This window comes from Desarmillaria tabescens (genome assembly GCF_030435595.1).
Source record: "Desarmillaria tabescens strain CCBAS 213 chromosome Unknown EV420scaffold_19, whole genome shotgun sequence".
Classification (NCBI taxonomy): Eukaryota; Fungi; Basidiomycota; class Agaricomycetes; order Agaricales; family Physalacriaceae; genus Desarmillaria; species Desarmillaria tabescens.
Window position 1 is genome coordinate 121,196 of NW_026848318.1, and position 68,385 is coordinate 189,580.

The following is a 68,385-nucleotide window of genomic DNA, read 5'->3' on the forward strand; positions in this document are numbered from 1 at the left end:
AACAAGCCCATGGGTGTCAGGAGAGCACCTCTTGGCATGTGTTTAGTGAGCTTACTATGGAAATGAGACTAAAACTGGGAAGTCCAACTCAGATGCTCAGTAAGGCGGCAGTGGCAACGTGCTACACATGTAGAAGTCTGGGTACTGCGCAACATTTGTAATTCTAATTCCCCTGTAGTATAAGTAGGCTGGTTACAGTAGGTAGAAGTAAGTTTTGAGCCCCCAAGTTCCAGTGCACATGTTGAAGGTGGTGCTGTAGCAAAGGATCAGTTTGTGACTTTGAGCTTTGCATAGAGTTATCGAGCTCACTCAGAGAAATACGAGATACCCTTGAGAAAAGACTTTTTGTGCACTTAGTTCTGAGAGAATAAGAATCAGTGAAGCTGTTCTGTTCCATTGAGTGTTGATAAGTCCATTCGGAGTATGTTCTGAAGAGGAAAAGCAAGATCTGTTCTGTTCTGTTCTGTCTGTTCTGCATCAGTTCTGTTTCGAGTTTCCGTTTTCTGAATCTGTTTCTGAGCACTTCTGAAGTGTTCTTGAGTTGAGATCATCTGTTGAAGTTAGTTGGAGAACCCCTACATACAGTTGTGTAGCAAGCGGGCTAAGTCAGTGCTTGCCTGTGGTGTTCTTTCAGTGAGCTCACTAAAGTTTTGGTGTGTATTGCCTCTGTTTCTGTCGGGATCAGTGTCCCTTGTGTATTTTAACTCAAATCTGCCTTGAAGGTTGCGTCATGCCAGTGAACGACCTTCCTGTAAAAGTTCCTAGACTTAGGGATTCATTAGAGAAAGCTTAGCTTTGCTAAGAGCACTGAGAATAAGAGAAACTCTTCGAGATATTGAAGTATAGCCAGATCACATTAGGAATAATTGCTCCCCCTAGAACTTATGAGGGTGTTTGTAGTTTGTGTAGCTGTGTGAGTGTGTGTGTGGGTTTTTGAGGTCTGCCTTTTAGCCCGCTCACTATTCCACAGGTGCCCACAGCCAGCCTCTTCACCGCAAAGTCAACTTGCCAATGCTGAAGAGCTTGTACTGGAATACAAGCAACACCTGGGAGCTCTCTTCATGGATGCCGAAAATGAAAATTCATACTCGGACAACTCCTACCCATCTTCAGACAGCAAATCTGACACTGACTCAGTTGGGATGACTGAGTCTTAGTGGGGGGGTAATGTCATGAATTCACCCCTATTTTTTGTGTTAGTCATTTGCTTCATGTCATTCTTCCTTGATCGTCATCTGATTCTCATCATCACTCCTATCCAGTTCATTCATAACCTGCTTGCTGATACTCCTGCATCATACTTGACTTCCATCACCATATCATTGTTCTGATCATTAACAGTTGCTTCCACATCACTTGATCCCTGGTTCATAGCAGATGAGCTCAGACATTCTTACTCAGGCAGAGTCCTGACCACAAGGGCACCACTCTTCCAGAACTAGGGCTGCACACCATCACCATATTGTACAGTTTTCAGTAACCGTTATATGGAATATAGACCAAAGCTGAATGCACCCTAATGGCCATTTGTATGGTATGGTGTATGGTTGTTCTGTCACCATCAGAAGCACCAACAGATGGCTGTACAACATTGTATTACAGCTTATATTTTAAATACTTTTGTAGTCTTATCTAGAGCCTTTTCCCGAGTAAATTTTTAACACAAAATAGCCATGAGCCAATTCCTTTACTTTGCCACTCCTTCAAAGTTTGACTATTCACCACCTCATCAATCTCTCAGTTGCATTCAGGCAATGCATGTAACCTTCCTTTATTTTTTGGGCACCTCTGGCCTCACTCAACATGGCCCATTTGTTCTCTCTGTACCTAATGTTTGTGATTTTGTCATATTCACACATAAAATAACAGGGGACTGTGCTTGTAAGTCTATATGAGTAAATATATTTTGCACAGTCGTCAATGGCCATAGACAGCCATAAAGCACCTGTACCGACACCGACAAAGCTTTCAAACTAAGCATATGGTACAGTATACGGATATTTCCATGACCATCTGAGACCATGGCTTTACGGCCATATACTGTGTACAGTACAGTGCACAGCCCTATCTAGAACCTCACTTGCCTTGCTGGCCACTCACTATTGGGCAGTCCTTTCATTGGCATATTGTCACACATCTGAGTTGGTGCTTGACAGTCACATTTGACCTTGTGTTGCATTCTTTTACTCCTTCCACATATACACAATGTGCTGCCATTGTCAGTGAGCAGATCCTTGTCCATTTCATGCTATCTACTCTTATAACTTGAGCAAAAAGTAAGGAATGTCTATCTTCAATGCAGCCATACTATAAACATTGTATGCCATTACTATTCTGATATACCAACCATAAAAATTTACTGATCACTGTCAACTTAGCCTGACAAAATTGTATGTCAAATACTCATAATATCAGCCATCTAGGGTTTATTTTTCATGTTTCTTTTCAACCTTTCTTAGATTCAGTGCGAGGAGTCTAAATGCAAGTTTAGTCTATTCCATCCTGTGAACTGTAAACCGCCAATTTGCCTGCATACCTGCTGGCAATAGTATGTATATACATGCTTGAATCACCCTCACTCTGACCCTCAGTCTATAGTCTTCGCTATCACTGGACAAAAGTCAATATATTTTTACCTGTAAAAATAGTGAAAATATTGAAAGTTTTTATATGTTTTTTTTTTCAGAAAAAAATACTGAAAATCTTTTGAGATTTTCATTGTTTTGTGCAAAATTTGCAGAATACAGAGAATATTTCAAAATATTTTCATTAGTTTTCTGCAAAATTTCACAAAAGAAACTTTGAATATTTTCTGTGTATTTTATTGCTATTTTGAAAAATGATGAAAATCCAAAAATAAATTAAAAAGTTTTGGGCCCTGCAAAAAGACCTCCGAGTCTGCACTCAGGGGGCCATGACGATCAACGTCATAGATTGTTTTGTCGACAGTCATGGGTTGTCTCAGATGGTGCAGGCCGAGATCAGGTTGGCATCTGGCGTGTCAAAACTTTTTTTCTTTTTCGAGAATCTCATCATTTTTGAAAATAGCAATAAGGTAAAAATACTCAAATATTAGTGTGGTATACCCAGAACAGTATTGTATGTTTTGGAATTTCTCATTCTTTCCTGCTAATATTTATGATAGCACTTAATATCAGAAGGTATTGCTCTTCATGCTACCAGGGAATGCAATACCGAGGACATCAATAAAAAACAATTTACCCTGTTGGTCATTATTACTATAAAGTTAGATCACACAACAAGCATTTGACTCAAAGGATATTAGTTTTTCAAGTAGACTGCTGATCATGTTTAGCTACTCATGTCCCAGAGTTCTGAGTCCTTATTTTTATCACCATAAGTACAATTTTGAATTCATCTCATGCAAAGTGCTTGACAATCTGTGTTTTTTGATGCCGGATGTTCCTGATCAGCAAACTGCCCCAGGCAGATTCAAAAAACATTTACTGTATATCACAGCCATTTCTACCACAGACCTTGGCATGTGATATGATGATGTTTGCATCCAGCATGCCTAAAGGTCTGGGACACCGTAATGATAAAACAATGAGTGGGACCCTTCAAAGTACGAAAGACCATTTGCTTTCAGAGATCGGATAGATCATGATCATTCAGGTCCAGAAACTCGGATCTTGGATCGAATTTCTGATCTTAGAAATTGTAATAGCAAGCAGGAACGGACCCTGCCCAAATTTGAATCGAGGTTGTCGCTGAAGAAAACCGGTACACCAAAAAGTCTGTAAGAGATTCATGCTGGTACTCTCGTTCTCTTTATCCCTATCTTATCTTTACCATTACCTACTTACTATTCTACTCTTTTACTTTACTGCAGTGATCCCACATCTCTATTACTTATCCTGCCTTTCCTTTTACTTTAGCCATGTTCTCTTTATAGATTAGACCCTATCCTACTCGTATATAAGACCTAAAATACTCCTACGTACTCCTTAGAACTACTCGAATAGAGGTTCTTTTCACCTGGTCTTTCCTCCGTTCGACTACTCTCTGCTTCATCTAACTCTCGTGTGCCATTACTGCCGACTTCCCATCACAGTACCATCACATATTTTTGACCTACAAGAACCTCAAATTCAACAAACCTTGACTTCAAAAAACAAAAAAGCCCTACTGGCAAGGCCTCATCGATTGGAACCCTCTGGCTTGATCACCTGGATCTCTGCATGACTTTGCCTCACCACTCCAAAATTCCAAACCTCTTGCTTCTTCTACCTCTCTAAACTCGCTTCAATTTTTTCTTCTCACTTGTGCATCTATGGCACTGTTTACCCATTCAAAAGGGGTTGCTCCATTTGCTCAGGGGCTCCTGGTTCAGGGCAATAAAAAGGCGCCTGCCGTTTCTGCTGAGTTGCCGTCTATTCAATCTAAAAATAATGCTGACCTTTTGGGGGACATGGAAAGCCCCCTTACTAGCATTGCGAGCCTCATGCCTGACATCAGCGTGAGAAGCTTGGGCTCTGTCTCTATCAATGAGAAGGGATTATCTTCTTGGCCTGTGAAGGAGAAGTCCATTGCATCCAAGGACTTTGACCTTCCTAGCCAGTATGGCAGTCGCGTTACTGCGAATGAGCCGATATCTGCGAGTTTTCAAACCACATTTGAGGTGGATCTTCTTGATTTACAGGATGATTCAGTAGTTCTCCATCCTAGTGATATTGAGGGATGGGAGACAGTAGGGAAGATGAAGGGTAGATGTACCCCTTCCCCAGACCCCAGTTCAAAGCCCACTGGGTTTAGCACTAGCTCAAAAAATAGATTTGATGTTCTTTTGGATTCGGATGAGAAAAAGGTTGCTATTGACAATACAGTTAAGTTTGTTCACGATGTGCATCAGAAACACTTCGAGAAGCAACTCCTCAATATTCCGAAATGAGTCCGGTTAGACTGAGAGGCTGCCGCAGAAGCAGCTCAACTTGAGGCTATGGCTCAAGCATTAGAAACAGGAAATAATTTGGTTTCTGATGATGACGATGGTCAAAAGACAGATGTACCTGTAACTAAGCCCTCATTGAATAAGGGAAAGGTCCGTGAATTCCATGATACAGGTATCCCTGGGATTAGCAATGAGGAGTTAGATCCTGAAAACCAATGCTGTGCTTGGGAAAACTTGGACTTCCTGAAGGATGAGGATCCTGAAGTACAGAAGGCAATCTATGAGGATGTTGTTAGAGCTTGGAACTTGAAGACGCATAAGCATCGCTCTGATAATCAAGCTGGTACTTCGTCCTGTGTAGAACCTGAGAAGGCTGAGACCTCAACCCCCATAACCAAGGAAGAGATTCCCAGAGACACCGTTAACTTTACTCTGCCAATTACAAGCACCCCAATCTCAAAACCTGTAAAGAAGGTTAGGATCAAGGAGGAAGTCAGGTCTGAAGAGATGTTGGACACAACTTTGGGCTCCCAGAAGGGAAATTCCAAGTCATCAAGCCCTTCAGGTCTGAATGCTAGTGATCATGGTGGATTGCGAGGTCAATCTCCAATGTCAGGTTCCAATAATGTGATAGGTAACCCTCACATCGATATGCAGCATATGATTGGCATTGCACAGAATGCCATGCGAGGCAGCAAGCATCGCGATACACCGAATGTTCAGAGTGGACCAGCTTTCGCAGCTGATCAAGTGGCTCCTAATATTTACCTGGGACGAGTATTGAAAAAGTCAGATGCTGGAGAAGGGACTGCCATATCTACTGAGGATCCTGATGATCCTGATTCTTCCTCCTCATCATCGTCTTCTCACTTGTGCGATGAGTCTGGTTCTGAAAATGGACATCGTAAGAAGAACCACCACAAATGGAAGAGGTCTTCATGCCGGTTGTGTTCTCACTCACAAGACAGTACAACATGGGAGAAACCCATTCCTCCTTCCCCGTACAATGGTAGCAATGATCCGAAATTGGTTGCATATTTCATCCAAGAATGTGAACAGTACCTGAAAATGGCAAGGATTAAGGATGAGGACAAAGTCTTCCAGATTTCATGTTACCTCGAAGGAAAGGCACAAGACTTCTATGACCAAAGTGTTAGTATGAACTACAATGAATGGGATCTGAATACCTTTTTCTGGGAAATGTTCAACTACTGTTTTCCTCATGATTTCCGAGCTAAGGTTCATCGCAAGATCAGACAGTGTTTCCAAGGGAGTCGTGATGTACATGCATATGCTCATGAGCTAAAATGTCACTATCATATGCTTGGAGATGAATCTGAACGAACACAGGTGCTTCGTTTGTGGTATGGATTGCGATGTGACCTTAGAAGGGAGTTGAGTCATCATCTTTATAACAAGGAAGTCAATACTTGGGTGGAAATCATTGATATGGCTGAGATTTTGGATATATCTCATGACATGGAGGAGGGCAAAGCCCATGGTGACTATGAGCATAATTGTCATGCAAACAACTGTCATACCAATGAGACTACTGAATGGAATAAATGGAATGACATACCTCATTTGAGACAGGATCATACTCCCAAGCCTACTCGTCAGAGCTTCAATGATGAGCTGCGTGAACTATCTGGCATCCCTCGTAAAGGCCCTGTTTGTAATTGGGAAAAACCTGTGAAGGATAAGAAGGGACCTTGGCATGAGCATCATCTCAACAAAAGACAACAGGATGAGTACCTGGCTGAAGGAAAGTGTTTCTGATGTGGAAAACTGGGCCATGTGTCTCGTCAGTGCCCTGAAGGTACCTCAATCACATCTAGATCTAAGTCTGGGCCCCCTGGTCATCGGAAACCACCTACAATGTCTTCAGCAAGCATCCAGCTGAAGTTGAAGGAGGCTGATCGTCTGTCTAAAGTTGCAGAGAGCTCAACGAGCTTTCAATTAAATAATATTGGGTTGGAGCTCAATGATTCTGAATTGTACTCACCCCCCATGCGAGCTTGGGCACCTACTGAGGCTGAGTTATGGCTCAACTGACCAATGGGCGATATGCTGGATGAATGGTGGACTTGGTGTATGAATGCTGAGACCAACTGGCTGGATACACTCGAGCTGAGTGATTGCAAGGGAATGGAGGGCGGGAGTCCATGGTTTACTATGTACCAAACTAACGACGTTAAGTTTGTGCTGTTTGATACATTCCGTGATGAGCAGGATGAGGTGTTGATTCCTGCAGACGTTGTTCAGTATGGCGACATGGTGTCATGGTACTGAATGTACCTTATCCATACGTATAGTATCCCCTCTGTGGAGCTTCCTCCTCCACTCAGTAAGGACTTGACAGCGGCATTCATAGAAGAGTACCTGGATGATGGCTTTAATGATGGGTTCCATGGTCTGGCCAGGAGATTTACTGTTTCATACAAGTCTCTGAACGTTTTTCGTGTAAGGGATCGTGCTCTTGGTCATGAATTTTGTCTACCTCGGGCTACGGCTTTGCACCCAGAGTTCCAACTCTACAACTGGTGGTTAGCCCGGGTTCAACATTGGGAGAAGAAACAACTGCGTACCTGCTGCTGGTCTGGTTGGAAAGTTGGTCTCACTGGCTTGGAGGGTGGGTATGTAGAAGATTCTTCACATAAACCCTGCAGGAGACTAGCCAGCCTGTATCTTGGACATGTGAGTCACAAACAGGACAAACTTACTGCTATCCAACGCAATGTGGGTATTCTTCGTGACTTTACTCAGCTAGTCCCAAAGCCAATGGTAGTAGATGTTTTCATTGAAGGGAATAAAGCTAGGGCCCTCATTGATTCAGGTTTGCTGTCTGACTTCATGTCAACTACCTTGGCAGACCAATTAAATTTGAAGAAAATTGAGCTTGAGAAACCAATTTCACTTCATCTTGCAGTACAGGGTTCATGCTCGAAAATTAATTATGGCACAAAGCCTCGGTTTCAATATCAAGGAATTGATGAACGTAGGTACTTTGACATCGCAAACCTTGGAAATTACGATATCATTCTTGGGACCCCATTCCTATTTCAGCATAAAGTCACTATGGGGATGAATGAGAACATAGTCCATATTGGAAGTGAGGAGAGCTTATCCATTGAAGGGTCCAATGTTAGTGAGCTAGCATCACGATCCGTGGAATTGGCTGAAGAAGCCATCTCTGATGTGCAGAACATCATCCTGGAATCTGCTCGAGCCCGAGGACTGTTTGATGATGCAGCAAAGGCACCACTACCCCCCCTTCAGGCCTGTCAATCACAAAATTCCTCTGATTGATGAAAGCAAAATGTACCACTGGAGACCATCTAAGTGCCCTGAGCCATTGCTTGGCCAATGGATACAGAAGAAACAGGATTACCTTACCACGGGGTGATGGAAAGTCACCACAGCTCGGAATACCATCCCAATGTTATGCATTTTTAAACCTAATAAACCAAAAAATATGCCAGAACTACATACTGTATTTGACTTGCATGAGCAAAATGCCAACACACATAAGATGGTAGCACCGTTAGCCTCTATTGATGGGATTCTCCGACAAGTGGCAGGCAGACGGTATTGGTCCTTATTCGATTTGCAGGCAGCATATGAACAGATCTGCATAATCACGGAGCACCTCGATTGCACAGCAGTAACCACACCTGATGGGAATATGATGAGTCTCGTAATGCAACAGGGCGATTGCAATGCACCTGCTACATGTCAAGCTTTGATGAATCATTTGTTCCCGCCATATATCGGCGTCTTCATGGATGTATACCTTGATGATATCATTGTATATTCGGATACTATTGAGGAACACACGAAGCATTGTGAGATCATATTCGATATACTTCAGGAGCAGCGACTATACCTGAGCGAGAAGAAGTGCCAGATTTTGCCCAAGGAACTTCACGTCTTGGGACACATCATTGATGACAAGGGCATCAAGATGGACCCTTCTAAGGTTGATACTGTCTTGAATTGGAAGGTACCGATGAACTGTGAGCTTCTCAGTGGGTTTCTCAGCTCGGTCGGATACCTTGCAGACAATATTGACCACGTACGTGTTCCCATGGGGGTGTTGCACACCCTAACTGGAGCTACTGTACCCTGGAATTGGACTGAGACACATCAACGAGCCTTTGAACAAGTCAAAGAATATGTACATCGATGGCGAGGGAATCATCGTGTTCCCCTTGATTATTCAAGAGAGGCACCCACCATTAATGTGGTTACTGACGCGAGCAGTACCAGAATTGCAGGCATCGTAAGCCAGGGTGAAGACTGGAAAAGAGCGAAGGTGGCTGTGTTTTTCTCTGCCAAGTTGAATTCCACGCAACAGAACTACCCAGTGCACGAACAGGAAATGTTCGTGGTGATGTGCTTGGTAACGGGCAGTGCACAAATGAAACAAGCATCTAGATCGTCAATCTAGATACTAAATCACACACACACACACACTATCACCAATGTATATAAGTTCAAGGGTGAGTATGATAGAAGCACTCACGATGTACTTAGATTTAGATAACCTAGTGGGATTTTGTCTGAAAACAACTTCAATTCTTCTTTCAATGTGTTTTACACAAAGTACACTAGTCCGCAATAGCGGGGTTTTATGAACTTGTTTTGAAAGGTATAGTTGAGCAAGTTATACTCGTTTTGACGTCGTCTAGAAGAGCTTCTAGCGGACACTTCAAATAATCAAACAACCAAAGACTCCGAGGTCTACAAAGAGTGCAAAATCACTCTACAAAGAACGCTCAGGTTCTGACTTCAAGTACAAGACTTGCAAAGAGTACACAGACTCTGGAGTTCCTTGAACTCGACAATTGTTCGAACTTAAAGCGTTCTAGGGTTTATTTTACTTCAACTAGATGAGGTCTTTTGACTTAAAGTCAACTCAGCACATCTAGATTGCTAATCTCGGAGAGAGAGAGCACGAGGCCTTTGTCCATGGAGCAGTTCAATTAACTAGCAAGGTGCAAATGCAGGGACGGCTCTACTTCCTACTTAACTCTTCTAGATTACTGTAGTCATCCTTATGGGTTGACTTTGGTAACTTAATTCACTTCAGTCGAGGATATGCAATAAAACCAGTGATTGATTAGGTAGCTATACAGGCTACTAGCACAAACGCGGGGGAATGCTTTCCTTCCATTATGCATCTAGTTGCTGCTAATTTATATGATTTGTGTTCTAGGTATAGGAGCCCGTATCTACAGTAATTATGGTACGAGCTTTGGAATTAATACAAACGGTGAGTCACTATCCTACAAGTATCGCGCCATTCCATAGTTTCTATTCAATTTGACACGACTGCACTGGGTTATTCTGTTGCTGAGGAGTGCCCTACTAGTCCATGGGTGCTCCTTCTTCCATCTGCAAGGCTTGCCACGTGCCGTATGTATGGAATACTGTGGTATGCACAGGATCTCGAGGATGTAACCACCGATCGCGATCGACTGCAGGTCCGAGATTATATTCTGTTGATCACTGCGCGATCAAGGTCGGTCATCTCGGTACCCAATGCAGCTATTCATTCTTCCAAGGTTATTCCTTTCCTAGCCTGAGTTGATCTCGAAAGCTGATCTGTTTCTCGACTTAGCAATTTTTCTTGACAGGTTCTTTCTACTCGTCAAAGCGATGAGGCATCTAGTTCATTCCATTCTTCAACTTCTTGGTTTTTATACTCCATACAGACGAGTCCCCGAGATTTGACTGTAATAGTCTTGTTTAGGTAGGGCTTAGCTTGGCGTGTTGACGGCTGGTAGAATTGACTCTTCGAGACGTCGTTTCTAAGTCCATTCTGTACTGCCGTGCTTTCATTCTTTATGTAGTATTTAGCTACCAGCACGAAGCCTCCACTGTAGCTCTCTGTACTGCTTGTAGATTGCATAAACTGATGTAAAATCGCAAAATCTATGGGTAGCCTGATACCAGGTGTATCAGCGGGAGTTGAGACAATGAGGCGACATCGAGACATCCTGTTGGGATGTCACTTCAAGTGGTACACCAATCACAAAGGACTCATTCACCTCTTGAATCAGCGAAACTTGTCTGGACGACAAGCTCAGTGGATGGAGTTGATATTGGACTTTGACTTTGAGGTAGTATACGTTCCCGGAACTGAGAACATACTCACGGATGCCCTATCTCATCTGTACTCCAACGAGTCTCTAGGGACTGTCCATGCACCCTCTGAATTCCCTCAACATGATGAGGATCATCCGCCTACCGATCCCAGTGACCTTGATGTTTCTACACCTGTGTTGATGCGACTTGAGGTGAACACTATGATGTTGACACGTATGGGCTCTGGTGCGAAGCCAAAATGGATGCTGAAACCAAAGATCCGTGCCAACGAGTCATCCATGGCATTCACAAAGCATATGGCAGGCAAGAAATTTGTATTGCACAGCCCAAGGCCTTCAGAGGGTCCTGGGGATTGGGCTGCAGCACCCAGTAACAGTGGTGATGACATGGGGTCATCCTCGTCTGATGATGGCAGCATTGAAGCGGAGGGCAAGCCTGACATGGGACCATCAACGTTGAACATCGGTGGAAATGTGGCTGCACAGCCACTTGAGCAACGAGGCCCGATCCAAAACCTGGCTATACCGGATTCGGAGTTACCAGCAGCTGGGGCTGTGCCAGGCCCTGACACAACCTTAGCAAGTTCCTCACTGTCGTCCCTCACTGGCCTCGTTTCCTCACATTTACTAGGCATCGACTTGCTGCCAATCATATGAGACAACAGCCCTGGTGATACACTGTTATCCAAAATATTGGCCTCTCTGTCCCACTTCAAGAACTTTTCAGTGGAGAATGGACTAGTTTACCTACGCGAGGGAGGTCACAAGCTCCTCTGCATCCTAGAGAGCATTTGCATACATGAACGTGATTTACGAGAGATTGTGATCAGTGAGGCTCACTCTCTGGTGGCCCACCTCAGATCTTCAAGGACGTTGGCCTACCTCAGAGACCATGTCTGGTGGAAGAGTATCGCGAGGGATACTTGGGCCTATTGTGAGTCCTGTTCAACGTGTAAACAGAGTAAACCTACTAATCAGAAGCCGTATGGCTTGCTGAACCCACTGAAGGTGCCGACCTTCCCTTGGGAGTCAATGGGTTTTGACTTTGTAGGTCCTCTTCCTGAGTCTTCGAACAGGGATGGTTCGTTTAACAGTATCTCTGTGTTCATAGACCTTCTGACCGGTATGGTGCACTTAGTTTCTTCTCGGACTGACTACAAGGCTCTGCAGGTTGCCAAGCTTGTGTTCTCTGAAGTATATAAGCACCATAGCCTGCCCAAGAATATCATAAGTGACCGTGATGTGATTTTTACGAGCAACTTCTGGACTCACCTCCACAAGCTGATGGGAGTTAATCTTCATATGTCCAGCACATATCATCCTGAATCTGATGGCTCTACTGAACACGTGAATAGAACAATCACTCAGATGATTCGCAACTGTATTTCCCTGAATCAGAAAGATTGGGTTGTGAAGTTGCCAGCCATTGAATTTGCTATCAATAGTGCTCATTCTGAGTCAACAGGCTATGCGCCATTCTTTCTGAATAATGGCTGGATTCCCTGGTCTATGCTTTGGAATTCACCCACTGATGCCAAGTTCCCTGGTGTGTATAAGTTTGCTGAAACTATTAAAACTGCACTAATGGCTGCTCACGATAGCATTTTGACTGCCCATGTAAAGCAAATGCACAACGCAAATAGACATCGTCGCCAGTCACCTTTGGCTCTTGGTAACCTTGTGTACCTATCCATGAAAAACATCTCTTTACCTAAAGGGTTGGCATGAAAGTTGGCCCCAAAGTTCATTGGACCCTACAGGATTGCTTGGGACTTTGGAAATGGCTCTTACGAGATCGATCTCCTGGCTGACCTCAGACGACATGGTGTGCACAACGTTTTCCATGCATCCTTGCTTCGCGTACATGTCCCTAATGATGACCAGGCTGTTCCCTGGTCAGTCAGATGTGCAGGTTGGCTTGACTGAGCCTCTGGAAAAGGAATGGAAGGTTTCCAGTATTCTCTCTCATGTTGGCAAAGGAGTGCGAGCCATTTTTCAGGTGGAATGGGCATCCAGGGATTGCACATGGATGCCGCTAGCTGATGTGGAGGGCCTAGCTGCCCTACAGGACTACTTTGACATGCTTGGTGTTGCATCAGTGAATCAATTGAAGGAGGGCTCAGGATCATCGGAGGACGAGCCTGGGTTTTTCCTAGGGGCTGTTCATATTGATCATGGCCCCAAGGTTTCGGAAGGTGGGAAGATGAAGAAAAATTTTTTGTCGGGTATTCGGGATGGTGTGGGACCTTCAGGTTATAAAAGGGTGATGCATTCGAGGGATTATATTGCGGATCACTGCCTGGCTTCACTTCCCTGCCCTCCTCCCATCCATCAACACCTCAATGCAGCCCGTTCTCATGTTACCTCCATACATACCACCCACCTATCTCCACGGCAACTTACTCAAACTCTCGACGACCTTGACTCTTTGCTTTACACCCTCCACATCTCCATCCACAACTCTCTATATGCCCCCTCTCCCTGTGTTGATGAACTTCATTCGTGCGGCCCATATTTCATCATGCTGAAGACCAAGAATGGGCCTTTGGGATACCACTGCGAGCAAGTCATCCTGTACCTCAAACATGTGAATCACTTGGTGAAGGGTGACATTCCCGAGGGTTGAGCCAAGCCCGCAGGATACAGGTCATTCATGGCCAGATGGAACAATGAGGAGATGCCCAGCGCTTTTCCTGTTCAATGTGGAGGGAATGTTGAAGTACTATCCGACATTTGTGTCACCATAGAGGAGATTTTTCCCCCAGTACCACTCAAATGGAAGGCCAAGGAGCAGGGGGGTCACGAAATTTCACCAGCAGGACCCACAGGGCAAGTACTGAGCGACCAGGAGTGGGCTATGGTAAACCGTGCTGTGTGGGCAGAAGCTTCTGCTTTGCAATGTCGCAGGGATCGTGTCGACCAAGCCAAGAAGCACTGCCAAGAGAATCGTTCAAAGCACGAGGCTTAGAGACTCAATACGGGATATTCACTGCATGTCGTTGGACCCCCCAGTTTGTCCCCCATTCCAGACGATGCACTTCCTCCTTCCAATGCCATGGAAATGGACACACCTACCACCACCGACGCCAACAAGGCTTAGATCGAAGCGTAACAGGATGCTTTTGTGAAAGCATTGGAGGGCATATGTAGGAGATTCGTGCTGGCACGTCGTGCCGGTACTCTCATTCTCTTTATCCCTATCTTATCTTTACCATTACCTACTTACTATTCTACTCTTTTACTTTACTGCAGTGATCCCACATCTCTATTACTTATCCTGCCTTTCCTTTTACTTTAGCCATGTTCTCTTTATAGATTAGACCCTATTCTACTCGTATATAAGACCTAAAATACTCCTACGTACTCCTTAGAACTACTCGAATAGAGGTTCTTTTCACCTGGTCTTTCCTCCGTTCGACTACTCTCTGCTTCATCTAACTCTCGTGTGCCTGTTACTGCTGACTTCCCATCACAGTACCATCACAAAGTCCCAGTAAATTCACCATTATGATATAATTTGTTGGTCCGTAAAGCGATCCATGTGTATAATCCAGTATGAATAAAGGATGCTAGAGAATGAAAAAGAGATCAATGCTGGGAGCCAGTTCTCCCCATGTTAATTGTCTGGAGCACTGCAATGAGGTCGTCCTCCATTCGGATGAGAGACCAATCCTAATTACAAAGAGAATGAATTGCCATAATAAAACACCACGCCAGAAAAGCACTTTATGCGAAACACATAGCCTGTTCCATGTAACAAAGTTACCCTCACTTCCTTCGAATGCTCATCTTCCCAAGGCTCTCTCTTTCGCATCTTCCCCTACAACTTCTTTCCCTCCTCTCCCTCTGGTGTCTCCAACCTTAGAGCTCTGTCTGGTCTCGTCTATGGGGTCATTCCATCTTTCATTTTTGTCGTTACGGCCAGGAAGAACGGATGGAAGGGAACAGAAGCATCAATTACTTCACTGGAGAAGGTGAGCTGGAAAGCGTGGATATGAGCATGGAAAGAGAGAGCCATGTTGCATCGAGATACACTAGAGGATGACAGCACTGGTAGAGAAGACTCGGATGATGGGAATAGTGCATCCGAGGGATACTCCATGTCATCTTATGCAGATCCTTTTGGCGATAGCATCAATGCCAGGCAACCTCGATGCAGATAGTTTGGGGTGGAAAATATACCAGGTTCAGACACTGTCTGTAACATTGAGCGAGATGCGCACAGCACTCGTGCATGAGAAGTCGTCTGCCTCAAATGGGATATCCATACCGAGTAAGCATGATTCGCCACCATTGGAGACTAGCAAGTACCACGGAATAGAATCACTCGGCAGGAGTTTGCATGGAAACCTCTGTTCTTCAAGATATGGGTCTCAATGTCCTAGCGACTGGTATTGGTATCCACATCCAATCAAGCAAAGTGATACGAGCCTGTGGAGTGCTTCTTGGACCAAACCATGGAGCAATGGAAGATGGTCGCATCTCTGTGAAAGTAAGAGTGTTGCAAGCTCCTGGCACTGTAAGCTATAGATGGCAAGCCTGCAGGCGAGGGTTGATATAGCTAACGCACACGATGTCTGTCTTTTCCCCACAATTCTCCTCCGGCTGGCGGTATTGAAATGTTGGTATAGAGTAGGCACGCTTTGCCACTGTGAGGGAGGGCCACCAAGTACCGCAGGCGGGCAGGTACATAATAGGATGTTTGACAGAAGTTTACATGGAAATCTTTGAGCTTCGAAATGACTGGTATTGATATCCATGTAGAATCAGGCAAAGTGTGCTGTGTCTTCGCATATTACACGGTCGCCATGTCATTCACTGCGAAGAACAGATGGGGTGTAAAAGGGTAGCACTTGAATGGCAGGCTGGAAGGTGGTCGAGATAGGCTACTATGGTGGCCTTATCTCAAATGACTGCTCTGGTTATGTAGCCTTGAATGATAGGTATAGACAGTCACGAGCACTTTGGCTAATAGAAGCCATGCCAATCTTTTTTGCGAGAGCTTTGCCACCGGACGCAAACAGCTTTATGTGCTATGGCTTCGAAGATCAGAAAGTATCTGCAACATCGATTCATTAGTTTGAGACGAGCAAGCGACGAAATGTGTGCCAACCTCGTCTGCTGGGTGAGTGCACTGCCAGTCTGTAATCCTTGTGCACGCTGATTTTTTTGTGATAGCGGCCTTGAAGCTGATGGGTCCTGATATTCATGTCTGCATTGAATTATGTCGAGAGGAGAGTGGTCTGAACCAGCAAAACCCATGCCAAAAATATGGGCCAAGTCTTGGCCAATCAGGCTCATGGTGTTCGTGGCGATGAAGTTACACGAGCCAACGACGATTGAGGGAGAGAAGAAGGATGTGCCAAACAGGCTGAGTATGGGTGCTTATGGAGCAGAGATGGGGCAAGGAAGGGAGGGGGGAACTTGAAAGGAAACCGATACCGCTGAGCGGGGTGAAACCTTGTCCCGCAGTACACTTTCAGTAACTGGCGAAGTCATATGGCGAGGGTCGACCATAGTGGTTCCTTCATAAAAATGGAGGTCGTCTCAATGACAGTCAATCCAATTTCTTTTTTATTCCCTGGTTTCCTGTCATGACGGTGATTAACATGCCCCCTGCAGGGCTTCGCAGTAGTAGTTCGGACATGCAGGGATCCATTGTCAGGTGAAGTGGCCAGCATCCCACAATTTGAATGGTCAATTGTGCACAAGTGTGACAGATGGGGCATACAGGTCTTCAGTGATGATGGTAAAACAGAACCGGAGGCTAGTGACAGCGATGAGTTGGAGAGACTAAAGAAGAAAACAGAATTGACTCACACATCTGCAAGTCTTCTGACCTAGCAGCCTCCTCGGTACAGTGGTCACTGAGACAGAAAATTTTCTGAGTAAGCTACCCATTCGTCCACAGCTTCTCCTGCTCCCACCCTCTGGCACCTGCACCTTTGGAGCTCCCTCAGCCTCATCTACACCGCCGTAGCATCTCCTATCTTTGTTGTTCAGCACGAAAAGAGGAATGGCCAGAACAAAAGCAAAAGCGTCGACTGCTGCGCCGGAGAGGGTAAAGTAGTGTATCATCATACTAGTGGGTGTTGGTGTTGGTACCGGCATAAGGCCCCAAGAAGGAACGACCAGGCCCACAGCCCTTACGTGGTGAGCCATGCACTGGGTATGAGCACAGATTCCAAGAGAGGGTACGTTCTATCGAGATAGGCCACTAAGGCAACCATGTCTGAGATGGCGGCACCGATGAAGCAGTCTTGGATGGACAGTCGCTCGTGCTGGGAGGTAGCAGCACCAATCCTTGCAGTGAGAGGTTTAACATCGGATGTCAGCACCAAGTTGTCGAGGTTCAGACAGTATCTGTACCATTAATTCATCAGTTTTGAAACGAGCCAGCGACGGGAATGTGGGCATACCTTGTCCGCCAGGTTGACGCGCTGCTAGTCTGTAATACAGAAGATGGCTTTGCTCAGGCTGAGCCTTTTTGAGATAGAGACATTGAAGGCGACTATCCATATCCACATCGAATCATATCAATAAGAGCGTGATATGAGGCATGAAGCGCATGCCAAGACTATCGTCCAGTCAGCGTATTGCTCATCTTTTCCTCTGACTGGTGGCAGCGAGGAGTGTTCTCTTGCGGATCGGCGTCTAGTCTTGACTATGAAATTGGACACTTGCTAAAGAAAAATGGTCATGTACCATCTTCCAAGACTTGCATGTATATGCTGTTATCGGGCTGTAAGATTTGTCATGCTATGACACAAGCGAAGCCGACATTGCTGGTAGTATCGTCGGTGACGCCAAGGCAGTATCATGTTTTTGTTCTAAGTGTAGTGTCTACATCGTCTGTGAGGCTCGTCCTATAGAGTTAAAGGTAACGCACCAATTTTTCCCCACCCTTTTGAATGTCTGGTCAAGATTGTAGCTGATAGTATGACGATGACGGTCGTCATGCCTCTTGCAAGTTCTCACAGTGGTGGGTGTCGATACGTGGGTATTGCTCGCCATAAGTGCCAGTGTGGTAAAGGGACTGGTATTCCATGATCTTGATAGCTGTAGCCCATGCCCTGTTTCGCTTGGCTGCACGAGTGCGACAGATGCCAGGGCATACGAGACTGCAGTAATAATGATAAAGCAGAACTGATTGCTAGAAATAGCTGTGAGTTTGAGAATTAGAGAAAAACAGACAATGAGCACACAGATCTGCAAGTCTTCTTAACTAACACCCTCCAGCATGGTGGTCACCAACGTCGATGTTTTTTTTAAGTCATCAGCAACCATCTAGCCCATTGTTTCTCCATTTCAAAGGGGAGTATCCGGGATAGGCCTAGGTTGAATTTACGCCTTGTATCCATACTCTGTGTATACTGATGAATTTTGGCAATGCAAGAGAAAGACAATACTTAGTCTTACCAAGATATGAAGGGACTTCGACTGCCACTCCCCAGTATGTATCCATCACTGCTGAACATATCTCAGTTCCTGCGAAATCATCCATAGCAATGTTCATGACGATGTTGGTCTGTGGTGGTCCAGGTGAGGAGTTCAGTGCATGTGGCAGAGATCACTACAGTTGGCCCATGTGCTGGCTTGTGCTGGGCAGCATTTCTTCACTTGAGTCTTGATACGACACCAAGATCCTCTTTAAACTGGTGTTGTGCAGCATACTATACTCATGACTATCAAGCAGTTATCTCAAGATAGCTCTCAACTCACAAGGCTTCGTTATTCTCTCTGACTCGAAGTTATTCCCACAAGTGGTAAAATATCAACTTGTCACATGGCTCTCTGTTCTGTCCACGATGCCCTGCGGATGTCACCCTGACAAATACCTCGATGATTACTGTGGTTTTCTGTCATCAAACTGTCTCAAATATCTACAGGTTGAAACGCTCATAGTCTCGGATTGCTTTGCTCTACACTAAAATGCTTTATACTAAAAGGAGTCTACAAGTTAGCTTTCATCAAATCCTCCCCATCTTGTAGCCTCATCGTATCTGATGTGCAAGATGTATATCTACATCAAGGTCTTGCGCACATCTTAACACGAGACCCAGCTTCTGTTGGAAGGCTCTACTGCACAATACCACCATCAGCAGATCAGGAAAAAAATTGCCGGGGGTTACGCCGACCACGGTCTGGCATAATTCTTATCTGCCTTGTCAAGGCCTTATGGGTCCATGTAACCAAGGCACAATGTTGCGACCTTTTCATACGCCATTAGAAACCTACATAATAATAACATGTCCTTCAAGATTGCATAAAATTATTTCCGACTCATATATTGCTACCATAAGCTCAATAATATGCGGTCTAGCTTGCACAGATTGATTGTAAAATGGCAGTAGCGATTGTATTTGTCTCTTAGGCATGACATATAAATATAATACATATCAGAAGACCCCTATATCTTTGACATCATGGTAGCTTGACTCTGCAGGTCCACCAGAATTGGTGCATTCTTCACACAGTCTCTCATCCCTACTGCCTTCAGAGCTCTGATCCTTGCCATCATTTCCCTATGTGTGTACATCCATGACAGTTCCATAATCTAGTGTCTATCTGTCCCCATTTTGTGTGTGGAGACTTGTCTAGCTTTACCTGAGCCCACTAGTCGAATACCGACTTCGCAGCGATTCTTGCGAAGTGAGGGTCCTTTGGGTGTACTGATTTTTTGGCCACACCCCGCTTCTGTGGGAACACAGGAGAAAGGGGAAGCTTACATGATAAAAAGTGATGTGGTGCATTTTATGAAAAACTGAGCATGCGACTAGTGGTGCAAGTTGATTCCGAGTCGGAGGATAGCAACTCGCGATCACCAGATCGATGCGTCATGGTGGCTGTGATGCACCACGTGATAGCTCACGGTTCGTTGGTTCGTTTCAACTCAGTTTCCTTCTCCTCATGGAGGCCCCTGGCCCATTGGGCCAGACACAGACCCACAAGGTCTCCCTTCCTCTAGACCCGTTCTTCTCCGATGTGGACTTCTTCTTCTGAGCTCGGAGCTAGAATAGTTTTCAACATAAATACAGTCACAAGTCAAGGCCCAACGCTAGCATCTCAAGCAACATGCCACCATCTCTCCAAGAATCGCAAACTCCCAACCTACCAAGATCCTCTCAGCCATCAATGCATCAAGTTCAAACGTTGCTCTTCTGAAGCGACGTATTGTAGAGTTGGAGGAAGAAGCGGTCGTATTGAGGGGCACCTGAGCCAAGCATCGGTGAGTTTAGAATAGCTCTCTCCTTGGGATTGGCACCGTATATCATCTTAGGGAGTTCAAGCAGATGGGGCATGTACTTTCCCGTGTGACGTTGCCCTTTAATAGCATCCGAGGTATCGCGGATGAGAAGGTCCAACAAATTGAGGTGATTCTCTCATATGTTGCGGGGTTGCACTGACATTCTTTTTCCTAGTAGCATTTTCAAGGTTGGAAAGACTTGAATTTCCAAGTTCCTTCCCAACGACAGCTCTGGAAAGCGATTGGCAGCGAAGAGGGGGGAGCAGGGGAGAAGTTAGAACAAATTCGAGCCCATCTATATAAACAGGCACAGCATTAAATGTATATATGCACCTGTATTCTCTTTATGGTAGTAATAAATATGCTATTTCAAGTCTCTCCAAGTCTCTAAGAGTGAAAATATGCATAGTATATACAGCAGGCCACCCGAAGATTACTAGGTGTTATGAACTCACTTTAAGATGTTGCTCATGTCATACTTTCATATGACATCAAGTAATTGTGCTGGTACCTTGCGAAGCTTGACATGCATTACTGACATTGGAAACACTCATAACCATACTTGGAGGATTATCAATTCTTCACGCTTCATATGAGCATATAAGGCTCGCGCAATTATTTCGGACCTTGCCATGCATTTTGACCTTTGCCACGGGCTTATACGGGCATATATATTTTTGTCCAATTCGCTGATGCACATCAGCTAGACCGTCTTCCAACATGCCTTGCGCAGTATGGCCGTCAGTTATGCCTCCTACAGTGGCGACCAGTAATCCAGGATTGGTTCTCCTCACGGCATGTGCTAACGGTGACTGATACGCAGGACCAGGAATAATCTTCTGCTTGTTGTTGTTGCCGCCAGTCGACACATCTAAAACATCGACGCCGTGAGCTGCGAGAATAGGCGCGATTCTGACGGTATCCTCAGAACGCCACAAATGGATATTGGGGAGGGTCTGTTCTACACATTCACTTCCTGAGATTCTGGCGAGCAAACATGTTAGTAGCCGACCATTAGTACCAGTCAAACCGACTCACCTGTAGAAAAGCGGTATTTCGGGAGGCATCACAGATCTAATCGCGTCGTTTACTTCCAAAGCGAAACAAATACGGTTTTCAAAGCTTCCACCATGCTCATCGGTACGATGGTTACTAGTTGGGCTCATGAACCCAAACAGCAAGTAGCCATGTCCACCATGGACCTCGAGAGCATCGAACCCGACTTTCACAGCTCTCTCTGCCGCCTTCCTGAATGCGTCCACCACCTCTTTGATCCTCTCCCTCGACATCTCTTTCGGCAACGGATAGTCGTCATTGAATCGAAGCGGCGACGCAGCATAGACATCATCAGCCCATCCTCCAAGCTCCGCCGTCGCCAATTTAGGGCCAGGTAACCATGGTGCGTTGATGGATGCTTTTCGACCAGCGTGTCCCAGCTGCATCGCGATCTTCTGGTTCTGCGAATGCGCGAACTTGACAATAGGCGCCCAGAGAGCCGCATGTTCGTCCGATTAGATACCAGCACCTTCTGGAGCGATGCGGCCTTCTGGAATGACGACTGTAGCTTCAACAGTGAACGTAAGTCCAGGACCACGGGTGAAGATGCCGCCAACTGTAAGACGATAAGATGCTATCAATTACGGAACATATGAAACGTACTGCGCGAAATGCCAGGGGGTTATCTTTCCATCGTTTGCTGAATACTGGCACATGGGCGATACCTATACCAGGGGGGCATTGAGGACGCTGTCATCGCCTCGTAAGATGACTTACAAAGATCCTGTTCTGCACAGTTAACCCTCGTATCGTGAGTGGCTGGAAAAGAAGCGGTATAGGTTTATCATCGGGTTGGGAAGCGGCTGCGGTCCCAGCAAGGGGGTTTTTCTCAGGCGTGAAAAAAGAGATGCCTTTGGCTGCTACGCTGGCGGTCATGAGAACGATTTGAATGGCTAGTAAAGAACTAAATATTGGTCTTGTCTGCAGCTTTCTATAGGTAGCTTGCAATAAGATTTCGGTAGTATTCTTCTGTACACCACCCGACGTGAGTGAATAGAAAGGCTGAGAGACTCGAAGATCAGTTTCCGGGTCTTGAATTGTCCTGAAACTATAGATAGACTCGGTTATATATCATACTAAAGGTGACTTCAAACTCCTGCTTCCTACTAAGCGAAGGACATCCAACTGATTAGAATAGACCTTACTTCAGCAGCAGTAGCTAACACCATACCATGAGAGCATATTCGCAAAGGACTTTGTTGACCCTGAAATCTTTCGAACGGGATTCTCGCAAAATCCGTTTCGAACGTGTTCGAATTTGCATGAGGCGACTTGAGAGAAATTTTACGGATAAGTACATGCTAGGCAAATCAGTAAACTTGAATTAATTCTGGAAAACCTCACTGACAGCTTTGTCGAACTCTTTCCCAGCTACTCGGAGGAACACCTCCGTGTACTGTTGGCATTACTGCGCGATTTCATATGCGGCCAAGCACAAGTTGTACATCTACCAAGATGGCCTTAATACAGTGGGGTAATATGCATGACGTATAAATAGCACGCAGGCCCGCCTGCGCGGCTCCGAGTCTCCGATGGCGTACACCATTTCTATAGCTCGTAGCTTTCCTGACTTACGTGTTTTTGATCAATGGTTCGAACATGTACATCCCAGAAACGACCCCTGGAAACAAAGCCGTCAGCAGATGAAAGATATCTTGCATGGAATCCACAATACCTACGACTGCCGCTCCAAGAGTCAAAACAAAGTTCAACGATCAAGGCGCCATGTTGAAAGTAAAAATTTGAAAGCGCTTGATTATGTAAAGTGCAGTCACCACGGAAAATCATTGAATTGAATTGCCGAGGGTAAACACAGGTGTTATTGTAACGAAGCCCGTACATAGATTATTTATACAGTCAAAAAGTTCTTATTAGTGACGCAGGCTGATTAAGCTACACCGAGGCCCTAGAAAGAAGGATAGCAATATTCATCGGTCAAAGTTAAATCGTGGGCAGAGGAGCGATAACCTCACCTGAAGCGCTTGCTTAGCTGCCCTTTCCTTAGCGGCAGATTTGGAAGGACCCACGCCTATCCCTTTAATTTCACCAGATACTAATTACACCGTCATGGGCTAGGCGTGACTCAAAGAAAGAGAGAACCCTACCTTTGCAAATAACAGTCCACTCCGCCTTGTTGGAGGGCCCGACGACCGACTCTTGATAACTTAAAACGTTGGTATCTCCCTGAGCCTGAAAATCTAAGGAAGCATAGTGAGCATCAAGGCGGGTATTTCAGTCAAGACGTCTTGCAGTTGTTAAGATGGGTGACGAATGATTCTGCCCCGCCCCAATAGGTGAGCCATTGAACAAAATAACGTACTCGGATCACTTACTAGGCATTATATCACACTGACAGAAAGATGAAAGAACAGTAGCGCTGTGTTTCCAGTGCTATGCCTGACCCTTTATACGATAAGACTCAGGCTGTCTCCCAAAGTGGTGAAAAAGTGACCTATATCATAAGCAGATAGCATCAGGCGCCGAAGGACAGAAATGTGCTTATCTCCTTCTCTCACATCCCAGTAGTAAGGAACCACCAATTTATCTCAACTGGCGCAGATATGTATCAACTCCTCTAGATTGGTGCCGGGGACAAAGGAGTGCGTTACCAGAGACCATTGACCGAGAAATGAGATATCAAACTAACGGACAGGTTCATAGCCGTGGTTCGCAGTCAGTCAATTGGAGCTGGTTAACGTTTCCGTTGCGATCCTTAGAGACCGTCCATATACACCGTACTACGGTCACGGCGATCATCCCATTGCCTCTTGCAGGGCTGAGTGGTGAGTGTACCACAGTGCGTCGTCGTAGATACCAGGGTTGTCAAGGGAGATACTAATGTCCGACATTCAATTCCTATGGGCGTAATAGCGTGCAAAAAATCCGATGAACGCAAGTTAGGTTTTTCCCAGTCACAAGTTACTCCTGCTGAACGGCGTAGGTACCATATTCCTTCCCAGAATGTTAGTTTTCATGTGGTTCATAACCAATGTCAGGTGTCCGGACGACTGGACAGAAATTTGTATATCACAGCCCAGGCCTTACTTATTCTAAAGCTATAACCAATAGCAAACTTGCGAAAAAAATTACTAACTTGCGGAACAATACAAGCGAACTTGGTGGCTAATAACCAAGTTGCGACCGGAAAAATGCAACTGGTGCCTACATGAATTTTTGCACGCTATTACGCCCATAGATTCCTATAGTCATAGCCCATAATTCACTTTGCTCGATTGTGCATAATTGCGACGGACGAAGCCATACGGTGCGTCTTGGGCATCAGCGAGTGGTAAAGCAGAATTGATGGCTAGCGACAGCTGTAAGATTTAGAAACAAAGGAAGAAAAACGATATACGTACGGTCCTCCCAGCTAACATCCTAATCTCCCAGCTTCATTCTTCAACTTGGTGGTCATCGACACAAGTTGCTTTTCTGAGGCTCGAAGTCACCTATGCCAGCGACCATCTAGCATGTTGCCAGTTCTCTGCGGCGGGATGCCTTTGGTCTAGGTCATGCGTGGCATCATGCACCATGCACTGTGTATAGCATTATCAATAAGTTTCTAACACGTACGAAAGGACAATGCTTACCCGAACACAAAGGGGACAAGACGCTGTGCGATATGCAGGCTCTAGCCCCCGACTGGTCATACCTGCCTCGCCATCCTTGAGACTATAGAGCATAAGTAAAATCCTGTAAAATTTTCACGGCGCCATTGCAATTTGCATCGGCGCTGGATACGGTGGACGGTGATTCGTGAAGCTGAAAGGTGAACCAACACTGGAGGCAACGTTATTTCAGGTTCTAGCACCAGTAGCGCTTGTTGTCGCTCGTTTATAATATCTGGCTAGCCAGTTTAGAAGGGAAGCAAAATAAAACTGGTTGGTACACATACGATCAACATAGAAGTCCATTGTGGGGCTTTTCATCCTTTCGATGAAGTCGTACTGGTGTAGCGGGATGATTGGCAGCGCTTTGGAAGCAGATATCATATATTTTGAGGATATTTACGAGAAAGACACGGAGGGAATAAGATGAACAAAAGGAATCCAGGGGAAACGAGCGCTGGGAAGCAGTACTATACCGTGACATTTGCGAGTGACTGATAAAAGGGAGGGAGGGACCTATTTGGATCCACAACTTAAGCCAACCCGTCCCACGTGGTTACAGCTGCATCTTCGACCGCTACATCCTTGCACCGGTACCACCACCAAGGCTATTGTCATCTTTTTTCTCTGCTCGCTTGGAGTTGACGTCTCTACTATTTATTGCTAGCTCCTCGACGTGAGAAATCACCGAGGAGCAACACGGGATTAACGCTGAAGCTGAATGAAGACTGAGAAGAGGTACTAATCCTATGTACGTCGTCCTGGACACTTCACTTAAGACGAGCACATGATACTGCCCAAAGGACGTCGCCGACGAACTGGCACGCTATGGGAATCGCTCGATGTCGTAGCACGATGAGTGTTACGGCCTTGTAATTGCACGTACATGCAGGGCTTGGATGTTGGGAAGAGTGGGAATGGGTGCGTAACTACTTTTCTCTCAAGGAAGACCAATTTCACAATCAATACCAGATGTACCGGTGTCGATTTCTTGCTGCTTCACTGCTGCCAGCCAGAGGAGATGAAGGCCATCGAAAATCAAGGACGAAAAGACGACTGACCAGCCGATGGAGACGTCTTCCGTTGCCACAGTGTACTATAGTTTATCTATGGTATTGTTGTGCATTTCGCCAACGCCCTTCTCGGTGTGATTTGACATGAAGCACCAGTCGCTGCTGGGTACAAATGTCAAGACTCTCCCAGGCATGATGGCAAATTCACGACGCAATGGCAGTATAATTTCTGAGGACGAGGGGAAAGGATGAGTGCTTTGAAAGAAGCACTTTTGCTTTGAAGAACCCACGGCCAGTGGGAACGGGTGCGTTGTCAATCCATTGTCGCGGGCGGCGAATCTCATGGTCAGTTTAGCACAAATCGGCTACCAGTAGGGCCTCCTCGGTATATCGGCGTCCACCAGTCCGAATAAAATGTTTGAAGGGAGCTAGCTCAAGCCTTATCGTCGACGTCATGGCCGCTTGCCATCTTGTTAGCGGCTACAAGGTAACGACAGATTCTTGAGAGTTCCGCCTTTTGACCACGTCCCTACTAGCCAAGAACCACTTCGCCTGCTTCGCTCGCTCCTTTCATAATCCTCTTCGACCTCCACATGTACGACCCACCCTCTCTGCATGAATTCCTCGCCTCTTTATACTGCTGCCATGTCCCCCAATGCTTGCCACCTACCTCACCGTGCGTTGCCTTCCTCGAGGTCAGCTTTCGGCTTGTCATTGGTGCTGGTGCAAGGAAGTTATCCCTTTCCATCCTAATGACTCTCGGCGACCCGCCTTGAGTTTATTTAATTACGATCTGGAGAAAGGCAACCATATGTCGTTGTAAAGTTACATATTGCAACTATGGCATTTGCCCATTAGGTGCAGACCTGTGAAATAGATGTGAGTATTTTTCTTTTGTTTCTCGCACGCCATCTAAGTCTCATAAAGTAGGGTGAAAACAGCAGCCATGAGCAAATGATAAATCGACGACTGCCATTATTAGGACCTAGTTTCGTCGCTCAGCTGCTATCCCTTGTACGACGAGCATGAAGCAGATAGATGTGAGCAGGAAGTGTCGTGTTCCGGGCTCAGTGCATAGGACTACCCGTCTTGACCACTGAGTACCAAGGGACAAGACATGCGCACCGGCGACATACAAATTTGCGAAGGAATTCCGTACGGAGAGCAGAGCACACGTCTTGTGAGAACACGTAACAACTAGCCCAAAGCCGAAGGAAGCGAGCAACTTCGTCCCCGATGATCAGGATCACCCCAGCAGTCCATGTCACAGCTCATGAGATCTGCCTCTCGACAAGATCTCGATCAGGTCATATACATATTTCGCACTGTGCACACTTAGCTCCTTACTCCTAGGCCGCACCGGCCAATGGAAGGCTAGATGATGAGCTCTGTCCGAGTAACCCATGAAATGAAATGATCTGTTGTCGCTAGCGCCTTGACGGCGAAATCTTCCTGGCGATGACATTGGAACCGTATCACTAGGTCCGATAGAGAGAATGCCTGATGGCTAGTGATAGTCGCGGGTGTAGCTACAAACAAACGGAGAACTACGGAAATGGTGCGCGTGATCGCGGAGGAACCGGACCGTGCCAACGCTCCCAACATGTTTTCAATTTGCAAAGGAGACAGAGAACCACCGAACATCCCTGGTTTTTTTTCAAGAAGCTTTCATCTAAGGTGAGTTTCACGTAGGACGTCTATCTCGTTGCCTGTCTGATTGTGTCGCAAGATAAAACTTCCGTCAATTTATTAGTAATGTCGACCTTTTTGACGAATAAGTCTAGCTAGGTCTAGCTGATAGGACCGGTGAATCGAAGGAGCTTCATACAAGTTAGATGCCCTTTCGTGAAACTGCTTCGGCTGGCTTACCGGTCCACCATGCTCGCTATTCTTGCATATCCGACTCTTTCTGATTGGGGATTAAAATTATCGCACCTCTTCCGAGCAGCGCTCGCTACGTATCAGGTCCAGTGCGCCCACTTCCAGCGTCATCCAATGGGAGTTCCCGATCATTGATGAATTGCGGTACCTTTGACTTCATTCTCACGTCGACGTCGAACCCGACGCAGCATTGCCATTCTACGTCGTCCCTATCATCATCCCAGACTCGGACGAATCTAGCCACAACCATGTATCTCAACGAAACATGCCCTTCTTCTGGATGCACGCAAGCACTCTCCTTGGACATTCTCCCCCGCAGGCATAGTGCTCACATTGCATGTGAAGGAGGAGGTTAGCAGGGGTGTTGATTCAAATACAAAAGTGAACTTTCTTAAGCATGTCCTTCCAGGAAGCTTGCAGTCACAAGGAGGGAACCGTTATCCATGGACCCGGTGCTAGGTAACTTTATCTTTTCTTGTCGTTCACCATGTGACTGATGGAACGAGTTCGTCACTTCAAAGAGCGCGGGAAAGACGATGTTTAGAACATCGACTCCCCATCTTTATCGACTAGCACTCCTGATTTAACCCTGTCTTTTATTCATATGGTCTTTCATAAACCATAAATGTCCAGCCTAAGTTTGCGATGTGCCTCCCATGTGCTGAAGGCTTTGCATTACACTCACAGTGATTGGTTCGCGTTTGTTCAACAGCAGCATTGTGGCGACTGCTGTCGCTGTTTAAGGAGATATGCGGTTTGACGTTTTCAAGCCGTGGATGAGACCAACAATGTATGTAGCCGATGATCTTGATCGTGAGGTTGCTTCTCGTCAAGACGATTAGTTACACTGACATGCACAGATCTAGGCATCAAAAGATTTGAGTTGATCAGATTCAATTGTGTCACGGACTCCTCTTTTTTTTGGCCCTTGATTCAACATTGAATAACCGCCACAAGTAAAACTATCTACTAACACACGATTGAGGTACAGGTCTCCTTCCCTATTATTCTAGGCCTTCCGCTCCCTCTTCTGCCTTTGGTGTTTCGGAGTACTTCCGTCATCTCTTGTAGAGAGGACACTCGCGAATGATATGTTCACGCGTCTGAAACGTTTCGCCGCAGCGGTTAGTCAACATCCTTGCTTGGTACAAATAGTGAGCAGTACTCGTCAATATACAAGCTGGAGCACAGATGATCTAACACTTCCTCATACCGATGGATGCAACGTAATTTACTACGGCGTCTATGCCGCCCAGCCGCTTCCCGATTCCGTGCTCTTGAATAAATCGGTCTGATCATTGATGGGGCCTTGTGTTCTTCCAACTTCTCGGTAACGGGCAAGAAGAATTCTGCGTGGTAGCCTGCGTGGCTGTGTGGTCGCGTGGAGCGTGGCTGCGTGGTCGTCAGCGTGGCTGACAAATCACAGGGACAATCAAAAGTTGATCAAAAGTCCATCAAATCATCAGCGAATCGAACAAAAATATAATTGGCCGTATAAGCCCGTGGCAAGGCTCGAAATGCATGGCAACGTCCGAAATAATTGCACCAGCCTTATATGCCCATATGAAGCGTGGAAAAATGATAATTCTACACATATCCTTATGAGCATTTCCGATATCAGTAATGCATGTCAGGCTTCGAAAGGTATTAGTACAATTACTTGATGCCATGGGCAAATATAACCCGAGCACCATCTTAAAGCGGGCCTGTAGCAGCTAGTAGTTTGTAGGTGACTGGGGGCATATATAATTTGTAGTTTCACTCTTCGAGACTTGGAGAGACTTGAAATAGTATATTTATTATTACGGTGAACATAATACAAGTACACTACAGTTTACACAAGTGACCTCAAATTTATACTGTATGATCTCGCTCCTGCTCCTCCGTCTTCGCTGCCAATCGCTTCCCAGAGTTACTGATAGGAGGGGACCTAGATATTTCAATCTTTTCGGCCTTGAAAACATCGCTAGGAAAAAGAATGTCACCTCAAACTGTTGGCATTGGACTTGCTCATCCTCGGCGCTCCGGACACTATTAAAGAGCAACATTGCATGGGGAAGGGCACAACTCATCGGCTTGAATAATCTCCTAAGATGTTATGGAGCGAATCCCAAGGAGAGAATCATTATCAAACTCACCGATGCTTGACTTGAGTGCCCTTCAACACGACCACTTCCTCCTCCAACTCTGCAATACGTCACTTCAAAAGACCACTAGTCGAACTTGATGCATTGATAGATGAGAGGATCCAAGCAGGCTGGAAATCTGCGATTCTTGGAGAGATGATGGTGTTGCTTGAGAGCTGTGACTTCAGACTGTATTTATATTGAAAGAAATTATGTTGGAGTTCCGAGCTCGGAAGAAGACATCCGTGTTGGAGAAGAATAGGCCTAGAGGAGACAGGTCTTGTAGATCTGGGTCTGGCCTAATAGGCCTCCACGACGAGAAGGAAAATGAGTAAATAGTGGTGAGTTAAAACTCAGAACGAACTGCGAGCTATCACATGGTACATCACACAACGACACGATCGCAAGATCTCTGACTCGGAATCAACTAATTGGGCATCGTTTTTCATGCCATGCACCCTGTCTCACTTCTTGTAATTTTCTTAGTGTCTGATCTTTCTTTTTCCTTTCTCAGGCTCCCGTCTTCCGCTGATTCTGGTTGAACAGTGAAAATTCAGTAGAGCATCCGAAGGATCATGACTTTCAATTCACAAGAACCTCTGTGAAGCCAATATTCGACTACAGGGTTAAATAAAGCTAGGTCATCCTCCATACACAAAACGGGAACCGATGGACCAGACGATGAAGACCATGATGGCGAGAGGCTTTTCCATAGAAGGTGCCGATCCTGCGGTGGATCTGTAGAGTCAAACAACCTCGAGCTCGACATCAATGATATGGGGTTTTCTGACCTGTAATACATTTATGTCATCGTTTTAGACACCTAAGAATCAAATTCAATTCTTACTACCACTTTTCAATCAGTTTTGAATCAGTCTGTGCAAGCCCGGCTACATTTTATTGTGCTTACGGTAGTGATACATGAGCTGAAAATAATTCTATGCAATCTCAAAGAGCAAGTAATTATTACGTGGGTTTATAATAGCCTATGAAAAGGGCACAACATTACGCCTTGGTTATATGGGCCTGTGAGGCCTTGACGAGGCGGATAAGAATTCCGCCAGACCGTGGTCGCCGCAACCCCCAGCAATTTTTTTCCCAATCTGCTGATGCTCATGTGACTCAACACGTTTCCTTCTCTTCTGTCGCAGCCTTCATGGAACCGTCTTGATTGAGAGTATTTGTAAGGTTTAAAAATGACTGCTTAAGTGTGTCACTATCCAACTACTTCGAAGGATATCTGTATCATAAAAGTATCATTTGAAAGGGATTGCCACAATTGAAGAGCGTCGAAAGCATTGCCGCAGAAGAAAACAATTTCCTGAGTATCCCAAAAACACGAAAAGGCCGCAAAGGATGCTTTCTAAGCCATAAGTAATAAGGTACATGATGTGGGGTTGCCGCTTACTTTGTCAAGACTTGAGACACCATAATCTATGGTTGGTAATAGGTATCAATGACACGGAGCAAAGAGGCCAATTAAATAAGTGGCCATTATACCTTACCGACGTATGAATAAAGACAGGTTTTACAAGGAAAATGTTGTACGGGCCAGTGATGCCTGCGTGGTGCCTGTGTGGCTGCGTGGTTAGTCTGCGTGGCTGTGCATGGTCAGCCTGCATGGTGTGCCTGCATGGCTGCATGGTTGCATGGCTGCGTGGTATGCAAGCATGGTTGGTTGCGTGGTCCAAGGTATACCCGTACATAAAGAAAGGTTGTTCTTGTGGAAATTAAATGATCGGTTTGGTGGTATTGGAGCAATCAAGGAACAATTGATGCGAAGGCAACGTTGAATTGATGTTCATAGTGTTGCGATATCTTTGGATTAATAAGTTCAAGCTAGCAAAATGAGAGTATACCTAATTTTCGATATTTAACCTTCTTATAATCCTAAATACACTCATGGAAGATACAATGGTACCTAGAAATCGAGATTTGAAGGTCTAAAAACTCTAATTGGCGGAATTTAAGCTTTGAAATATTTTTGAACAAAGATCTATTTGTTGCAAACAATTTACCAATGAATAAGAAATAGATAAAAGGATATGTTTAGCGAAGCATTCTTATTATCACACAGTATATATGTACTGTCAAGGCAAGTTCAACTCAAGTTCAACTAATGACTTGCGTGGCGTGTGTGGCCATGCACCACGCATGCGTGGTACCACACAGGTGACCACGCTGAATTTCTAGTGCCCCTCGGTAACCATGACATCCCTCCATTCAGACCGAGGCTCAATTGTAATTGGAGTGATCTAGATACTGTAAAAAATCATTAATCAGTACCAAGTTCTGCGAAGTATGAAACGAAACTTGATACCCGCCTTACTAACAAAATCAATGTGAACGAAGGGCTGTATGACACGCTCGTGGCCATCGAAGGGTTGGTAGAAATAGCAACATGCTGTATCGGGGCCCTTGGGGAGAAGAGACGTGTCCCTTGTTGACTGTGAAAGCTTGAAGGTACAAATGTGCAGTGAGACTTGCAGTATGAAAACGTTACCGCTGTTAATCTTGAGTTTGACGACATATAGCCCTTTCCACACCACTGGGGACAAGCCAATTGTGCTACTGAAAAAAAAATATTTGAGAGGGACCGCATATTTCAGTCTAAGGAGAACGGAAGATCAGCACGGCCCTCGTGGGCCCACACATTCCTCTTGAGCAGGCAGTAAGAACGCTAGACCTAAGACACGGTCCCTCTTCAACGAGCAACCGTCAATTATAGAATGTCAAGAGTGACCGCATCTCAGGCCTATACCAATACCAAGAGATGACTGCTGAACGGTACATCGATCCAGAGGAAATGACATGCAGCGAGGTGGGGTACAAGCGTTGGAGGATATGACAGTAGCACCACGAAGCAAGCTGAAGGTGATGTAGGAGGTGTTGTTCCAACTGACGCGGAGGTGAGCTGTACGCGACTAGGAGAGGAGTGGACCGAACGAGCCAAGTGGACATTGTACAGTGAAGATCCCAACGAACAAGGTGAAACATGGTCCAATGGCACATTGTAACCACTGACATGATTATGCAAGTGAAGAAAGACTATCCTTCCTCAACGACAAGGGGTAACATCGATGGTAAGGTGGTGTTTCGTGTCGTTTCTGAGCCAACAGGTCTAATCCTTTTAGGAATTCCCATTTCTTTGGACTGGCAGATGTTGGTACAGCGAGATGATGTCGAACTGTCAAGAAGGATAATATTGTGATGTCATCTCAGAAATGGCAGTCTTTAGAAAGTATCTGTAACATTGAATAATCAGATATGGAGATGAGCTGACGATATAATATGCACGCACCTTGTCCGCTCAGTAGACACGCTATCAGCCTGTGATACATTGTGAGCCACTAACTCTAATCGACTTAGATCGTACTAAGGTCGCTACTCGCACTTCGGTAGACGACACTCAGCAAGTCAAAGGCGACACAAGTCGATGGGACAGATAGTCACGAAGAACGGAGTTCAAGTTAGGTAGATTAAACCTTAGCCGAAGCTGGGGTTTAATCCAGCTAAGGCTCTACTTAAGTACATGTTGAATAGACTAAAAATAGTACTGTGAGAACGTCCGATCAGGACCGCAGTCCCGCAGCAGCGTAGAGTAAGCGTGAATGCATAAGAAAAGAAAAAGAAAAGAATAAACCGTAACATTACCCCCTCTCTAAGACTCGTTCGTCCCGAATGAGTCCACAGTCCCCTCTCCACTGTGTGCAGTTTGACTGTAAAAGGATAGGATGCTGTCCTCATCGTCGTCATCAACTTCTGAGTCGAACTCCCAGTTTTCATAGACCCGTTGTAAGTTTTCGAGGTCTAGTTCGGAGTCCTCCTCGTCCGATGTTTCTTCCACCATCGGTGTCCCCTCTGCTTCCTCTGCCGTGACTTCTCGCATCGCTATTGAGGATTGTGAATCGGAGTGTCTTGGGTTCGTGCATTCTGAGGAGTCAACGGTTTCGATATCCGTGACGCATGGGGTATCCGGGTCGTGATAAGCTGTTTCAGCGCCCGGGGGTAGTTTGTCGTCTTTCCCCACCGTTCGTCCATACTTATTAACCTCCCAGTGGATCCTTTGGAGGCGTGCCTCATACTCGTTCACAAGCTCCTCCGCGTTGGCCATGTCCGAGCGTTTTACCCAGGAGTTCTCCTCCCTCGGGTATCCCTTCCACTTTACAAGGTATTCGGTTGTGGTACGACGGGTTCGTCCACGACCGACAACTTTGTCGCGCTGCTCCACAATCTCCTCGATTTCATATTCCTCTTCATTATCAATTAAGTCGGGAGGTGGTCGCTCAGGACGTGGTTGATTTGGGAAGGCCGGAGGGACGTAAGGTGTTAGGAGCGACTCGTTGAACCGGTTGTGAATCTTCCACCGGACGGGTAATTTTAGCTCGTAAGCAGAGGCCCCCTTTTTGGCTATGATAATGAAGGGTCCGACACGACGATCTCCAAGTTTCTTGGTGGGGCGGGGGAGGTTTAGGTTGGTTGTGTCTAACCACACCTTGTCCCCCGGTTGATACTCCACTGCTTGGTTTTTGTGCTTGTCGTAAGCCTTCTTCATCGCTTCGGCCGCCTTTTCCAGGGACGCTTTTGTCTCTTTCTGTGCCTTCTCGATCTCCGTCACAAGCTTTGCTGCCGCCGGAACTACCGTCGGTTTTCGCGAGGTAGTAATGACCTGTCCATCCCTTCCAAACACTACTTTGTATGGGGAGTACCCGGTGGACGAGTGTCGACGATTATTATGGGTGAAGGCGGCTAGCGGTAACCAGTCACTCCAATCATTTTGTCGATCATTCATGAACATTTTCAGGTATTTTTCAATTTCCTGATTGACCCTTTCTGTTTGCCTGTCCGTTTGGGGGTGGTATGCGGTAGAGGGGTTTCCTTCGACGTGAATAAGAGTGTAGAACTCTTTCATGAATTTGGAGACGAAAACCGAGCCGCGGTCCGAGATAACCTTCTCTGGCATTACCCCATAGGGCACATAGACGTGGTCTCTCAATATCTTGGTGAAGCCGAGAGAAGTAAGTTCTTCCGTGCATGCGATGGGAATGATAGTTTTGGAGAAACGGTCGACGATCACCAAGATAGAGTCGAACCCCTTGGAATTGGGTAGTTTGGTGATCATGTCTACGGAAATGTGGGTCCAGGGGCGAACCGGGACCTCGTTGGGATGTAGTGGGGCCTTCTTGGGGCGACGGTCTGCTTTAGTTCGTTGGCAAACGTCGCATCCCTTTACGTATGCCTCCACGTCTCGTCGCATTCTCGGCCACCAATAGTCCCGGAGTACTAACTCCTTGGTCTTCTCGATGCCTGGATGCCCAGCCGTGACATGGTCGTGTTTGAGGGCTATGATTTGGCCTCGAAGGTCGCAGTCTGCTGGTACATAGATTCGTCCGTCATACCACAATAGGTCTTGGTCGCGAGAGACTCCCTTCTCGTGGTTTAATGAGTCAGAGATTCCTCTGTCCCAGCGACGAGGGTCGTGAGTCGCCACCTTGATTCGCTCGTTCAAGTCCTCGGCCGTGGGCATGATGAGGGCCCTGAAATTCTCCGCCTTGAGCACTACCACGTCTCGGTTATCCTCCTTCCCCTGGTCGTGATCCGCCCTTCGGGATAGAAGGTCAGCCTTGCGGTTTTGAGCCCCCGGCTTATGATGTAGACTGAACTGGTATTCCACCAACTCAGTAACCCACCGAGCTTGTCGTCGGTTGAGTTTCTGCGGTTTACGGAAATACTGGAGGTTGGAATGATCGGTCCAAATCTCGAAGTCTTCTCTTGCCCCCATGAGGTACTGGCGCCATTCTTCGAGAGCGATCATTATGGCCAACAGTTCCTTGTCGTAAATTTCATAATTGCGTTCTGTGACTGAGAGGGCCTTGGAGAGAAAAGCAACCGGTCTCCACTTCTCGTCCTGCCATTGAGAAAGTACTGCTCCTATCGCCCCTTCGCTCGAGTCTGCCTCCACTCGGAACCTCCCTTCATCCAGGGGAATGGCTAGGACAACGTCCTCGCGGAATAGCTCTTTGAGCTTTTCGAATGCTTTCTGCTGGGCTTCTCCCCACTGCCATTCCTGCTTTCCCGTCAAGGAGGTTAAGGGCCTCACGTGCTTGCTGTAATCGCGAATGAAGCGTCTGTAAAAATTGCAGAATCCCAGGAAAGATTGTAGTTCCTGCTTTCTCCGAGGGACCGGCCAGTCGAGCAGTCCCGCAATCTTGACCGGGTCCATACGGATCTTTCCCTCGCTGATGATCACCCCCAAGTACTCGGTTTCCTCCACTTCGAACTCGCATTTCTCCGCTTTAAGGAATAACTTGTTTTCGCGGAGAATCTGCAGTACCCGGCGGACGACCCGTCGGTGTTCCGCTTTGGTTTTTGAAGCGATAAGGATATCGTCCAAGTAAACCGATACCTCTCCGGCCGCGATGAGGTCCTTGAAGATGTCATTCATCATCCATTGGAACGTGGCGGGAGAGTTGGTTAGTCCGAAGAACATCACCAGGGGCTCATAGAGTCCGCGGTTGGTTCGGAAAGCGGCCTTCCACTCATCCCCCTGCTTAATCCTCACGTTGTTATAACCCCAACGTACGTCCAACTTGGTGAAGTATTTAGCCTTCTTCAGCCGGTCCATCAATTCTCCGATAAGTGGTAACGGATACCGGTTCTTGATGGTCATCTCGTTTAACTTTCGATAGTCTTGAACAGGGCGTAGCTTGCCATCCTTTTTCTTGACAAAAAAGAACGGCGAAGCCATGGGAGACTTCGAGGGTTGAATTCGACCGGTGGACAGGTTTTCGTCCAAGAACCTATCTAGCTCTTCCTGCTCAGCATGGTTGAGAGGATAGACTTTGCAGTCTAAGTTGGCGTTGGCGTTGGGAATCAGCTCAATGGCGTGATCCCAGGGTTTACGGGGGGGTAACTCGTCGAAGTTTTCTTTGTCGAAAATGTCCTTGAATTCTTGGTACTCTTCCGGGACTATTTCTTCAAACGACTTGGTGGCCTTTTTGGCATTGGCTCGGGCTGCTAGTTCATTAGCCCGGGTTCCCATAGCTCGCACGTGGAAGGCTTCTTCGAAGTCGACGACTAGAATGGTATCCCCTTCTTCATACTCGTCCCATCGTGCTGAGGGATCGGTATCGGGAAGGGAAAACGGGATCTTCCTGCACGTGCATCGGGCTAGAGTTACCGCCCCGGTATCCCAGTCGATCAGGGGGTTATGACGTTGTAACCAGTCATGCCCTAGGAACAGGGGAGTGGAGCCTAGATCGACTACGGCTAGTTCGATCCGCTCCACGTGATCTCCTATACGTAGCCGTACTTCGGCATATTCGGTGATATCCCCACCCTTATTGCGGGTGCCGTCGGCATTGTAAACCGGGACGGGTCGGGCCGCTTTCTTCAAGTTAAGGTCATGGGCCTGGGCCCAGGCCCGGTCAATTGAGCTACCGGTGGCCCCGCTGTCGACCAGGGCGCTCACGGCGTGGGTTTCCCTCGTGTCCAGAGTCTCTAATTGCACCTTTATTGAAACATTGCGCCCTTTTCTCCCTCGTATGTACATGGGCGGCTTCTGCAAGTCCTCCATCCACTGCCACTTCTCCCTAGATTGAGTGGCCGTTTCGGTCTGTTCCTCCAGCTGACGACACAGTTGATCGGTTACCTCCTCGCGTCGTCGCGGGTGTACCCATCCATTGAGAACGGCGCGAGCCGCCGCATCCCCTCGAGCAATTCGTAGGGCCTGCCGGGTCCACAGGATCCCATGCGGCTCGTAATACATTTCCGCGAATACTGCTTTGTCGTTGGCATTCGCGGTGAGGGATACGGCGGGGGACGTCGGCCTTCGGGGAGTCACTACCGGTATATCGGACCGTAGATGGGCTTCTTCGTCTTCCACTTCTTCCAACAGAACTCTCGGGTTCTTCCCTCGAAGTGGCATTTGGTCACCTGGACGAGAAAGGTCCAGAGGCGGCACTTGGGCGCCTTTGGAAGTCGAGGTGGTGGAGGAGGGCTCTCTGCCCTGTGTTCGGCCCTGGCCACGGGCGCTTGTGTGCGGCGTTGTAACCTCCACTATTGATCCGTACTTACTGCTCTTCCTAGACCCGGCGGTACTTCGGGCTGCCCTTCGCGGGGGCACACATATTGGCTCCCTCGAGGGGTCTGCACTGTTGGCCACCGGACATCCCTCGGTTACTAGGGGCAGGTGGTCCCTCGAGTTCCCGGCCTCAGCTGCTTTTCCGACACTTCCTGTAAGAACAGACGCCTCCACAAACGAAGACGCAGGCCCTACAGGCTGGGCTGACGGCCTTTCTCCCACTCCGGGGTGACCTCCCTTCGTCAAGGGTGCAGTCGAGACTCGACCTAGGGGGCTCTGCCCTCGAGGGGCTTTCCCTGTGTGGTGAGCCGGGGGTTCCTGAGCTGGGACGGCCCCTAGGGGTTCGTTACTGAGCACAGACTGCGCCCAGTGGCGGAAATCCCCTCCTACGCCGTCGCTGACTGGCGATTCATTTTCCTTAGTTTCTTCGACTGGTAACGCGGCAAAAAAGTTGGTATATTGGTCGTACGGAGTACCTACATACGTAGTATAAGTCCGGCTAGAGTTACATGAATGCGCACCAGTAGAAACTAAGTCTTTGGCCGACGTCGTCGAATCGCTTATTTCGACGCCGGCTCGTCTTTTGACGACTTATCGTCCTTGACCTCCTCGATCTTCGTCTCTTTACCGTTCTCTTCTTTTACGGCTTCTTCGAGCAATTGACGGAGGCGGGCGACGTTGGGTTTTTTGCGCGGTGGGAGTTTGACGGGAAGCCACTTGGACTTGTCGTCAGGGCACTTGTGCTTTGGGGTCCACCCAGTGTTCCCACACTTGAAGCACCGCTTGTCGGATCGCAGTTTGTCGATCTCCATTGGCTGCCCTGCTCCACCGTACGTGGTTCCTGTGGCGTCCTTCTTATCGCCTCCGGAACCCGTCCCGCTTCCCTTCGATTGATTGCCTCGACCTGAACCACCTTGGTTCGAGGAGGACTTACTGCCCAGCCCTTGGGCTACTCCGTATCTGTAGTTGGCGTCGATCCTCAAGACTCGCGCCTTCCATTGTGCGTAGGTTGTGGGGCGCTCATTGTCCCCATGCATAACCGTATTTCGCACTGTTGGCCTTATCGCCGCTTCTACTGCTTCGAACATCTGCTTCTCGTCTCCGAACTCATCGCACTTGTGGGCCAGCCGCTCAAACTTGGCAAAGAACTCGACTGCGGACTTGAAGTCCGCCTGTCGGATCTTTTTCCATTCCGCCTTCCAGATGGTCAATTCGGCTACCTCGCGGAACTCGCGTGTGAGGTCCTCGGAGAATTCCGCCCAAGTGGGGAATCTCCAGTGACCCTGTGGGTCCCGATATCGGTAGTATTGATCTACCCACCACTGCTGCGCGTCTCCACGGAGGTATCCTTGAGCGAACGTGATGCGATAGGGATTGTGCCCTTGATCGTTCAAAGTGTAATACATGGGGAAGACCGTGAAGTAGACTTCGCAATGGTGGAGGAAGCGAGTTATGTCAGACGAGACCCCCGTGAAGTACTCGGGCTGTGTTACTAACTTAGGCTTTACGTCGTTCCAGGGGTTGTTAGTTCCCCCGGGCGCCAATTGCCACGGTGGAATGGGGTCCGGTGGTGATGGAACGTGGGGGGGTACCGGCAGTTTAGGCGGTCGTGACAGGGATCGTAAGTTACGATTCTCCCCTGGAGGTGGGTACCCGGCGGGGTCCGGATAGTACGGCTGTTTTGGTGGCATCGGGGGTACCGTAGACCCCTTTCCTTTATCAGGGCGAGATGGCCCGGCGCCTGAGTCGTCTAGGTCGTCGTCGTCCCCTCCTGCTCCTCCGAGGAACCCCTCGGGGAAGAATCCTCCCATGTCGACGGGTGCTGGCATAGGCTGCGGTCGCCGATAGGGTTCGCATGTTGGTTGAGGGGCCCCCGGGTTCACCAGGTTCCAGACAACGGCAGCTCGGTGCCATGTCTCTACGTCGAGGATGTTCTTCATTAGATATACATCCCCTAGGCTTTTCGCGTGGCGGTAATCCTCTCCCGCTTCGGAGAAGAGCCACTGCGGGTCTCTTTCCATGTCCTCCATCATGATCTCATACAGTCCGTGCCATGGTAACAACTCGAAAATGCTCGGCCTAGGCACTGGCCCCTGAAGAAGGACCTGCCTCACCGCCGCCATTACCGTTGGTTCCAGAGCCTGGTTTGGGGGCCGGCTTGGCATCCTCGGCCTCCTTCCTCTCTCGGGCGATTCTGTCGATCTCCTTGTTTCTTCGCCACCTCCCGATGTCGGAGTCCTCATTGGAGATCTCCTCCTGATAGACTCTCCACGCTCGGGCTCTGGCCTCGAGGTCTGTCCCTGCCCTCCGGGCGTATCCGGTGTAGCGAACGGCAGCGGCTCGTATCCGGTTATCGATTTCGGCGGGAGTGGCGTCGGGCTCAACGGGTAAGTCCCAGAAGCCATTGGGCCCGTAGAGGGCATCCTCCTCGGCGCGTCGGATGCGTGCATCATGTGCTCGGCCTCGCTCCATTCGGGCCTGAATTTCTGGGGACTCCCGGACATTTCGAGGGAGTCGGAGGGACTCGACGTACGTGTGATAGAGGAGCGGCCAAGGACGCTGGGACGCTGGGACGGGGTCGGCGAAGGCTCGCGACGAGACTGACGGTTCCCAGTTGGAGACTCCGGCGAGTCGCTCGGCAGAGGTAACTGTTCCAAGTTCCTCGGCGTTGTAATCTGGGAACTCGCCCCAAAGCTCCCCACTCGTCGGCTCGTACGAGGAGACGGGGGAAGGGAGTATTGGGGCCTGGGCCCCTTCAGGGATCGGGTCGGGCTCTCTTCCGGTCGTGACTCTGGCCACAGGAGCCTCTTCCCCGTCGTCGGCGTAGACCCAACTGGTGTCGGGGTACCAGGCGACCGGGGGTCCTCTATCGGTTGGCCAGGCCCTTGGAACAGGCTGTGGCTGAGTTGTACTGGTGGTAGCTGCGGAGGCTCCGAGGCTAAGCTCTCCGGAATCTTCGTCGAAGTCGTCTCGGCGACTTCTGCTGCGTGCCATTCTTGCGCGATCCCTTGCGTCGTCTGCTGCGATCCTCCTGTCCCAAACCTCTTCCCACCTGCCTGTGTGTCCCCACCCCGAGTGGGTTCTCTCGTGTGCGGAGCTTCCGGGATCGCCGGCATCTTCCTCCTCACTCGAGTAGAGGTTGCTGAGGATGTCGTCGAGTCGGGTCCTTTCCCACTCGGTGAGCTCGTCCCCTTCGTACTCGGTGTCAGGGCTTTCTTCGCCCTCGACCAGATGCCTGGTGCCTTGTCCTCGGCCTCTGTCGTCGCCAGACTCGCCTTGGACTGGAGACTGGTCGAAGAGGCCTGGTAAGGGCGAGTCTCCTCGGTCGAGGAGTACCCCCCGGGTATCGGTGATGTCGATGGAGTCTGCTGGTGCGCTGGAAACGCTTCTGTAGGAGTCGGTGCTCGACTCTGAGGATCACGAGCTGGGTCGCGACGATGTGTAGAGGGATCCTCCAGGTTGCCCGGAGGCGTTGGACTCGACATCTCCGATTGTCTGCTGGGATGCCGATGGAATGTCGATTACCGGAGGTGGATATGCCGGTGCGCTGGGAATATAATGGATTGGAAGTTGTGCACGGATTTGTCTCCGCTGGCAACAATGACGAAGTCGGTACAAAATAATGGACAAGAAAAAGAGTATAAAAGTCGCGAAGATGGCGAGAGTGGATTCGGACCAGGGCATTCGTCCGAGAATCTATCCGCTGCGTAAGTCGACGATTGACCATGCAAGCTGGTAAACAGCAAGGATGGTGAGGACGATGAGGAGCGCGATGATCAGGTTAAGGTCGGTCTCGTAGTTAGAGCCGTTCATTAACGAGATTTCGCAGGTTTCGTCGGGAGGAGTGCTCGTTACTATTAACAGCAAGACTGTCAGAATAGAGGCGAGCTGAAGGGCGAGAATGAAGGGTTTCGTGTTGGGATACGTGGTGTCCTTAAACGAGACGGGGATATAACGTATACAGGGCGACTAGCAAGCTTGCTAGTAACACTGCCGATACTCCGAGTCCGATTAGGGCAAAGGTAAAGAGTACAGTCACAAAGACTGCAAGAATAAGATCGTCGTAGAGGATGAATCCAACAATCAGGTCGAACACAAGCAACAGAAGGAGTAGTCGGAAGGGGATTACCCAAAGGACTACTGCAATGAGGAAGTGTATCGGATGAATTTTGGAAGTGAGTGCTTTTCCGTTGGTCCACTCGCTATGCGTTGACAAGCACCGGGTTGTCCACACGAACGCAGGCGATGACCTCTTCTGGTCAAGCGAGATGATATTTCGTCAAAGAGTTGGGCAGCGCTCTTTTCTCGGAAGTGACGCTGAGCAACGTAGAGCGAGCTTCGGCTAAATGTGAGCCACTAACTCTAATCGACTTAGATCGTACTAAGGTCGCTACTCGCACTTCGGTAGACGACACTCAGCAAGTCAAAGGCGACACAAGTCGATGGGACAGATAGTCACGAAGAACGGAGTTCAAGTTAGGTAGATTAAACCTTAGCCGAAGCTGGGGTTTAATCCAGCTAAGGCTCTACTTAAGTACATGTTGAATAGACTAAAAATAGTACTGTGAGAACGTCCGATCAGGACCGCAGTCCCGCAGCAGCGTAGAGTAAGCGTGAATGCGTAAGAAAAGAAAAAGAAAAGAATAAACCGTAACATACATAGGATGATATTGCCCGGGAAGACTTTTTTGAAACAATGGTGTTGATGTTGATACGGACGCAGCACTTTGTGGCGACTGGTATGGGTATCCACGTCCATGTTGAATAAAGGAGGGCGTGATACAAGGTGCACACAAAGACCGAACTGCATGGTAGATTGCAAAAATGGAAGAATGGCCATGTCTCTGCCGGCTGTCCTCGTTGTCGTTCGAAAGGTTTCATCTCCTCTAACTGGCAGCGAGAAGTGTGCTCTTAGAGACTGTTGCACCCTAGAAGCCAGTCTTGACTATAACATTGGTTGCCCACGAGAAAAAAAAATTGATTGCACCCATTCCTTTTCTCCAAACCCCGCATCCGGTGTATCATTACGATGCCATGAGAATTGGTTGGGCTATGCCTGCAGCCATCAAGTATGGTAACGGGCGGCATTTCCGTAAAATCATTACAATAGGAAGGCTACAAGCACCTCCAATTCTGCTGCAGAAGTTCATGCTTTCATCATGAAATTCCGGGTTGAACGACAACGGAGCAACCTTGTTGAAGCTAGAAACACTCGAAGATGATAGAGATGGTATTGGGAGAGTCAGAAGAAAGTGCGACAGCAGTAGAATAGCGAAGCGAATAATGAAATGAAGACAGCGTCGCGCGACACTAATGATGAGAGAAGATGTATGAGACAAATGAGCCAACCAGTAATCTTCCCCACCAAGTGCGGTGAAACGCTAGCCTGCAGCTTGTTCGTTATGGAGAGAGTCGATCATAACATTGCCCAAGGCTCTATCCCCATCCCTAGCAGCTCCCTCATGGCATCCAAATGGAGGTCGTCTCAATATTGGCCTTTCCATGTACAGTTTCCCCCACTCTCTGATATCTTGCATTGCCGTATATACCTGTCGTATAGATGCCACACAACGTATCAGAAAGTCTCGCAAAAAGGTAGTGGCATAGCCCATGCTATATTTTGCTAGTTTGCGCATGAGTATGATGGATGTGACCGCGTGGATCTTCAGCATCAGTGAAAGATGATAGTGAGCCAGAACCATTGCCAGACATTGAGAGTAACGACTAACGGCAGCCGTAAGATTGAGTAACCAAGGAAAAGAAAGGATTAACGCGCACAGATTTAAATGCTCCCCCAACCTGGTCTCCCTGTGACTTCCTTCCAGTTAATCTATGCTGGCTTTTCCCTGAAGCTCGAAGTCGCCAATACTAGCGAGCATCCAGCCTGTCAATGATCTGCTTCAATGGACAGCATCTATGCTAGTGTTAGCAACCAACTCGAATCGACTTAGATCGAACTAGGATCACTACTCGCACTTCGGTAGGCGATACTCTAGTAAGTCAAAGGCGAACAGTCAAGTTAACTGCAAACAGAATAGACACGAAACAAGGAGTTCGATGTTGGGTAGATTAAACCTTAGCCGAAGCTGGGGTTTAGACCAGCTGAGGCACCACTTAAATACATGATAACTAGGCTAAAAATAGTACTGTGGGAATCATCCGATAGAAATCGCACCATAGGGTAAGCGTGAATACATAAGAAAAGGAAAAAGAAAAGAAAGAAATGAATAAACCATAACATTACCCCCTCTCTAAGACTCGTTCGTCCCGAATGAGTCACTATCCCCTTCTTCCGTTTCCGATGCGGAGTCGCTGTAAAAGGACGTAGGATAATGCTCCTCACTGTCTTTTTCACTGTCGAAGTCCCAATCTTCGTAGACGCGTTGAAGATTCTGCAGGTCGAGTTCGCTGTCGGAGAGGTCTTCCTGTTCTGTTGATTCTATGGTTGGAATTCCATCGGCCTCGTTTGAGGTGACTTCCAGTGGGTCAGGTTGTGAATACGAAGAGGAGGAATACAAGTCGCTTTGGGTGTCGCTGTTATACGGCAGCCCGGCGTCGGCTCTGATTATCTTCCCCTTTACGCATTGTATTTTTGCTTCGTATTCGTTCACTAGTTCCTCTGCGTTAGCCATGTTTGAACGTTTGACCCACGTGTTTTCCTCCATTGGATAGCCTTTCCACTTTACTAGGTACTCGGTTATTGTTCAGCGATTTCGACCACATCCGACGATCTTATCTCTCTGTTCGACGATCTCTTCGATTTCATATTCTTCTTCATCGTCAATCAGCTCTGGAGGTGGTCTCTCGGGGTGTGGTTGCTCTGGGAATGCGGGGGCGATGTAGGGTGTCAAGAGCGACTCATTGAACCGGTTATGGATTTTCCACCCGCTTGGCAACTTTAATTCATACGCGGAGGCCCCTTTCTTTGCGACAATTGTAAAGGGGCCTACTCGTCGGTCACCCAGTTTTTTCGCGGGTCGTGGGAGGCAAAGGTTGGTTGTGTCTAGCCATACCTTGTCTCCTACTTGGTATTCCACGGCGACGTCTTTATGTTTGTCGTAGGCTTTCTTCATCGACTCCGCCGCTCTTTCCAATGATTTTCTTGCCTTGCCCTGTGCTTTCTCTATCTCCTCCACCATCTTTCCTGCCGCTGGGACTGCAGTTACCCGTTGGGGCTTCTTGATGACCTCCCCGTCTCAGCCGAATATGACCTTATAAGGGGAGTATCCCGTTGCCGAGTGTTGGCAGTTATTATGTGTGAACATGGCTAACGGTAACCATTCGCTCCAGTCGTCTTGCCTGTCGTTGACGAACATCTTTAGGTATTTTTCAATCTCCTGGTTAACCCTCTCGGTCTGTCCATCCGTCTGGGGATGATAGGCGGTAGAGGGGTTGCCCTTAACATGAAGAAGTCGGTAAAATTCTTTCATGAATTTGGAGACGAATACTGTTCCTCGGTCAGAGATGACCTTTTCGGGCATTACGCCGTAGGGTACATAGACGTAGTCCCTTAGGATCTTGGCGAAGCCCTGAGAGGTCAGCTCTTCGGTGCAGGGGATAGGAATGATGGCTTTGGAAAAACGATCCACGATGACAAGAATAGAGTCGAATCCTTTGGAATTCGGGAGTTTGGTGATCATGTCAACCAAAATATGGGTCCACGGTCGTACAGGGATTTCGTTGGGATGAAGGGGGGCCTTCTTGGGGCGACGGTCTACTTTAGTTCGTTGGCAGACATCGCAGCCTTTCACATAGGCTTCCACATCTCGGCACATACGTGGCCACCAGTAATCGCGAAGTATTAGTTCTTTAGTCTTCTCGATCCCCGGGTGTCCAGCGGTGACATGATCATGCTTAAGAGCAATGATCTGTCCGTGCAAGTCTCGGTCTATTGGTACGTAGATACGTCCATCATACCATAGTAGGTCTTGGTCGTGTGAGACCCCCTTCTCGTGGTTGAGGGAATCTGAAATTCCCCTATCCCAACGACAGGGGTCGTGTGTCGCTACTTTAATTTGCTCGTGTAATTCTTCGGCAGTGGGCATGATCAGTGCCCTAAAATGTTCCGCCTTGAGTACCACAACGTCCCGATTGTCCTCCTTCCCTTGGTCGTGGTCGGCTCTCCTCGACAAAAGATCCGCTTTGCGGTTTTGTGCGCCCGGTTTGTGGTGCAGCGTGAATTGGTACTCCGCCAGCTCTGTTACCCACCGCGCTTGTCATCGGTTAAGTTTTTGAGGTTTGCGAAAGTACTGGAGATTAGAGTGATCCGTCCAGATTTCAAAATCCTCTCTTGCTCCCATAAGGTACTGACGCCACTCGTCGAGGGCGATCATTATTGCCAAGAGTTCCTTGTCATAGATTTCGTAGTTCCGCTCCGTGACTGATAGGGCCTTCGAAAGGAAAGCCACTGGTCACCACTTCTCGTCCTGCCACTGGGATAATACCGCCCCCACTGCCCCTTCGCTTGAGTCTGCCTCGACACGGAAGCGCCCCTCGTCTAGGGGAATGGCCAACACAACGTCTTCATGGAATAATTCCTTGAGCTTCTCAAATGCTTTCTGCTGAGCTTCCCCCCATTTCCACTCCTGCTTTCCGGTAAGGGAGGTTAGCAGTTTCACGTGCTTGCTATAGTCCCGAATAAAGCGTCGATAGAAATTACAGAACCCGAGGAAGGATTGTAGTTCTTGCTTCCATTGGGGAACCGGCCAGTCGAGTAGCCCCGCGATCTTGACAGGGTCCATATGGATCTTCCCCTCGCTGATGATGACCCCCAAGTACTCGGTTTCCTCCACTTCGAATTCGCATTTCTCCGCCTTGAGGAACAGGTTGTTTTCCCGAAGGATTTGTAGTACCTTCCGCACAATGCGTTTGTGCTCCGCTTTGGTTTTGGAAGCGATGAGTATATCGTCCAGGTACACCGACACCTCCCCCGCCGTTATGAGGTCTTTGAAGATGTCGTTCATCATCCACTGGAAAGTTGCGGGCGAGTTGGTAAGTCCGAAAAGCATTACTAGGGGCTCGTAAAGGCCGCGGTTGGTTCGGAACGCTGCCTTCCACTCGTCTCCCTTCTTGATCCTGACATTATTGTAACCCCACCGCACGTCCAGCTTTGTGAAGTACTTGGCCTTCTTCAACCTGTCCATTAATTCTCCAATCAACGGTAACGAATAACGGTTCTTGATGGTCATCTCGTTAAGCTTGCGATAGTCTTGGACTGGGCGCAATTTCCCATCCTTCTTTTTTACAAAGAAGAAGGGAGAAGCCATAGGGGACTTCAAAGGTTGTATGTGCCCGGTAGATAAGTTTTCATCCAAAAATTTATCTAGTTCCTCCTGTTCCATCGGGTTGAGAGGATAGACCTTGCAGTCTAGGTTGGCGTTGGCATTGGGAATAAGCTCGATGGCGTGATCCCAGGGTTTACGGGGAGGTAGTTCATCGAAGTTTTCCTTGTCGAAGATGTCTTTAAACTCTCGATATTCGTCAGGGACAATTTCCTCAAAGGATTTGGTCGCTTTCTTAGCGTTTGCCTGGGCTGCTAGGTCATTGGCCCTGGTGCCCATCGCCCACACATGGAAGGCCTCCTCGAAATCGATTACCAGAATGGTGTCCCCTTCTTCGTATTCTTCCCATCGTGCCGAGGGGTCGGTGTCGGGTAATGAGAACGGGATTTTCCGACACGCACACCGAGCCAGGGTAACCGCCCCGGTGTTCCAGTCAATGAGGGGGTTATGACGTTGTAACCAGTCATGCCCGAGAAACAGTGGGGTAGAGCCTAGATCGACTATGGCTAGCTCGATTCGTTCCACGTGATCTCCGATTCGTAACCTTACCTCGGCATATTCCGTGATATCTCCTCCTTTATTCCTAGTGCCATCGGCATTGTAGACTGGGACGGGCCGAGCAGCCTTCTTCAAGTTGAGGCTATGCTCTTGGGCCCAGGCATGGTCGATCGAGCTGCCGGTGGCTCCGCTATCGACTAGGGCGTTCACCGCGTGTATCTCCCTCGTATCCAGGGTTTCCAACTGTACTTTTATTGAGACATTATGCCCCTTTCTTCCTCGTATGTACATTGGCGGCTTCTGCAAGTCTTCCATCCATTGCCATCTTTCCCTGGCTTGGGTAGCCGTCTCCGTCTGCTCTTCCAACTGGTGACATAGTTTGTCGGTCACCTCCCCCCGCCGTCGAGGGTGAACCTATCCGTTAAGAATGGCACGAGTCGCCGAGTCCCCTCGGGCAATACGTAAGGCCCAGCGAGTCCACAGTATACCGTGGGGTTCATAGTACATTTCCGCGATGATCTTTTTGTCGTTGGGCGTCGCAGTGAGTGAGAAGGCGATCGAAGGCGTCTTCTTGGGTGGTGTGGTCGGAATGTCGGACCGTAGGTGGGCTTCTTCATCTTCCACTTCTTCCAATGAAACCGAAAGGGTCTTGCCTCGAGGTGGCATTTGGTCACCGGGCCGAAAAGGGCCCCTCAGCGGCACTTGGTCACCTTCCGTCGAGTTGGCGGGGGAGGGTGCGCTGCCCTGTGTTCGGCCCTGGCCTCGGGCGCTTGTGCTCGGTGTTGTAACCCCTGCGGCGAATCCATGCTTATTGCTCTTCCTACTCCCGGCGGTACTTCGGGTAACCCCTCGTGGGCGCACACATGTTGGCTCACCTGAAAGGTCTTCACTGTTGGCCGATGAGAGGGTTACTGGGTGAAGGTGGTCATCCAGGTTCACGGCCTCAGCTGCTTTCCCAATGCCTCCTGCTGGAACAGTAGGTGTAGCCGTAGGCCCAACGGGCTGGGTTGCCGGCCTTTCTCCCTCTCCAGGGTGACCTCCCCACGTCTGGGGTGCAGTCGGACTCGTACCTAGGGGGCTCTGCCCTCGAGGGGCTTTCCCTGTGCGGTCGAGCGGGGGTTCCTGAGCTCGGACAGCCCCTTGGGGTTCATTGCTCATCGCGGACTGCGTGGAGCGGCGGAAATCCCCTCCTACGCCGTCGGGTTTTTGTGATTCTTCTTCCTTAGTTTCTTCTATGGGTAACGCAGCAAAAAAATTGGTATATTGTTCGTACGGGGTACCTACATACGTAGTATAAGTCCAACTAGAAGTACATGAGCGCACACCAGATGAAACTAAGTCCTCGGCCGACATCATCGAATCGCTTATTTCGACGCCGGCTCGTCTTTTGACAACTTATCGTCCTTGACCTCCTCGATTTTCATCTCCTTTCCATTCTCTTCTTTTTCAGCCTCAGCGAGTAATTGGCGGAGTCGTTGAGTGGGGATTTTCTTGCGAGGTGGGAGTTTGACGGGAAGCCATTTCGACTTATCCGTCGGGCATTTATGGTCCCGGTTCCACCCAGTGTTCCCACACTTGAAGCACCGCTTATCGCTCCGCAGCTTGTCGATCTCCATTGGCTGTCCGGCTCCACCATAAGTGGTCCCGGTAGCATTCTTTTTATCGCCACTTGAGCCCTGGCCACCGCTTCCCTTCTGTGCAGATTGATTGCCTCGACCCGAACCTCCTTGGTTCTGGGAGGACTTATTGCCCAATCCCTGGGCGACTCCATATCGGTAATTGGCGTCGATCCTCAGGACGCGCGCCTTCCATTCGGCATAGGTTGTGGGGCGCTCGTTGTCCCCATGCATAACCGTGTTCCTGACCGTTGGTCGTATTGCCGCTTCCACCGCTTCGAACATTTGCTTCTCGTCTCCGAACTCCTCGCACTTGTGGGCCAACCTTTCAAACTTCGCGAAGAACTCCATGGCAGATTTGAAGTCCGACTGACGGATCTTTTTCCACTCCTGCTTCCAAATTGCTAGCTCCGCTACCTCGCGGAATTGGACCGTGAGGTCGTGCGAGAATTCCGCCCACGTTGGGAACCTCCAGTGCCCGTTCTGGTCCCGGTAACGATAGTACTGATCGACCCACCATTGCTGCACTTCCCCTCATAGGTATCCTTGTGCGAAAGTGATTCGGTAGGGGTTCTGTCCCTGACTGTTCATCGTATAGTACATCGGGAACACCTGGAAGTACACCTCGCAGTGGTGGAGGAATCGAGTGATGTCGGAGGACACTCCTGTGAAGTACTCTGGCTGAGTAACCAGCTTGGGTTTAATGTCATTCCACGGATTGTTGGTCGCTCCGGCAGCTAGTTGCCAGGGAGGAATCGGGTCTGGTGGGGACGGCGGTGTCGGCGGTACTGGCAGTTTTGGTGGCCGCGAAAGGGACCGCAAGTTTCGGTTGTCCCCGGGAGGGGGATACCCTCCGAAGTTTCAGGGAAGCCTTGGTCCAGGCGGCGGTCCTGAGGGTGGTACCGTGGACCCCTTGCCTTTGTCTGGGCGCGAAGGTCCTGCACCTTCGTCGGCGTACCCGTCATCGTCTCCTCCCCCACCAGCGGCGAACGCCGCCATTTCCAGAGGGTGGGGCATCGGCTGCGGACGACGATAAGCCTCGCACCCCCACTGGGGATTGTCAGGGTTGACCCGGTTCCACACCTTCGCCGCCCGATGCCAGGTCTCCACCTCCAAGATGTTCTTCATCAAGTACACGTCCCCTGTGTACTTAGCCTGCAGGTAGTCCTCTCCTGCCTCTGTGAATAACCACTGCGGGTTCTTTTCCATGTCCTCCATCATAATTTCATATAAGCCGTGCCAGGGGAGGAGGTCGAAGATGGCAGGACCTCGGTGGAATTTGATCAAGGAGGACCATCTTCACCGTGTCCATCACCGTCTTTTCGAGGCTCTGGTTCGGGGGTCGGCGGGGCATCCTTGGCTGCCTCCCCCTCTCGGGCGAGTCAGTCGATCTCCTGGTCTCTCCTCCATCGTCCGATATCTGAGTCCTCATCTGTGATCTCGGCCTGGTAGGAGTTCCAGGCTCTTCTTCTGGCTTCCAGGTCAGTGCCTGCTCGCTCGACTGCCCCTGAGTATCGTAGGGCTGCTGTTCCCATTCTCCGCTCGACCTCGGCTGGGGTTGCGTCGGGTTCGAGGGGGAGGTCCCAAAGTCCATTGGGTCCATGGAGGGCGTTGATTTCGGCTCGGCGGATGCGTGCATCATTCACTCTTGCTCAGTCCAGTCGGGCCTGGATCTCTGGGGCATCCTGGGCATCTCGAGGGAGTCGGAGAGACTCGACGAGCGTGTGGTAAAGAAGGGGCCACAGATGCTGGTTGATAGGGACGGGGTCGGCGAATGCTCGACCTGCAACTGACGGGGTAAAATCGGGGACTCAGGCGAGTTCTCCGGCACCGGCAATCGCTCCAAGCTCCTCTGAATCATAGTTCGGGAACTCATCCCAGAACTGCTGATCCGTCGGTTCAGGCCTGACGACAGTGGTGGTGACCGGATCAGTCGTTGTAGTGGGGGGGACATTGACTGTTCCCTCGGTCAGGATTCTGGCCACAGGAGCCTCTTCCCCATCGTTGGCATAGACCCAACTGGTGTTGGGGTACCAGGCGACTGGTGCTCCTCTATTTGTCAGCCAATTAGGTCGAGTGGTCCCTGCTCCATTTGTACGGGCGGTAGTCGCGGCGGAGGCCCCAAGGGCAAGCTCTCCGGGATCTTCGTCATAGCTACTGCCTCCGTAGTAGCCTCTCTGCCGGTCAATCCCTTGGACTCCGGAATCGTCCTCATCCCCTTCGTTTTCTGTGACGAGGCCATCGAGGAGGTCTTGGAGTTGGATCCTTTCGATGTCAGGTGAGCTCGTCTCCCTCGAACTCGGTATCATCTTCTTCTTCGCTCGGCTCCACATGCCCTCCTTCTTCTCCTGACTCTCGGTCGTCTGCAGACTGGTCGAAGAGGCCCGGTAGGGGCGAGTCTCCTCGCTCGTAGAGTACACCCCGGGTATCTGTGATGTCGACTGACTCGGCTGGTGGCGCTTCTGTAGGAGTCGATGCTCGACCCTGAGGATCCTGAGCTGGATCGTGACGATCCATAAAGGGACTCTCCAGGTCCTCTGGGTGTGATGGGTCGGCCATCGTGTAGAGTTTGCTGGGAGGCTGCAGGGAATGTAAATTACGGGTGGTGGATATGCCAGGGTGGCCGGGACGTAGTGAAATGGAAGTTGCGCTCGAACCCTCCTTTGTTGGCGGCAACACCGGTGAATTTGGTACAAGAAGATGGACAAGAAAAAGAGAATAAAAACGGCGGAGATGGCAGGAATGGCAGTCGGATAAGGGCATCCGTTCGAGGGCTTATTTTCGGAGAGGTCCGATGACTACTGAAGACCATACGACGGATAATGCAAGAATGGTGAGTGCAGCGAGTACTGCGATGATCAGGTTGAGGTCAGTTTCAGTAGGTGACGGCAACTGCCTCGGTGGTCATCCAAGATTCTTCGTCTGCGGAAAGAGGATCCAGACTCCTTATTGTCAGTAGTAAGACCACTAACAACGAGGCGAGTCGGAGGAGATATGTGACGGGTCTCAGGACGGTTGTCGAAAAGGTAATCAAATGCGGAGATATCCAATGTAAAGGATTACCAGAATCGTCGCTAGGACTGGAGCTGGGATGATGGTCCTAACGATAATGAGGACCGTTCCAACCAGCGTTAGGGCTAGGATTAACGGGTCTGGTAGCACAAGAGGCAGGACCCAGATGGTCGCTGCAGCGATGATGATAATGGGGTAAATGTTGGTAAGTGCCTGACCATTGGTCCACTCGTCGTACGCTGACAGTCACGAAGACTGTCCTTCCGAACGTAGGGCGATGACCTCTTCTGATCGAGCAGGGAGTTTTGCTAGATCCGGGATGATCGATGGGCACCGACTATCATCTAGGTGCTGCCTAGCGACCTTTCAGTCTAGCTGGATATAGTTCTTGTAAGAGGTTGGGCAGCGTTCGTTCTCAGACGTGGCGCTGGGCAACGTAGGACGAGCTTCAGCTAAATGTTAGCAACCAACTCGAATCGACTTAGATCGAACTAGGATCGCTACTCGCACTTCGGTAGGCGATACTCTAGTAAGTCAAAGGCGAACAGTCAAGTTAACTGCAAACAGAATAGACGCGAAACAAGGAGTTCAATGTTGGGTAGATTAAACCTTAGCCGAAGCTGGGGTTTAGACCAGCTGAGGCACCACTTAAATACATGATAACTAGGCTAAAAATAGTACTGTGGGAATCATCCGATAGAAATCGCACCATAGGGTAAGCATGAATACATAAGAAAAGGAAAAAGAAAAGAAAGAAATGAATAAACCGTAACAGCTAGGCTGTACTTGGCATCATGCACTGTGTGTAGCGTTGGAAATGAGCTTCTACCACAAACAAGAAGGATAACTTGCCTTCCCAAACATGAAGGGGACGAAACGTGATGCAATACTCAGACTCAGGTCGCATCTTGAATACGTGTCCTAAAGAGTACAGGTAGAGTCCTGTCGAATCTCCTGGCGTGCATCGATGCTGGATGTGCCGGTGAACAACTGTCAGTAGGCCGTCGGCTTGTTTACTCAACACGTGGACGGAGAAAGCGCACCCGGTCCGAGCGCGGAGTCCTCCTGAACCTCAACGAAAGCTGACTAAAGTAGCTATTTCCCACAATTGACTCGTACGTACATTTTCATTTATTTTTTTGTAAAGGAAGGACTTAGGTTTCGATTTACAAGGCTGTTTTCTTCTAACCTCCCCGCAAAGTGAGTTTTCGTGGTAGGTATTGAGTTTCCTACTGAAAGCTTGTGCCTATTAGTAGTGGCCAAACCGACTGTCATTCGTGCAGGGCGATCATGGGGTTGTTTCCGATCTTAAAGCTCCGTTATACATCATTGGATAGACACGTCAATCGTATCCATATCGAGGACAAAACCCAAGGGGAGCTGTTGGGGGGACCAAGAACAACGCGAGGAATCCTAGCGGATGAGTTGGTAGAATGGATAGTGTATACCGCTAACCCGGAAATGATTTAAGTGTTTGTCAACAGAGCCTGGTTTTTGGCATCACTGGCAAGTTATTTCCTGGTTTGATCATCTGCGGATTTCGTAAAGCGTCTAAATTCCTGTTCAGAAAGAGCGCTGGTGCACACACCGAACTGCCTTTCGCTGAGCACTCCCTCGACCACATACCATCGTAGACTGGAACATAGGAACTAGTATGTGTCATTAATCCCTCGCATTTCGAATACTGAATACAAGGTTGTTAGCACCACGAAGGTCCAATCGCTTCTCGCTAGCGTGATGATTCGGAAGCGCTCATACTCCACCTCCTTTCCCGATGTGACACGTAAAGGGCTGCAGTCCCGTAAAGGTCCAATTCCTGAGAGAACGTCTGAACTTGACGAAAATCCCAACACGATCCAGCGCAGCGTAGTAGAGCAGCCTGAGCATGGTAGTTCCTCAGAAGATGTTGGTCATGTTTTGGAGGCGACACCAGAATTGTCACTGCCCTCGCATCCAGTACCATCTACCATGGAAGAACAATCATCTAGTAACACTTTGGATTATAGATCTGACACATCTTCTGCCAATAAGTCTGATGTTGTTAGACCATGGCCTCTGAAGGTAATTGACCTATGGCGTCGACCAGAGGTAAGTCTGTTGGTAAAAAAACAGAGTGCGAATTGATAATCCAGTCCCAGGATATCTCTCTTCCTGACGTCACCATCTCCGCATTCACTGAGGCGGGACTTGAGGAATCGTCGATCACTGTTCCAAAGCAATGGGCGTACACTAGTAGAAAGCCTGTGATATCATCCCGCCTTGCTGACACCCTTTGTGCTACCCTCGGCATTCAGGGCATCTTGGATCAACTCAACACCATACTTGGAACGTCATATACCGTGGACACACCATCACTCTCCTCCCTTCTTGAGACTTGAAGAGTGCATCGCAAACCAGTACGACTTTGGCATGGCTTATAGTCGCCTTCACCGAATATGGTACACCGATGACTGGAGCACTATACAAGCTCAAATTTGTGGATGGGAAGAGGCGGACCGGGAGGAGCGACGAAAAGCACTTGCTGGTAACCGGATTGTCGACCCCCGATTGCCACCTCGACGAGTCTGGGATCTATACAGTAATCGGGTGGTTCCATCATGGTACACGTGCATGGATGAGTCTATTCGGCCGATTTCTCATGCGTGGGTGGATGAGAAGGATCGGGACGCGGTGTGGACACCCATTAATGGATATGAATGGCCTGTTCCCATCCCGAAAGACAGCAACCTCAACCTGGTCCGCATTGAGATGCTCAATCTTGACGAGGAGTATGCGTGGTTGGACGTTCTCTGTTTGAGACAGGTAGGTGGACCCGGGGAGGCTATTCGCTCGGAAGAGTGGAAGCTAGATGTACCCACCATCGGATCAGTGTATAGTGACAACCTTGTGGTGATTTACTTGAGTGGGCTGGGTCGGCCGTTGAGTTTGAAGGAAGGCGACTTGGATAGTGATCGGTCGTGGTTTAGACGTGCTTGGACACTACAGGAGGTTGGGGACGATAGGGTGTTTGCCAGGGATTCGTCAGATGGACCACAGCATGCCAAACCAGTGGATAACAAGGGGAACTATGAGACTGAGCTACTAACCAGGTTTCACAGGCAGCTAAAGTCTATAGATAACATGCTGATATATGAAGCACTGGAGGGCATGCAGAATCGGGTGTCGACCAACCCGGTGGACAAGGTCGCCGGACTGGCATTTCTTATGGACTCCGATTGGATACCGGCATACTACGAAAGCCAATCTCTCGAGGAGGCATGGACAGCACTCGTCAATTCGATGGACATGGAGGGTCGGGGAAAGCTCTTCCTCTCTTCCCTTGAACCTGGAAATACATCTGCAAAATGGAGACCATCATGGGACCAGGTTATAACCAAGCCTCGGTTCGACGGTTTTTACACCGAGATCCAAATTGTTCGGGATGAGGAAATGAATGAAGACCGGTGTCATGTGGAGTTCATTGAAAAGGGGTTGGTGCGAGGATTGGCTGCTGTGGAAGGGGGTGATCGACGTGGAGAGTTGATTGTCAGAGACAAGAGTGGGATAGAACATGGATTCAAGATCATAGCCGCACACGAGTACCCGATACCTGAAGACACTTACACCCTGATTCTTGGTTATAACTACTCCCCGACCGATAGTCACTTCTATTGTGTCATTGGGCGAAGGCAAGAGAAAAGGTTTGAGAAAGTGTCGGTGCTCACAATTCTTGATAAAGGAGAATGGGATCGCTTACAGGCTCTACGTATTGTTAAGAAGTGCTGATATATTCTTGTTTAAGTAACACATTACATAGTACAATATTAAATCCTTCTCGACAGACTGACGGTCGAACGGCTTAAAGGCTAAGTGTAGATTAGTCGGATTTCTCAAGGAACCGCTCGCTTTTGAATCAAGCCGATATCGTCATCCTGATAATCGACACCAACGTCGTACAAACCTGGCAAGCGAAGCATTCACACATGACTGGAGAACAATTAGTCAACAGCAGAGACATCTGCGAGAAGATAGCCTACAGATACGTGTATCCCAGCCACTGAACAGCCTCATCACGATTCCTGATGGTCCCGAGATGATTTCGGCATTAAGGTTGTCGGCCAACGTGGATACAAACTGAGATCCAATAGGTAGCAGCCAATTGAGCAAGCTCAGATAGTACTGGAGTTCGGTATGGTTAATGATAATGATGCCTTCGCCAGACTGCGGCCGTCCTGCACGTCCAAGTATTTGGAGCACATCCTGTGAAGACAGCTCAACCCAACGACCCTTCTCCGGGTTGTAGATCTTTGGTACTCTTTATGATCACCGTATGCACTGGCAGATCAACACCCCAGGCTAGTGTCGCAGTACACACGAGGACCTGAGCAGATCCGTCCGCAAACAACTTCTCCACCAGGGAATGAACATACCAGCGTGATGAATACCGAAACCGAAAGGAAGAAGATTGCGAAAGTTGGAATCCTTGACATTGTTGGCTTCTTCAGTTAGGATTTCCCGTGTAGCGCCATCAGCCTTGACAAACTGAGTAATTGTCTCCTTCTCCACCGCCCATGTCTCTCAGAAATTTCGCCGTTTTCGCTGTCCCTTTCCGCGGATGCACAAAGACCAGGGTTCCAGCTTGGTCGACGGCCTTCTCGTAGCAGACTCCGTTCATCAGTTGGTACCGCTTGATCGCCTTCTTTTCTGTGACTCCAATAAACTGTTGCTGCAGTCCGCAAGGTCGATAAGAAGTGTCGAAGTAGAAGAGTCCTTTCGATTGTTCGACGCGAAGGAAGGTGGTGATATCCTGATAATTGGGCAGAGCAGCAGACTGTTCGAGCAACGATGCTCCAGAACTGGACCACCCTCGTCATGAAGCAAGTGAGGCTCATCAATAATGATCAGCCGAAACGAGATTTGTATGACTGGTGTCAGTGCTTTTACGCGTCACAGCGTCTCATTCTTCCGGCGTGGTTACGATAATCTGTGTTTCAGAAATCTGTTGCTTCGTCATTTGAGAGTCATCCGTAAGTTCGCCGATCTTGATACTGAATACTTCCAGCCTAGCGGTAAAGTTGCCCACCATCTCTTGGAGCTATGCTTTCATGGGAGCAACGTAGATGACTTTGAACGCATCAAGATCGAAAGTTCCGGTAGCTTCATCGTGATACTCAGACAGTTCGTTCAGGATTGTGAGCATGGCGACATTGGTCTACATACCAAATGATAGTCAACAGCGAAGTAAAGATGCAATTTAGCATGCGTACCTTTCCGGCGCCGGTAGGCACACAAAAAAGGATGGGATCGTCGGTACCAAAGGCAATGGGGTAAATTTTGCTCTGAACGCGGTTCAATCTGGGAACGGTGAACGCTTCTCGAGCCCACGGTGGTAAATCTGATATGGGAACCAGTTCACCGTCAACAATAGGTTTGTGTTTCGGGGCCGGGACGTGGATCTCTTCATAACCCTTCTTGGTCCGTTTGAACGAGCCGTCGGGAAGTTTAGACTTCTTGTTGGACACGAGGTGTCCGCTCCGACTGAAGGCCATGCTCTCCAGATCCACGGTTCGCTTCGGCTGGACTGTGGAGCCAGGAGCCGATGTAGCTGTTTTGGGCACCTCAAGCTTGATTTCATCGACATCCATTGCATCTGACGCATGCGCTTTTGTCTGACGATCTCTGACTAATTCGTGAAGAATCCAGCTCACGCCCTTTTCGCGCATAGAAACTTCAACATTGACGCACTGCCCAGCATCGCTCCGCATGAGCTTCGTACCCCAGACAAGTTTTTACGGAATTTTGTCGTGATAAGAAAACTCTGGTAGTCGAAAAGTTCCATAAGCTGGTTTTCCCAGTCACGAACGTTGGATCCGGAACCAAGAATCAAGGTCACAAAGGGTTAGTTCCTCATCTAACCTACAAAATGAAGGGATTATCAGACAAAGAACGGTAATCCTCTGCATTGGTGCTACGCAGACGATGTCTCTACTCACCAAGGCAGGTACTAGATTGAAAGGACGAGTCCTTGCACCTCGACAAGTCATCACCAGGATTCTTTTCTCGATGCCAATTGTCTGATCAAGTCGTTAGCTTGCCAGTGCCAGGCGTAGCGAACACGAAGCTTACCACTGGAGTCAACAAGCAAGAATATATGTTTGATTCTGTATTTACGCCCACTCTGTGTCTCCGTGTGCAGAATGCAGAACTGCGATCTGTGTCCTGAGTGCAGTTCTCTCGGAAGGAGGTACCCTCGCTTGGCCATGGGATGAACACCATCTCTTGTACGATTCAGTCATGCACACAGCCGCTCCGGAGTCCGAGGGGATGAATGTACCGTCCAAAGTAAGTATCTGTTGCTAGTGGTCCGAGCACCGACCATTTCTAGAGCCCTACTGAAATGATTTTCCCACCGCGCAGAATAGAAAGTACGTCGTTGAGAAACAGCTTTAGGATTTCGTCGGCAAGTCGGGAGACGTCGGGAAGCGGAAAGGTGTACAACTGTTTGGCTGAAGCCTTGGTGTGCAGTCTGGCTTTACCTCAGGTCTTTATACTTCGCGACAGTTTTTACTCGGTCGGCTCGTCGTCGCATATGATGTCTACACGATGATATGCTCAGCGCCTTCTCCAGGACCATTATAACCCTCCAACCTGCTCTGTCTTGCCGTCCTTGACCATGTCGAGTTCGTTCTGAACCTCATCTTTGCGGCCCTTTGTTCGTATTTTTCAAGCGCGATTTCTGCCCAACGCACCTCCAGCCCGACTTTGTCAATGTACAGCAAGAGACAGGGCTTCACAATATGGGGCTAACGGGGAGCAGGACGAACTTTCTTGCTCCGTCGGCGTAGGCGAGAACAAGGACACCACAGATACCACAGCAAAAGCAGCTCACGGGCGGGTTGGCATCTGAGGAAAGTGCCGATGGACGAGTTAGGGTGCGGATGCTAAAGAAAGGCGTGATGAACGAAGTCGGGTTGATTCACAATCGTTGGTTGCTGTCGGAGGTACGCTCAATTCCCTTTATCTACGCACGTACTTGATTCATCCACAGATCAGTCGGCGTCGTGCTAAGATGTTTACATTCCACCCTTGAATCCTTCAAAAAAACAACAACGCGGAAAGATCGTGCTTTCGAATGTAATGCATGTTGGAAAGAATTCTTTTCTGTCTCTTTAGTCCTGATCATCATCGAAGCCTCTATCATATCTAACACCCGTGCCAAGCCGCTAGCTGTGCCAATAGCCGTAAAACCGGTTCAAGCTAGATTCATTGGCAAGCGCGAGTTTGGCACGATCTTTTGTCGAGAGCTGCTTTTTGGCGCCTTAGGCAGGGCTTTGCTTCGAGGAAGAACGAAGCTGTTCGTCTTTATGGCGTCCATTAACAGATAACAGATAACGGTAAGATTACTTTTATAATAAGCTCGGCGGTTGTTTATGTGCTTCTTGTCCTCCAGAGTCTTTCATCAAATGGCAAGTCACTTGGTCAACCCCATGCATTGATTTTCGCCACTTGGCCCGCGCCGGAACTATGGATGGAGAAAGATTTGCTGCAGTCTTGAGGATCTAGATTGGTATATCCTTCTCTTGATGCTACGGACCGCGAGTTCCGGTCATTCTGCTTCACGACCACAACGCAAATGAGGATCATGTCGACTCTGTCGAAACCTGGAGTCAAAGGTAAGTATCTTCTTTCTGCTTTTCTTTAATTCACGTCTCACGTCTATCTTATCAGACCTACCAGTGCCCTTGAATACTGAGCAAGCACTCGTCCATGCCGCAGCTCGTATATTTTCCCAGGCACCCTTCCGGGATAAAACGTCTACGCGATGGTCACCTGAACTATATTAGAACCCTCGTCCCGGATAGATATAGTTCCCTCTCCCAGGGGCGCCAGGAAAAGGAGATGATCGGCACGCGCTATAAAATCACTGCCCAATTTTCATTTTCCCCACACTGAACCCACACGAATACCCCACATTCTACATGGCGCCGAAGATGGATCAAGAATGGCACGAGGAGACATCGCAGTTCACCTATGTAGCCGACAGTGATGCCGAGAAGAGACTCGTGCGCAAGATTGATATGAGAATTGTGCGTCAGCTTTGTTTTATAGGTTGATGAGCGTTGGATTGACCTATTTGTTTCATAGGTGCCAACTGTGTGGGTTCTGTATACCCTCTCGTATCTGGATCGTGCGAACATCGGTAACGCGAAAGTCGGAGGTTTGGAAACCGCTTTGGGACTCACGTCTAATCAATACTCCGTCGTCCTGCTGCTGTTCTTTGTACGTTGTCGGTTTGCTACTATCATCGAATGCACTCTTTACGACGCCTCTCCCTTTTCAGGTTTCCTACGTGATCTTCGAAATACCAGCCAACATGATCCTCACCCGCGTCCGTCCATCGGTCTAGTACGTTTTTTGAACCCTTCCACGCAGTACCGAGCTGTAACTCATGCGCCATATCTAGCCTATCCGTGCTGTGCTTTTTATGGGGTGGTGTCGCATCGTGTATGGCTGCTATCAAGGACTGGCAACAACTAGCTGGCGTGCGTTTTTGCTTGGGCGTCATTGAGGCCGGTTTCGCTCCCGGTGTCGCGTTCTATCTGTCATCGTGGTACAAGCGCCATGAACTCGCAAAGCGTTATTCTATCTACTATACTGCTACGGCTGTCTCGGTGTGTATCCTCATATCACACGATTCAACCTTTCACTCACATACTTCTAGGGCGCTTTCTCTGGACTCCTCGCTGGCGTCATCACTGACAACCTTGCCATCACTCGTGGTATAGAAGGATGGCAATGGCTTTTCTTGATTGAGGGTCTAGGCTCGTGCTTTGTGGGTATGTCACCTCAGGTTTCTGTACCTTCGTCCTTTATCGCTCATTATATCCGGTTCCAGCGCTCTTTACCTGGATGATCCTTCCCGATTGGCCGACAACGACAAAATGGCTGACTGCTGAGGAAAAGGTGAGGTTCATACCTTCCTGTTGTTCTTCCTCGTTTGACTTAATCATTCCTTAGTTCATTGCTGTTCAACGCCTCAAGCACGATGGCATCGGTAGCGTAGCCGTAGGTGACGAACCCACGCACAAGGAGTGCCTCAAAACGGCGTTGACGGACTGGCGCACTTGGTATCTTTCCGTTATGTACATGCTCGCAACCGGCTCGCAAACCATTCAATACTTCATCCCCACCCTCGTTGGCCAGCTCGGCTATACCGGCGTGTCCAAGCAGTACATGACCATCCCCATCTACATGGTTGCCCTCGTGTGCATCTTGACGTTCTGCTTCCTCAGCGATATCAAAAAGGAGCGAGGCAACTTTGTCAGCTTCACGTCGTTGATTGCTGGGATCAGTTTTATCATTGTTGTTGCGGTCAATGCTAAGAAGGTCAAGTATGCGTTCCTATGCTTCGCTGTGGGAGGCGTGTATGCGGCTTGTCCTTTGACGTTGTTGGTGAGTCGTTCTCGCAGTCTTCTTCGTACTCAGGCTAACTGGCTTTTCCCTTTTAGTGGGTGTCTGGTGTTATCGACCACCCTGCGGAAAAACGTGCGGTTGCCATCGCATTGGTGAACGGTCTTGGAAACTCGTACGTACTTCGGTCGACTTCCTCTCATTAGTGGTGTTCATTGTTCCATTAGCGCGTCTATCTATGGTTCCTTCCTCTGGCCTTCTACGACGGGTCCGCGTTATGTTCAAGGTTTCGCTACTACGACGTAAGTGCTACACATTGCTTCTTCTTATGTTTGGCTCATATTCTTGTCCTCAGCGCCTTCATCCTCACGCTCTGCATCATGGCTCAGGTGTTCAAGGTTCTCTTGAGGAAATATCCGGCGCAGGGCCTGAACGACGCGGAACCTCGCAGAGTCGTCGACGAGAAGCAGAGTGATGTCGCGAGCGTCTGAATGATTTCAATGATAGCACAGAATTTTATGAGTTGATTTTGATAAAGTACGCTTTTTCTTGTATTGTAATTTACGGATGGGTATAATGACCATGAATATCGTATGTCTGCTAGCTTGGTAGTATTGAAGAAGAATGTTGTTGTTGAGGTTGTCAATGACTGAAGGATTGTTGAGCAGTTGTAGGGCAAGCTGCAAATACTGTAAGCCGTCGTCTGCACGCTTCCCATCCGACTCACAGCTCCCTCCCAGAAACGGAACCTCAGCAAGAGTAATGTCTCCCCACGAAATATGAGTCCCTCACTGTTGTTCCTCCTTGTTAACGAGATAAATGTTCCAATTGTGAGTTTGTAGTCGTGGTTCACCGGAGAAATTTTCATAAATAATGCAGGCAATTTAATTTTCTGGTGCGACCACGTGAGCGACGCGTAGCCCTGAAGCGTCATTTACGACGTTCATGTTCAGGATTCGAGCGCTTACATTCCTACGATGTGGTTCAATATTCTGGAATCTGGATCCAAAATTCCTCACATTAACATGTCAGAGGCTGCGCTAAGGATAACGTGTCCCTCTATTTGAGGATTGAGTTCGTCGACGCCAGCTTGCCCCGGTTACGTCGCTGTGAATGTCGTGGTGGTGCCACGAAGAGAAACAGGGGACTTCACCTTGTGAAAATGTGGTTGCCATAGTACAGTATGTTTTGTGAATGCAAGCGTTTCGGGAGCGTCTTTAGACTCGAGAGCCAAACAAAGGCAAATTCAATATGGAAAAACGTTATAGCGAGCCCCTTTCCGAGGAGTCCAACTTTCGACCTACCATCATGCCTGCTGTTGCACTCCCTCCAGTAACTATTCTGGATGACCTGAATACGAATGGCATTCGCGCATATAACATTTGCCTTGAGCTTGAGAAGTCGGCCCCTGCTGACAGCGATACGTTGATTCACGCAAGGACACTGGGCTACTTGATTATCCATTCCCCCTCCCATACTGCGCTTCAAGAAGTCGCTAATGCGATACATTCGTGTGCAAGAGACCATGCGAAGCTGTCCCACCTCGGACAGTGCTTCATCAACTATTTCATCCGTCCCTGTAAGTTCTCCATCACCCTGTGCAATAGGCCTAGCCTTGATAAGAAAGTAGTCAAGAAGTTCAAAGGTCGAACACCCGCCTCTTCAGATAACCCGTCATGCCAGTCGTCGTGTGATAAACTCAAGAGGGATTTAATTCAGGAGGCACCGAAAACTCATAAAGAGGCAAAAGATCTCGTAAGTGGCGATGTACATGCTACTGTCGTTGAGAACTCACGTTTCCCCGCCTTCTCCAGGCTCTTGTCCGAGATGGGTTTCGGTGTGTGGTGACCGGCAACTACCACCACGACACACTTTCCCAGGTTTCGGCTTCCGCCAACGAAATTCGGGAAGCAGGCGTGGTGTATACACAGTGTGCACACATTGCACTAGAGTCTACATATTTTAACCTATCCGACCTCGACTCGAGCAACGAGGAGGTGCGTTTTCGTCTATTTTTCTATACCGTTGATGACCTTATCCCCGTCAGCCTGACTATGCCGCTTTAGTGTTGGCGGTTATGAAGCAATTCGGACTGTGACGTTGAGGAACTCAATGGTAGAAAAGTACATCCTCTTTACAATGTCATGACAATGCAATCCGATATCCACGAATGGTTTACTCGCCTAGAGATCCGGTTCGAGAAGACGGTGAGCACTGAGCATTACGCCAATATCATAGCAGGCAGTCTTACTGCTTCCACTACAAGGAAGTCACAAATCGTTACAGAATTCGATCTATCGATGCCTGGTACCGATTACCGGCAGAGGTAACATTCACCACCCCGGACGACGAGAATCTTCCCGTTCCATCCGAGTCACTTCTTGCCCTGCATGCTGTTTGTGCCAAGGTCGCGAATTTCTCTGGGGCGGCCGAATATATCGATAAACTTGACCAAGAGGTGGAAGACTTGGGTGTACTAGCACACGATGGAAGTTCCGGGGATGTATTAAGCAGTGCCCTCTTGAAAAGCATGAATCAAGCTGTTGGCGTTGGTCACTGAAACCGTCGAGAGGGATATCAAACACTTTGCTTCTGTAGGTACAACCCTGGAGACCACAGTAAATTGTTCATTGAGTTAGCTCAGTCAATACGAACTCTAAGCTACTCTGATTAATAGTGCCCGTACAAAATTAGTGGTGGTGGAAGATCAAACAAGTTTCCACCCAATAGCCTTCCAAATAGCCTTGATACGCTTATCCCTACTCTCCGGTACAGCTTTGCGAGGGTAATATCCTCGATAGTATATCGTCAGCTTTGTATCGTTGAGATTGTTGATAACTTCAGGATTCTTAAGGAGAGGTAGGGCTCTCTGCAATAAAGTCAGATCCATCCACGTATTATAGGCCGACTGGGACTCACGCTTGTAGGCTTCTCGCCCCCCAGGAAACGGGACCTCGACGAGGATGATATCTCCCCATAGGTCCGGATTCCCCGCATCCCTGATAGCACGGTATATGTTCGTGTTATGGTTCTGGAAAATCTCAGGTAAGGGCTGGGTCATGGCGTCAATAGAAGCAATAGGGACATACTATAGCAGCCATCCGCTCCACTGCGTCTAAGTTTAATTCCTCAAGGCTCTCCCTGACAACCCCGTCGATTCCCTCTGTCAACGCCTCCATGTCAATATCCTCCAATTTTGAATCAATGTCGTCAAAACGCGAATCCATATCGATAATTTTGTTCTCGATGCCCTGGTTGTTATCTTCTATGCTCTCTAGGCGTTCCTCAATCTCGTCTATGCGCGTAACAAGGTACCCTAGGCTGAGGCCGGTCGCCTCCATCTGGTTCTCTATCCGGTCGAGACGCGCATCGATACGTGCCATGAAGGCGTAGATCCCAAAGGGGTCGGTCGGGTATGGCATAGGAGGATACGGATGACGTGCTGCCATAGGAATGTGGGTTGCTTGTGGTGGAAGGGAAGCAAGAGGAGGTACGCAGCGAATTTCACATTTTCGTTAGGATCACGTGAGTAACGCGTCGGCGCGTCAGGTAAGCTTTTTTTAGTAGTAACCATACGATTCTTCCTGTACTTGCTACATAGGCACTGGATATGTCGAATACACCTTCAGATTGTACATATTCCAATGAAGAGCGGACCCCCTCCTTCCCGACGAAACACTAGTATCCTGCGAGGCGTTAATTGGCGAAACAATTCTGGCAGCGCAAACAACATACCAGATATATGAATATGGCAGCGTTATGCCATTGAAAATGACTCTCGTATATTTTGAAGCTCCTAGACTAGCATCCAAGGCTGATTCGAGTTGCTGCTACGACCGTATATGCAGATTGTGCTGAGGTGTCCAATAATGGTGATAGTTAAATGGGGATGGGAACGGTAAGCTACTTAGCGACGATAAGCTTGAGAACGTGGACAACCATGGCGTGTAAACGTACAGCCTGGGATCACCCGACGCTATACAGATCAGATAGGTTCCATAGCACACTATATTCACCAGCATTGGGAGCCGAGAGTGCAGTGGAGCGAAGACGTCCCTTTGAGAGATCTTCTGCATGATTAGGTTCGAGAGGAATGGACGCGAAAGTATAACGCACAGTCCTGTCTCAGCTATCATAAACGTTTGGTGCACCCGAACAGAATACCTGTCCAGTTGCTTTCCCGGTTACAGTAGATTGTATTAACGATTTCTGCATTATAAAATGACAGGTTAGGGTACATATATGCTAGAAACATTGGCACGGACCCACAGGAATCGATGCTCTGCGACGTTCTTGTTAGACCAACAGCTGGAACCGGCTTCAAGCATCCGCGTCAATGGCTGAGATATAGCAGAGAGAGGGGGTCCCACCACATTGGTATGATTCGGTCCAACTCAGTGGATAGCTACTCCGATAGGGATGTTTCGTTGGCTCGGAAACCGAATGAGCGGCTCTATAATGAAAATGACGACGCATATATGCAGCTAGAATTGTATGAACGCACCAATACCGAGTTGTGCAGAGGACTAGGTATTTGTAAAGATGCTAGATCCCGCTACACACCCTTGGTGAGCAGAGTTATTGCTGAGAACTAGGGAGACAAAAGAATAGCGCACCTGTTGTGATTCGTGTCCTTTACAATAGATATCTGCTCGTATAGACGTGCCGACATGTGAGAATAACGTCGCAGTGTCCGTGAGAATTGGTCTTGATATCGCTAGGTCGCGTCGCTGTGACCGCCATAGTGGTGGAAGGAAAAGACGAGTCCCGGCAAACGCCGACACGCCACTTGCTTCTACCCCACCACCATCAATATAGCTCTGTCACTTGCAAACTCTACTAGACCGCCCTCTGCGTCTCTCGACCTATATCTTTAATCCGCTGCACATCGTAGCCAAACTGACTCGTAAGTTTAGTTATATATCTACTCAGAATTTACTCTAAACCTACTTCATGCGTTTACCCCAATAGAGCGGAGGAGTAGTCAGCCAATATGTGATGCATATCATCCGAATAGCCGGTATGCGCGCTTTCTCCTTCGCGGTCTTGGGCGGCGTGGATACCGATATCAAAACGAGGGCCCCCCACGAAGCATATTTCCGCGGTAACTTCGTGGAAATGACAAAGACCGAACCCGCTTGATGATTCATGCCAGCTACTTAGTAAGCCTCGGCCGAAATATTGTACGTATACAACTCAAACTGAATGCATTACAGTTATAGATTCGCATGATTACTCTTTACAACCTTTCGTCCGATTTAGATAATTCATGCTAGCACTTGGTAAGCCTCCCCAGAACTCTTATGTATATAACCCAAGCTGAACAGCATGTTTTACAGTTTCGATAAAGTTCTAACATGATCGCTCTTTACGACCTTCCGACCAAGGCAGCCGATTCCCCAGGAAGTATGAATACCTGGCGGACTAGGTACGCATATTTCTCGTTGCGACAGGCATGTTCTGAAACTAACTGATTAATGTTAGGTATGCCCTAAACCTCAAAAATCTGCCCTACCAGACTGTCTATGTCGAACTACCCGACGTCGAAGCTCTCGCCAAAAGGATCGGCGCCGCCCCCACCAGCACGAAGTCCGATGGCGTCTCCCCTTTCTACACCATCCCGATCATCCAAGACGACTCCACTGGTGCTGTCGTCTCCGAATCTGCCGCCATAGCAGCCTATCTTGACAAGACATACTCATCCTCCGGGCCTGTACTCATTCCCCCCGGGACCATGACCCTCCAACTCGTCTTCTCCGATACAGTGACCGGCATTTTCAGTCCCTTCCGGCCATTCTTCATCTCGGGAATAATGGCAAAGATGAACGATGCGACGGCAGTGTATCTCTCCAAAACTAGGCTGGGCGGGGCTCTCAAGGTGGAGGCGCCGAAAGGGGAAGAGCTAGAGAAGCTACGGGCCAGTGCTAAGGAGAATTTTGGGAAAATGAGCAAGTGGTTTGAGGATAACGAGGGTGACTTTGTTATGGGAAAGGAACCGTGCTTCGCGGACACGGTGATTTGCGGGTATTTGTGGTTCATGAGGAGAATGGTTGGGGAGGAGAGTGAGGAATGGAAAGATATCGTTACTTGGAATGACGGCAGGTGGGGAAGGTACCTGGAAATTTTCAAGCCGTATGAAAAGATTTTGTAGGCGAGAACGTCGAATCACTACTCAGTTCCACCCCGAATATTTCTTCATAGAGAACCGTGCCCTCTTTCCTGTAAGTAGATTCCGCTTGTTGTAAAATATGGCTTGTTTTGCGTGCTACTGTCGAGTGCTGCCTGAGGGGATCTTGTGCTCGCATGCTTGTGGCTTTGTACCGCTCCGATGTACCACTCTCCCTTACCTGCGGTATCCAGACCCGAGTCTAGCGACAGGCATGGAAACAAAGGATCGTAACAAATTCTACCTATGCATGTTGCACACTGATACTTAATGGCATCCTCAACAAGTCAGGTATCTCCATCGAACCGCGAACTCAGATGAAACACGTTTGGCTACTCGGGTTAGGCGCGGTATTTTACTGATCCAAACGTTTTGAAAAGCTGTTC

General features: G+C 48.5%; 12 protein-coding genes across 12 annotated transcripts; 6 read left to right on the forward strand and 6 right to left on the reverse strand.

The window, feature by feature from the left end:
* Positions 1 to 4,294: 4,294 nt before the first annotated feature.
* On the forward strand, positions 4,295 to 5,658 carry EV420DRAFT_1480111 (uncharacterized protein; the record flags this gene model as incomplete). Its single annotated transcript, XM_060469643.1, has 3 exons — positions 4,295 to 4,727; positions 4,941 to 5,546; positions 5,591 to 5,658. 3 exons carry the CDS (start codon positions 4,295 to 4,297, stop codon positions 5,656 to 5,658), a joined length of 1,107 nt encoding a protein of 368 aa, XP_060330220.1.
* An 8,017-nt stretch (positions 5,659 to 13,675) lies between these two features.
* Positions 13,676 to 13,990, forward strand: EV420DRAFT_1480112 (uncharacterized protein; the record flags this gene model as incomplete). Its single annotated transcript, XM_060469644.1, has 1 exon — positions 13,676 to 13,990. The coding sequence occupies one exon, from the start codon at positions 13,676 to 13,678 to the stop codon at positions 13,988 to 13,990; it is 315 nt and encodes a 104-aa protein (XP_060330221.1).
* Positions 13,991 to 16,719: 2,729 nt separating this feature from the next.
* Positions 16,720 to 18,538, reverse strand: EV420DRAFT_1480113 (uncharacterized protein; the record flags this gene model as incomplete). Its single annotated transcript, XM_060469645.1, has 7 exons — positions 16,720 to 16,815; positions 16,843 to 17,187; positions 17,250 to 17,385; positions 17,442 to 17,470; positions 17,728 to 17,764; positions 17,912 to 18,143; positions 18,442 to 18,538. 7 exons carry the CDS (start codon positions 18,536 to 18,538, stop codon positions 16,720 to 16,722), a joined length of 972 nt encoding a protein of 323 aa, XP_060330222.1.
* Positions 18,539 to 20,843: 2,305 nt separating this feature from the next.
* On the reverse strand, positions 20,844 to 22,201 carry EV420DRAFT_1683076 (uncharacterized protein; the record flags this gene model as incomplete). Its single annotated transcript, XM_060479240.1, has 5 exons — positions 20,844 to 21,253; positions 21,308 to 21,741; positions 21,795 to 21,881; positions 21,929 to 22,015; positions 22,043 to 22,201. The coding sequence occupies 5 exons, from the start codon at positions 22,199 to 22,201 to the stop codon at positions 20,851 to 20,853; spliced, it is 1,170 nt and encodes a 389-aa protein (XP_060330223.1). The 3' UTR covers positions 20,844 to 20,850.
* A 923-nt stretch (positions 22,202 to 23,124) lies between these two features.
* EV420DRAFT_1545394 (uncharacterized protein) lies at positions 23,125 to 23,665 on the reverse strand (the record flags this gene model as incomplete). Its single annotated transcript, XM_060473268.1, has 4 exons — positions 23,125 to 23,231; positions 23,299 to 23,378; positions 23,431 to 23,523; positions 23,659 to 23,665. 4 exons carry the CDS (start codon positions 23,663 to 23,665, stop codon positions 23,214 to 23,216), a joined length of 198 nt encoding a protein of 65 aa, XP_060330224.1. The 3' UTR covers positions 23,125 to 23,213.
* Positions 23,666 to 54,121: 30,456 nt separating this feature from the next.
* EV420DRAFT_1683089 (uncharacterized protein) lies at positions 54,122 to 56,208 on the forward strand (the record flags this gene model as incomplete). Its single annotated transcript, XM_060479241.1, has 3 exons — positions 54,122 to 54,531; positions 54,582 to 54,667; positions 54,738 to 56,208. The coding sequence occupies exons 1-3, from the start codon at positions 54,181 to 54,183 to the stop codon at positions 56,206 to 56,208; spliced, it is 1,908 nt and encodes a 635-aa protein (XP_060330225.1). The 5' UTR covers positions 54,122 to 54,180.
* Positions 56,209 to 56,581: 373 nt separating this feature from the next.
* EV420DRAFT_1545415 (uncharacterized protein) lies at positions 56,582 to 57,508 on the reverse strand. The gene has a single exon (XM_060473269.1). The coding sequence runs from the start codon at positions 57,312 to 57,314 to the stop codon at positions 56,928 to 56,930; it is 387 nt and encodes a 128-aa protein (XP_060330226.1). The 5' UTR covers positions 57,315 to 57,508; the 3' UTR covers positions 56,582 to 56,927.
* On the reverse strand, positions 57,416 to 58,567 carry EV420DRAFT_401976 (uncharacterized protein). The gene is made up of 4 exons (XM_060481981.1): positions 58,549 to 58,567; positions 58,416 to 58,496; positions 57,690 to 58,338; positions 57,416 to 57,634 (listed from the first exon to the last, which is right to left on the reverse strand). The coding sequence occupies exons 3-4, from the start codon at positions 58,185 to 58,187 to the stop codon at positions 57,518 to 57,520; spliced, it is 615 nt and encodes a 204-aa protein (XP_060330227.1). The 5' UTR covers positions 58,188 to 58,338; positions 58,416 to 58,496; positions 58,549 to 58,567; the 3' UTR covers positions 57,416 to 57,517.
* A 1,446-nt stretch (positions 58,568 to 60,013) lies between these two features.
* EV420DRAFT_402064 (major facilitator superfamily domain-containing protein) lies at positions 60,014 to 62,787 on the forward strand. Its single transcript, XM_060481982.1, has 14 exons — positions 60,014 to 60,095; positions 60,151 to 60,509; positions 60,568 to 60,702; positions 60,764 to 60,828; positions 60,887 to 61,094; positions 61,145 to 61,259; positions 61,319 to 61,386; positions 61,441 to 61,875; positions 61,932 to 62,008; positions 62,061 to 62,135; positions 62,189 to 62,370; positions 62,438 to 62,524; positions 62,574 to 62,663; positions 62,713 to 62,787. The coding sequence occupies exons 2-11, from the start codon at positions 60,402 to 60,404 to the stop codon at positions 62,322 to 62,324; spliced, it is 1,422 nt and encodes a 473-aa protein (XP_060330228.1). The 5' UTR covers positions 60,014 to 60,095; positions 60,151 to 60,401; the 3' UTR covers positions 62,325 to 62,370; positions 62,438 to 62,524; positions 62,574 to 62,663; positions 62,713 to 62,787.
* A 354-nt stretch (positions 62,788 to 63,141) lies between these two features.
* Positions 63,142 to 64,453, forward strand: EV420DRAFT_1683095 (uncharacterized protein; the record flags this gene model as incomplete). The annotated part of the gene is made up of 6 exons (XM_060479242.1): positions 63,142 to 63,412; positions 63,464 to 63,588; positions 63,648 to 63,830; positions 63,881 to 63,900; positions 63,953 to 64,040; positions 64,100 to 64,453. 6 exons carry the CDS (start codon positions 63,142 to 63,144, stop codon positions 64,391 to 64,393), a joined length of 981 nt encoding a protein of 326 aa, XP_060330229.1. The 3' UTR covers positions 64,394 to 64,453.
* An 84-nt stretch (positions 64,454 to 64,537) lies between these two features.
* On the reverse strand, positions 64,538 to 65,384 carry EV420DRAFT_401930 (uncharacterized protein). The gene is made up of 3 exons (XM_060481980.1): positions 64,923 to 65,384; positions 64,753 to 64,864; positions 64,538 to 64,702 (listed from the first exon to the last, which is right to left on the reverse strand). Exons 1-3 carry the CDS (start codon positions 65,280 to 65,282, stop codon positions 64,683 to 64,685), a joined length of 492 nt encoding a protein of 163 aa, XP_060330230.1. The 5' UTR covers positions 65,283 to 65,384; the 3' UTR covers positions 64,538 to 64,682.
* Positions 65,385 to 67,190: 1,806 nt separating this feature from the next.
* EV420DRAFT_1270751 (uncharacterized protein) lies at positions 67,191 to 67,984 on the forward strand (the record flags this gene model as incomplete). The annotated part of the gene is made up of 2 exons (XM_060467590.1): positions 67,191 to 67,261; positions 67,318 to 67,984. The coding sequence occupies 2 exons, from the start codon at positions 67,191 to 67,193 to the stop codon at positions 67,982 to 67,984; spliced, it is 738 nt and encodes a 245-aa protein (XP_060330231.1).
* Positions 67,985 to 68,385: the final 401 nt, after the last annotated feature.

What these genes read in the sequence shown, in the direction of transcription:
- EV420DRAFT_402064 (XM_060481982.1), top strand. Translation starts at nt 60,402, where the DNA reads ATGGCGCCGAAGATGGATCAAGAATGGCACGAGGAGACATCGCAGTTC. An exon ending in TCGTCCTGCTGCTGTTCTTT is followed by an intron (nt 60,703 to 60,763) that starts GTACGTTGTCGG and finishes CTCCCTTTTCAG; the next exon opens with GTTTCCTACGTGATCTTCGA. An exon ending in CGCGTCCGTCCATCGGTCTA is followed by an intron (nt 60,829 to 60,886) that starts GTACGTTTTTTG and finishes CGCCATATCTAG; the next exon opens with CCTATCCGTGCTGTGCTTTT.
- EV420DRAFT_1545415 (XM_060473269.1), bottom strand. Translation starts at nt 57,314, where the DNA reads ATGAGCCTCACTTGCTTCATGACGAGGGTGGTCCAGTTCTGGAGCATC.
- EV420DRAFT_401976 (XM_060481981.1), bottom strand. Translation starts at nt 58,187, where the DNA reads ATGCGGAGCGATGCTGGGCAGTGCGTCAATGTTGAAGTTTCTATGCGC. An exon ending in TGCCTACCGGCGCCGGAAAG is followed by an intron (nt 57,635 to 57,689) that starts GTACGCATGCTA and finishes TTTGGTATGTAG; the next exon opens with ACCAATGTCGCCATGCTCAC.
- EV420DRAFT_401930 (XM_060481980.1), bottom strand. Translation starts at nt 65,282, where the DNA reads ATGGCAGCACGTCATCCGTATCCTCCTATGCCATACCCGACCGACCCC. An exon ending in TGGAGCGGATGGCTGCTATA is followed by an intron (nt 64,865 to 64,922) that starts GTATGTCCCTAT and finishes GAGATTTTCCAG; the next exon opens with AACCATAACACGAACATATA. An exon ending in GGGGCGAGAAGCCTACAAGC is followed by an intron (nt 64,703 to 64,752) that starts GTGAGTCCCAGT and finishes ACTTTATTGCAG; the next exon opens with AGAGCCCTACCTCTCCTTAA.